Raw genomic sequence first — 72,089 nt, forward strand, 5'->3', positions numbered from 1 at the left:
TAAAAAACAACCCAATCAAAAAATGAGCAGAAGACATAAACATTTCTCCAAGGAAGACATACAGATGGCCAAGAGGAAAATGAAAAAATGTTCAAGTTAACTAATTATTAGAGAAATGAAAATCAAAACCACAATGAGGTATCACCTCACACTGGTCAGAATGGCCATTATTAAAAAATCTAGAAACAATATATGCTAGAGAGGGTGTGGAGAAAAGTGAACCCTCCTGCACTGTTGGTGGGAATGTAAATTGATATAGCTGCTACAGAGAACAGTATGGAGGTTCCTTAAAAAAATAAAAATAGAACTACCATATGACCCAGCAATCCCACTACTGGGCATATACTCTGAGAAAACCACAATTTCAAAAGATACATATACCACAATATTCATTGCAGCACTATTTACAATAGCTAGGACATGGAAGCAACCTAAATGTCCATTGACAGTTGAATGGATAAAGAGGATGTGATACATATATGCAATGGAATATTACTCAGCCATAAAAAGGAACAAAATTGAGTTATTTGCAGTGAGGTGGATGGACCTAGAGTCTGTCATATAGAGTGAACTAAGTCAGAAAGAGAAAAACAAATACTGTATGCTAATGCATATATATGGAATCTAGGAAAACGGTACTGATGAACCTAGTGACAGGGCAGGAATAAAGATGTAGATGTAGAGAATGGATTTGGGGACACAGGTGTGGAAGGGGAGAATGGGACATTGTGAGAGAATAGCATTGACATATATACAGTACCAAATGTAAAGTACGAGGGTGAGTCACAAGTTATCCTCACTCTGGCTGTAGAATTTATTTTAACTAACTTTTAGAAAAGACAAATACATCATTTTTCAACATGATCTCTTTGCTTTTCAATATACTTTGTCCATCTGTCAACAAGTTTTCATATTGCCTCATTTAAAAACGTTTTAGGCTGAGCTGTGAGCCACACATGCATCACTGTCTTCACTTCTTCATCAGAAGTGAATCCTTGTCCTCACAGAGCTGCTTTCAAGGGACCAAACAGGTGAAAGTTCAATGGAGCAAGATCAGGACTATAGGGAGGATACTTTAACAACCCAAAAGGAAGTTTTTGTAGAATGTCAACAGTGTGAGGAGAGGTGTGTGAACATGCATTGATGCCTTGTCATGCAAGATCTTGGATAACAGTCCTCCATGTTTAATCCAAAGTTTAAGCTTCAGCTCTTCAATAAGCATCTCACTGTAACAAACACTGCTGATTGTTTTTTTTTTTTTTAAAGAGCTTTTATTGAGATACAGTTAACAGACAATAAACAGCATATATTTAGAGTGTACAATTTGGTATCCCAATCTCCCAATTCATTCCCTCCCAACCCTCCCCACTTTCCCCACTTGGTATCCATATGTTTGTTCTCTACATCTGTGTCTCTATTTCTGCCTTGCAAACTGGTTGATTTCTACCATTTTTCTGTAGTCCACATATATGTGTTAATATACGATATTTGTTTTTCTCTTTCTGACTCATTTCACTCTGTATGACAGTCTCTAGGTCCATCCATGTCTCTACAAATGTCCCAGTTTGTCTACTAACTTTGGGTTTTGTTTGCTCTTCTTTCTTTAGTTTCTTTAGGTGTAAGGTTAGATTGTTTATTTGGGATTTTTCTTGTTTCTTGAGGTAGGTTTGTATTACTATAAACTTTCCTCTTAGAACTGACTTTGCTGTATCCCATAGGTTTTGGATCATTGTGTTTTCATTGTTATTTGTCTCTAGGTATTTTTTGACTTCCTCTTTGATTTTGTCAGTGATCTCTTGGTTATTTAGTAGCATATTGTTTATCCTCCATGTGTTTATGTTTTTTACAGTTTTTTTATTGTAATTGATTTCTATTTTCAGAGCGTTGTGGTCAGAAAAGATGCTTGATATGATTTCAATCTTCTTGAATTTACCAAGGCTTGATTTATGAACCAAAATGTGATCTATTTGGGAGAATGTTCCAGGTGCACTTGAGAAGAATGTGTAATCTGCTGTCTTTGGATGTAATGTCCTGTAGATATCTATTAAATCAAGCTGATTTATTGTGTCATTTAAAGCTTGTGTTTCCTTATTAATTTTCTGTGTCGATGATCTGTCCATTGGTGTAAGTGGAGTGTTAAAGTCCACCACTATGATTGTGTTCCTGTCGATTTCCTCTATCATAGTTGTTAGCATTTGCCTTATGTATTGAGGTGCCTCTATATTGGGCGCATATATATTTATAATTGTTATCTCTTCCTCTTGGATTGATCCCGTGATCATTATGTAGTGTCCTTTGTTGTCTCTTGTAACATTTTTTATGTTAAAGTCTGTTTTATCTGAAGTCAGTATTGCTACTCCAGCTTTCCTTTGATTTCCATTTGCATGGAATATATTTTTCCATCCCCTCACTTTCAGTTTGTGTGTGTCTCTAGGTCTGAAGTGAGTCTCTTGTAGATAGCATATATATGGGTCTTGTTTTTGTATCCATTCAGCCAGTCGGTGTCTTTTGCTTGGTTCATTTAGTCCATTTACCATCAAGGTTATTATCGATATGTATGTTCCTAGTACCATTTTCTTAATTGTTTTGTTTTTGTTTTTGTAGGTCCTTTTCTTCTCTTGTGTTTCCCACTTAGAGAAGTTCCTTTAGCATTTGTTGTAGGGCTGGTTTGGTGGTGCTGAATTCTCTTAGCTGTTGCTTGTCTGTAAAGCTTTTGATTTCTCCTTCAAATATGAATGAGATCCTTGCTGGGTAGAGTATTCTTGGTTGTAGGTTATTCCCTTTCATCACTTTCAATATACCATGCCACTTCCTTCTGGCTTGCAGAGTTTCTGCTGAGAAATCAGCTGTTAACCTTATGGGAGGTGCCTTGTATGTTATTTGTCATTTTTCCCTTGTTGCTTTAAATAACATCCCTCTGTCTTTAATTTTTGTCAATTTGACTGCTATATGTCTTGATGTGTTTTTCCTTGGGTTTATCCAGCCTGGGACTCTGGGCACTTCGTGGACTTGGATAGCTGTTTCCTTTTCCATGCTAGGGAAGTTTTCAACTATAATCTCTTCCAATATTTTCTTGGGTCCTTTCTCTCTCTCTTCTCCTTCTGGGACCTCTATAATGTGAGTGTTGATGTGTTTAACATTGTCCCTGAGGTCTCTTAGTCTGTTTTCAGATCTTTTCATTCTTTTTTCTTTATTCTTTTCCACATCAGTGATTATCACCATTGTGTCTTCCAGGTCACTTATTTGCCCTTCTGCCTCAGTTAATCTGCTATTGGTTCCTTCTAGTGTACTTTTCATTTCCATTATTGTGTTGCATATTTCTGTTTGTTTTCTCTTTAATTCTTCTAGGTTTTGGTAAACTTTTTGATCTTTTCATCCAGTCTTTTCTCAAAGTCCTGGATCATCTTCACCATCATTATTCTGAATTCTTTTTCTGGAAGGATACCTACCTCCTCTTCATTTAGTTGTTTTTCTGGGGTTTTATCCTGTCCCTTCATCTGGTACAAAGTCCTCTCCTTTTTCATTTTCTCTATCTTTCTGTGGCTGTGGTTTTCAGTTCCGCAAGATGAAATACTGCTGATACTGCTTTGTACTTCTGCCCTCTTGTGGAGGAAGCTATCTAGGAGGCTCTTGGGTGCTTCCTGATGGGAGGGACTGATGGTGGGTAGGGCTGGGTGGGCAGAGCTCAGTAAGACTTTAATCTGCTTGTCTGCCAATTGGTGGGGCTGTGTTCCCACCCTGTTGGTTGTTTGGCCTGAGGCCACCCAGCACTGGAGCCCACAGGCTTTTTGGTGGGGCTAATGGTGGACTCTGGGAGGGCTCACACCAATGAGCACTTCCCAGAACCCCTGCTTCCAATGTCCCTGTCCCTGCAGTGAGCCACAGCTGCCCCCCACCTCTGCATGCAACCCCCCAACACCAGCAGGTAGGTCTGGTTCAGTCTCCTATGGGGTCACTGCTCTTTTCCCCTGGGTCCTGGTGAGCACATTTTTTTGTGTGCCCTCCAAGAGTGGAGTCTCTGTTTCCCCCAGTCCTGTGGAGTTCCTCCAATCAAATCCCACTGGCTTTCAAAGTCTGATTCTCTGGGGACTCCTCCTCCTGTTGCTGGACTCCCAGGTTGGGAAGCCTGACATGGGGCTCAGAACCCTCACTTTAGTGGGTGGACTTCTGTGGTATAACTGTTCTCCAGTTTGTGAGTCACCCACCCAGCATTTATGGGATTTGATTTTAATGTGATTGCACCCCTCCTACCATCTCATTGCAGCTTCTCCTTTGTCTCTGGATGTGGGGTGTCATTTTTGGTGAGTTCCAGTTTCTTTCTGTCAATGATTGTTCAGCAGTTAGTTGTAATTCCTTGCAAGAGGGAGTGAGCGCATGTCCTCCTACTCTGCCATCTTGATCCTATCTTCCTCATCAAGTTAAGTTTAAAAATGTTTTGTGCATGTGTCTTTTTGAATTATGGTGTTCTCTGTGTATATGCCCAGCAGTGGGATTGCTAGGTCATATGGTAACTCTATTTTTAGTTTTGCAAGGAACCTCCATACTGCTTTCCATAGTGGCTGTATCAATTTACATTCCCACCAACAGAAGCACGGTTGATTGTTGAACTTTTTTCCTGATAATGTTCCAGTACTGGCCCTCGAGAATCCAAGGAAACTGTAAACATTAATTTTCCAGCTGATGGTTGACTTTTGGACTTTTTCTTGGTCGGTGATTGAGCATGTTTCCATTCTATTCTCTGCCATTTCCTTTCAGGCTGGTAGTGATTAATCCATGTCTTGTCACCAGTAATAATTCTCTTTAAGAAACTTTCACCCTCCTTAGTGTATCAATCTAAATTTTGTTTGCAGATATCCAAACGTTTCTGTTTATGCTCTTCCATGAGTTGTTTTGGTACCCATCTCACACAAACTTTTCAAAACCCAAGCCTGCCATTGATTACTTCATTTTGAGGTGTTAAAGTCTCCTCCCTATGGTCCTGATCTTGCTGCATTGGACTTTCACCTGTTTGGTCCCCTGAATGCAGTGCTATGAGGATGAAGATTCACTTCTGATGAAGAAGTGAAGACAGCGGTGCATGCATGGCTCACAGCTCAGCCTAAAACGTTTTTTAATGAGGAAATGCAAAAGCTTGTTCACAGATGGACAAAATGTATTGAAAAGCAAGGAGATTATGTTGAAAAATGATGTATTTGTCTTTTCTAAAAGTTAGTTAAAATAAATTCTACAGCCACAGTGTGGATAATTTTTTACTCACCTTCTTATATAGGTAGAGGGAAGCTGCTGTATAGCACAGGGAGATCAGCTTGGTGCTTTGTGATTAACTAGAGGGGCAGGATGAGGAGGGTGGGAGGGAGGCTGAAGAGGGAGGGGATATGGGGACATATGTATAAACAAGGCTGACTCACTTTGTTGTACAGCAGAAATAAAGACAACATTGTAAAGCAATGATACTCCAATAAAGATGTATTAAAAAAAAAAAAAAAAAACAATATCTTTGAGCTTTTTTCCAGATACTGAAACCCCCACCAAGTGAATGAATTTAACTGCTATGCTGCCCAGAAGTGCATAGAACCCAGACCAGTTGGAACCAGAAGGTTGTTGATGCTGACACCTACTTTCCTCACCACCAACCAATCAGAAGAATGTTCGTGAGCTGAGCACATTACTTTGAACCATTACTATAAAACTTGTCACTACTCCCTCCAGGTTGGGACACACAGTTTTGAGGGCATTAAGCTGCTGTAGCCCCCTTTGTCTGACAAAGCAATAAAGCTATTCTTTTCTACTTTACCCAAAACTATCTCTGAGATTTAATTCAGTGCCAGAGTACAGAGGCTGGATTTGGCTTCAATACTTCTGCCTAAGCTCTAAGATAGAAGGACTTGTGCTTCTGGGCCAGGTGTGCTCCTTTTGGGTCCCTGTATCCCAGACTGAGCATTGGAATTTTTTTCTCTTGTCACTGTTTGACCCTGCTCCACTCCACGTCACACCAAGAAAGACATTTCCTAAAGCTTTTTCTTTGTCCAAAAGAGTGCAGAATATATCATCTTCTTTCTTTCCTTCTTCCCTCAATCCCTGCCTCCCTTCTTTGCTCTCTTCAAGATTTATTGAATCCCATCAATTCATAAACAATACAAAGAACCTTAGAGAACTGGGGAAGAAAAGCCTGGATTCAGGACACTTTAGTTCTAGTTTTAGTTCTGTCACTAATTCACCATATAAACTTGGCTAATAATAATTCTCTTGACTTTTGGGGGATAAATTTCCATACCTATAAAATAAGGTGTTTAAGCCAGATGAATTTAGGGCCCTCCTAATGGTAACAATCTTTGGGAATATATATATATATATATATATATATATATATATATATATATATAAATTTATTTATTTACTTACTTATTTTATTTATTGGCTGCATTGGGTCTTTGTTGCTGCACACAGGCTTTCTCTAGTTGCTGAGAGCAGGGGCTACTCTTCATTGTGGTGCATGGGCTTCCCATTGCAGTGGCTTCTCTTGTTGCAGAGCACAGGCTCTAGGCACGTGAACTTCAATAGCTGTGGCACACAGGCTCAATAGTTGTGGCTCATGGGCTCTAGAGCACGGGCTCAATAGTTGTGGCACACAGGCTTAGTTGCTCTGTTGCACATGGAATCTTCCCAGAGCATGGCTCGAACCCTTGTCCCCTGCATTGGCAGGAGGATTCTTAACCACTGTGCCACCTAGGAAGTCCAATATATGTTTTTTAAAGTATAGTCTTTACACTGTTCATATCCTAAAATAATTTATTGCTAGCAGCAGCACCTACTGCCTTGGGAAGTCTCTTTTATCTCCATTGATTTAATCTATTTTCTACCATTTCATAGATTGTTTCTCTATCAGTCTGGCAAATCTGCTCTTGCTGGGTGACAGGAAAATACTTTTGGGGGTACTAATAGACAAGCCAATGACAGGTAAGAGTGAATGTAGAAGGCAGTTACTCAGATCTAGATGTAGGGGGAGTCAAAACATGAACGCAATTTCCATAGGCTCTGAAGGCCAAAACTAGCTGCTAAATAGTGATGGAAGAGGGGAGCAAGGATGGGGCTATACATAGGTAAATGTGGTTAGCAGAGCAAAGGATTACAAAGGGAGACAGTTGGATGTTATAGCTGTGCATTGGTCTATGAGCAGGACACATACTTTTATTGTTGTTGACTTATTGAGTAGTTATAAGAATTGACATTTGTTTGTTCAGGCTGTAGCCAAACTGATGTTACCTTGATATAAAAGCAAAGCTTGGTAAAGTAATTAAAAAAAAATTTGGTCCCACTCTAGGCTATTTCTTTAACCTGATTTCCTCTCACCCTCCTACAGGCTGTGGAAGAAAGTTCAATTGAAGTACTGTGAGTTTCCTTTTATTTTTCTCTCCTAAATGATGTGGCTGGAAATCTTTAGGTTTTAATCCGTAACACTTAGCCCTTGTTTTGTATGCATGTTTGTGACACAATTTGAAAAAAAGTGCCACTTAAGACTGGGATGGGTGACTGCGTTTTTCCAATCGACCTTCATGGGTTCTGAGTTTAGAGCTAAACTCGAGCCTGTCTGTGTTCCAGTCCGATTATGCCAGTGAAATGTGATTTCATTGTTCAAAAGGAAATGGCTTCTTTTTTTTTTAAAGGCCCTTAGACATCAAATAATTTCTTTAAAAAATAAATTGCAAAAGAGTCAGACCACTGCAGAATTAAGTCCCTGAAATATATTTGAATTCCACAGTTAAAGAGAAAGAAACCTTCAACAAATTATGTGAAGGACTTAAGAAGTCAGTCAATAGCATTTATTGACTTCTTACTGTATGCTGTGCCCTGCCATCGCATCACTGAGGGAGGCAGGAGGAGTGGAAGACTGCAGTATGTCTCTGACCATCTAATGACCTTCATGGTTAGACAAAAAAAGAAACTTCAAGATATCACTCCACCCACCCCAAGACTCTGTCTCTTGAGGATTCTGTGAACATATTTGTGAAGAGAAAAAAGAAAATTCTGATATGAGTAGCCCAACTCCAAGAATTAAGCATATTCTTGAATTGGAACATTCTGATTCTTCTCTGGAATAATCATTGGTAGGATGAGGAAACAGCAAAACTGTCTTCCAAGAAGAAGAGTGACAGATAGCTGGAGATTAGTGAGGAAACTAGCCAGTGAATATAAAGGTGGGAACTGAATTTATTATATGTCCAATGGGGCACAAGGTACTGGATATAAAACAAAACATCAAAATAGCCTAGGTGAGAGCAGAGCATAATCTTGTCTAAACAATGTAGTTTGAAAGTTTATGTCTATGGAAGATGCTTTAGTCCATCTGGGCTGCTATAACAACATACCATAGATGAGTGTCTTATAAAAGCAGAAATTTATTTCTCACAGTTTGGAGGTTAAGAAGTTCATGGTCAGAATGTCAGCAGATTCAGTGTTGGGTGAGAGCCTGCTTCCTGGTTCATAGATGGCCATCTTTTTGCTGTGTCCTCACATGGTGGAAGGCAGGAGGGAACTCTCTGGCCTCTTTTACAAGGGTATTAACTTCATTCACGAGGCTTCCACTCATGACTTAATCACCTCATAAAGGTCCCACTTCCAATTACTATCACTCTGGGGATGAGATTTCAGCATATAAATGTGGGGAGATACATTCAGTCTACAGCAGAAGGGCAAGGAAAAAAGAAGGGAAGCAGAAAATCCATTAAGGACCATCCTTCTCTCCCCCTTCACCCATCAGATGAACCTTGGCTAAGGCTCAGGGACATTGAAGACTGCCATCCTGCTCTTCCGCTGAGCTACTCTTAACATAATGAAGAGGCAGAACAAAGTAGAAGTTAAGCACGTGGTCGGATCCAGACTGCCTAGATTTGGATCCTAGATTTACATTATATTAATTGCGTGTTCTTAGGCTATTTACTTAAACTGGTAGGATTGAATGTGTTAATTGATGGGAAGTGCCTTGAACAGTGCCAGGCCCATAGTAATCACTCAATAATACTGTTAGGAATTATTATCTTTTTTTTTGGGGGGGGGAGGTGGCTCGAGGGGGACGCTGCTGAGTCCTCTGCTCAGGGCCGTCCTAGGAATTATTAATATTCCACAGGTTGGTGTAGTGTGAGAACTCCAGTGAATAATGTCAGATATAAGAAGCACATTTTCTTAAGGACAAATTTTCCTCACTACCAGATCATCAATACTTTAGGTCATTAAAATGGGGAAAGAACCCATCAAATTATGATTGCAGGAAAGATTCTAAATGCAAATTGTCTGTCATTATAATGTATTTTAAGCCATGGATATCTTTGTCCCCATGTTTAATGGAAAAACAGAAGATACTAGAAGGAAGGGGGAGGGGTTGGGAATAAGGGCTACACATTGGATAAAGCAATTCCATGGAACTGGAGAAGCAGTTACCACTGCCAACGCCTAAGGCAGTGATACAAACCTTGCTGACCTTATGATTTTGCCACGGGGTGCTCTGAACCCAGGTACGACTACTCGTTAACACTTACAGTAACACATAAAAAGAAAGGGCTTTATGGAGTTGAAGGCTGAAAGCATTGAAAAATAAATTGTTTTCCCCCATTTTTTCCCTTCCTTAAGTCTTCAGTTTCTAAATGTGTTTGGTAATTTTTCTTTGTATGCCATTGTTGCTTTACATTTTGCCAGTGGTTTGTGTATGTGCTGAATATTTATAGAGAAGCTCAATACACTATAGATCTTGTAAGTGCCTCGAGGGCAGGACCTGGGTTAATAAAGTCATAAAATTATTCATAACCACATTCTGGGTGAGAGCCATGTAGTATTACAAAAGTATATAAATGTTAATAAAAGATATGGAAAAAGACCTAAATCACAGATCGCTGAAGCCAAAATGGTAACCACAGGAAGTTTTAGCATTCAAACCAACCTGAAAGCTTGTTTCAGAAGAAAAGATAGTTTTATATACTACTCAGGCAAGGTTATTCTGTGGGTTGCAAAAATCCCAGTGACTTAAAACAACATGGTTAACTTTTCAGTCATATTAAACATGCACTGGAAGTCAGCTGAAAGCTCTGTTCCACACCGTCTTTGTTCTGGGGCATAGGCTACGGGGCAGCCCCCTCTGGACTTTCAGCCCCAGTTGCCAGAACAGAACAAAATAAATTGCCATGAATCCCACACTGGCTCTTAAAGTTTCCACCTGGAAGTGACACACATCATTTCTGCTCAAGTTTCCTGAAACATGTCCTACAATCATGCTTAAATTCAAATAAGGCAGAAAAGTACAACTCCATCTCTGTGCATGAAAGGTAGGAGGTTGGAAACATTTGGGGAAGGAATATCACTAGTGGCTATCACAGCTGAGATCATAAACATTGCATTTCCAGATTATTCATATTTACTCAGGATAAGTAAACCTACATTGGTCAGGTGTTAACCGCTTTGTAAAGAACATAACATAACATAATATAACATAAAGAAGATTAGCATTTATCTACTGAGTGCCTACCACATGCCCGGAGGAAAAATCCCAGCTACCATTTGGAAACGAGGGACATAAAATACTTAAGATAATAAATACTCCTAGCATAATTGCCCATGGGGTATGCTCTCACTAAAGTGGCTAAAACCAATAAAGCTGAAAATTCTTCATTTAATAAGAAGTCTGAAGATCAACATTTGCTGGTGTTAGTTTGGCTGTCAGTCATGCCATCAAGGACTTGTGCACTTACAAAGTTTTTGCTCTGCCATTCTTAGCACATTAGCCATTTGTTCTCACACTTGGTGCTTCTGGGTCACAAGATAGCCATTGCAGGTCAAGGCATCCATTTTCTACTAAAAGCTGGAGAAAGAGAGAAGGTGCTAGTATCAGCTGAATGTATCACCTATGTCAGAAGGCTTCCTTACAAGGCTTCCATTTTCCATACCCTTACATCTTCACTGGCCATGCACAGCTCACATTCTATTCTTAGCCCAATTGCTGGCAAATGGGAAAGAACTGGTCAAAATGGGTTGAACATTCATAATTGATTCCCTGGAATTAGAGAAACTTCTTTGGGTTCAAAATACATTTTAGGATTTTGTAAGCAGAGAGGAAGGAGTTAACAATTGTACATGAAGTAAATATGGTTAAGTATCACAATTGTGGTACAGGTGTTAGACGGTGAGAGAAGTTTGAGATGAGAAGTCAGTGTCAGCCCATGTCATCTGGAATAACTTCTTGATGATATCTCACTTTGGGCAGACCACTCAGGTTAACAGGGATAGCATTTGCAGAGAAGAGATTGTTCAGGTGGTGGTGTGGAGTCTGTTGCACAGTCATAGCAAGGTACCACAGACTGGGTGTCTTAAAGAACAGAAATGTATTCTCTCACAGTTCTAGAAGCTAGAAGTCCAAGAGCAAAGTGTTAGCAGGTTTGGTTCCCTCTGAGGGCTCTGAGGAAAAACAGTTTTGTGCATCTTCCCCAGCTTCTAGTGGTTTCCCAGCAATCTTTAGAGTCCCTTGGCTCATAGAAGCATTATCCCATCTCTGCCTTCATGTTCACATGGCATTCTCCCTATGTGCATGTCTCTCTCCAAGTTTCTCCCTTTTATAAGGATACAAGTTATATTGAACTATGACCTACCCTAATGACCTCATTTTAATTTGATTACCTCTATAAACACCTATCACCAAATACAGTTACATTCTGAGGTTCTAGGGGTTAGAATTTCAACATATGGATTTTTGAAAACTTTTTTCATCTTTATTGGAGTATAATTGCTTTACAGTATTGTGTTAGTTTCTGCTGTACAACAAAGTGAATCAGCTATATGTATACATATATTCCCATATCTCCTCCTTCTTAAGTCTTCCTCCCACCCTCCCTATCTTACCCCTTTAGGTCTTCACAAAGCATGGAGCTGATCTCCCTGTGCTCTGTAGCAGCTTCCTACTGGTTATCTATCTTACATTTGGTAGTGTGTATATGTCAATGCTACTCTCTCACTACATCCCAGCTTCCCCTTCTCGACCGTGTCCTCAAGTCCATTCTCTATGTCTGCATCTCCATCCCTGCCCTGCCACTAGGTCCACATTTCAACCCATAACAAGAGAGAGTAGCAAAAACATACAAACAAGCAAAAACAACAGAAAAAAAAAACCTACTTTATGTAAAATTACCACCTAAGTGATATTAAAATATACAAGATGAATAAGAAAGACAGGGATAGATACCAAAGAGTCTTGGACATATATCAATCACCAAGTTGATTGGTCTATCTACTGGATGCAGTAGGCAATGAAAACCTGTATAAGGGAATAACCTGGGGGAGAAAGGAAGAAATGAGAGGGATCAAGAGTCAGAGAGATGTTTACAGGTGGATGTGCAATGATGAGGACCTAGAGCATTATTAATAGAAGGGAAATTGAAGATGAGCAACATACATGAGAGGCCTTTGCAAAGTGCAGAAGCTAGGATTTAGTGATAGCATATGCTGGAAAATTGGAAAAGAAGAGTCAGAAATGACACTGAGAAAATGTACAAAGCTGTAATGGGGCTTAGCCATGGGAATTTGAAGAATAAGTGGGAGGGGAGACACTTTTCACTTTAAAATTCACGTCTTTATTATTGCTTAAAAAAATTAAACAGTGAGTTTCAAAATCTTTTTTTACTTTCAGGAAATTTGAGGATTATTTTTTTAACTGATGATATTTTGTATTGCACAAATTGCATCGAGGTAATTCTGAGATATCTGAGTAGAGGTGCCTGATTAGAGAAAAGACGAGGTCACATAGAGATTATTCACAAGAGAAGTGATTGATATAGTAAAAAATTAACAGCAGGGTGATGGTAATTATTTAGAAGCTTGAATAATAATAGCAATTATTGAATGAATGCCCACCAGGTGCCAGAAACTTTATATATATTGTCTCATCTAATCCTCACAATTACTCTATAAGATAGGCATATTATTTCTGCTTTACAGATGAGAAATCTGAAGCTTTGAGACATTAAGCAATTTACCAGAGATCATATAGCATGTAAGGGTTGGGCGAGCCAGCCTTCAAACCCGTCCCTGTCAAACTTAAACGTTTATGTGCTTCAATTCCACTCTTCTTGAGGATAATTACTTCATCTGAGGATAATGAATTCCTTTCACGGGGCAGTGTATTAGGAATCACATAGGAAATAAAACTTAGCTGTTTTCTACAGGTGGGTGGAAATTACATTCCCTCCTCTTTATGTGACACAGGCCAGACGAGGAGCATGCAGAATATGAGATGTCTGACAAGGAGAAATTATCACCCATTAAGCTACAAAAGTTCTGCTCAAACCAAAGATAATATTGCTCTTGAATGCTGAGAGGGACTTCCCTGGCACATAGCAGTTACTTGGCAAAACCTCCAAATTCCCTATACTGGATCTGTAGACTCAGCATTTCCTTTTGGGAAGAAATCTTGCGTGACACTATGCCAAAGCTATTTTGAGCAAGAATTAGCACTTTGAAATGGGCATGTAAATTTCCTAGTTCAACAAAAAATACCACTGCTCTAGAGAGAAACATGAAGAGCTAGACTAAACTTGTTACTTTTTTGGAATGGGCACAGTAGAAAGAAACTAAAGAATTATTCTGTTTTGGAGTCTCTAGAATGAATAAAGTAAGAAATTTGACATCATCTCAACAAATGGACCAGGGTTGACAGAAAAGAATATGGGGCTTAAAATGCTTTGTAATCATAAATTTGTTTCACCTAAATATGTGGTAAAAATCATTAAACAATAAATATTTTGAAAAAGAATTCTAGTTCATTCTTGATGACATTGATCAAATCACTTGACATTTCTTTGTGGTGTATGTTCATTTCCTCTGTGATTTGAAAGAAGGGCAAATCTAGCATTTGGAGGACTAGCAAAAGAACACAGAAAGAGGAATTTATAACACATATCTTGATATTAAAAGTTATAAATCAGTGAAACAAAGTGGTAAATATGTTAAAGCCTAGGAGCACCAGGTTTGAATGCAGCATTCCCAAATGGCTTGGATCCACACAGATATGACGGTGTGAGGAGACCCAGCCCTGGCCCCTGGATATTGACCCTCCACCTGGGTCCTGTTCTTCCCACTCCAGCTCTGCTCCACACTGCTGGTGCTGACATGTGTGAACACCTCATCCCGCATATCCAAACTACATCCTTAGCACTGGACTCTCCAGGGCCAGGAGGGACACGGGGTACACGCTAAGACTGTGGCTGGCTCTCGGAGAAGGTAGCTGGGGAAGAGGCACTTTCAGAAAAAAAACTCCTGGGTCCTGCTTATCTACATGTGATGTTAGAAGGGAATTTACTAAGGAAAATGTTAGAAACCAGATACACAGATTGCTTTAGGCAAATGGTCCCTCACTTGTCAACTGGGTCACTTAAAGAGAACTCAAGCAGAATTGTTGGTTCCACCAAATCACTGGCACAAACAAAGTGGAGGAAAAAATTATAGAAATTCACTTGAATATTCATGTAAATAGTACTTTGAAAATACTTACGGAAAGTAGGATTTGTCTTAGGGCCTTTATGATAGAAAATTTTCTCAGTTCTCAACCTTGTGTGTAAGGATACTGTGGAAATGACTTTTCTCTGGTTTGACCTTTTACAAGGAAAGACATGATACAACTGTAATGCTATTCTTTTCAAAATATATATTTATTCCTTTTCATTGTGATGTTGTAAAAAGGAACGTAGGTACAATAATTCATCTATGTCCAGATCTTCTGATTTTTCAAACCACACTTTTCTCTGATGTAAAAAGCACGTTTCCACTCTGCTTCAGCAAACACATACTGCGCTGCTGACAGTATCTAGGGAAGTTCTTGGAAGAGCAGGGTTTGTTTAGTCAAAATTTCCTGATTTCATCTTTATTCTGCAATTGATTTACTGCATGGCTTTTGGAAGATCACTTGCTTCCTTGCATGTGTCTTTTTACTTTAAAATCAGACTGTACATCCTCTTTCCATTTAGAATGTTATGTAGGTATTAAATATAGGAGAGACACTGGGATTGAATAAGTGCTACAAAGGCTTATAGGAGAGGAATTAACCTGGGAGAAGTTGAAAGATGATGAGGTCATAGACACAGTGACTTTTTATGTTACAGGGTATGCACCGTATTTACTATACTAGTCCCTTTTCTTGATACCTGTGGGCAAAGACAGAAGATCTTTAACAACAAGTGATGCTGTGAGGCATGAGGGAAGGGTTTTAGGAGGAATACACTACATGAAACTGAGGGAAATAGAGGACAAATGCAGGGAACCCCAGGAAGAAAGTGAAATGCCCAAGATGGGAAATTTTCTTGGATTTGTGTATATGGATTAAATTAAAAATTAAATACATGCTAGTGATCATGAGTACAAATAATTTCCTATCGCTTATCATATTTAATCTTTCAGAGTCAAATGTTAGCCAGTACAGATGAACATTAAACATGTATTTTAGAAATGTTAACATTTGGTGGTGGGAAGATTGCTGAAAAGTTTAACCTGAAAAGTTTCAGAGTTGTCTGCAGGATGATGGACAACACAGCTCCTGATTCTAAAGACTGAAAAAGGAGCCTTGATGTTTCAAAAAATAATGTGAAATTGCTTTTGAAGTTCCCCTAACTTTGTTGCATCTTGATTTGGGTCCTGTTGAATGCAGGCCAGATGGGACAAACTGATAAAAATGAAACAGCAGATGTTGGTAGATATTCTGGCAGCTGTTTGATATCCAGCCATACGAATTATCAAAATAAAGCCTTATCTTCAGGGATTCGGACAAGAATGAAAATATTTTGGAATAGTGCTGTAACAGTGGATTCTGCTGTGAAGAAGGGTGGAAGTTAAAGTTTCCTAGGGCAGAACATGGATTTATTTGGAGGAAAATGAAAAAGAAATCTGCCAAGCTCCAATGTGATACTGAATATAACTATGTAAGAATTTAATCTGATTTGGCTGAGAAGATATGTAAGCTTTCTTTTCCTAAAGTAATTTTGTATTTCTGGGATTTCCAGTAATTTGGAAAGCTTCCTAAAAATATTCTTGGTAATTCTCATCTCCAAAAGACTCTTAGTAACACTGCTATGATCATCAAATTGATTTTTGAAAATAATTTGAATTTTATTTTTGTCATTTTTTTTTCATTTTTCTTTATAAACACAGATATTATTAACATATTTGGAAAGGCAAACCTACAAGATACAATCCAAGCCACTTGTTAGTTTCTTCCCTCTTTCTTCCCCACTTTCTAAGATCCTTCTAAATAAATATTCTATGCCAGCTAGATGTATTTCTGTTCCCCAAGCCTATCTTGGTCACTGGGACCCTGGACTGTTGGTTATATCATCACTTGCTTCACATCAATTATTTTCCATTCATATGTTACTATTTTTCAGAGATATGAAAGATTTCTCCACAGAATAAATATACTTAACCACTTCGGCTCCGGACATCTTTGTTTGATCTAAACTCATATAGGATGGCTGGTGTGCTGGAGTCAATTGAATTGGCTTCTGGTGCATCTCTCCCCAGCCCAGAGTTCAATGACATCATGTTGGTAGCTTGAAATTGGCCAATGTGGGAATATTTACACCATGGAAATTGGCAAATGCTACAAACCTGGTTATTTTCCCCCAGAGAGTCAGATGTTAAACATTTGCCAGCATACCATAAGATCATAAATATACTAAGAATTTGGTGTTTATTATGCACTACTTTGGGTTGTCAGCTGATTATTCATCTCTACATGCTTTACTCCCCAGCAAGATTATTGGGCATTTAAGTGTAGGGTCCTTTCCTTACACTTTTTTAAAAAATAAATTTATTTATTTATTGGCATTGGGTCTTTGTTGCTGCACACGGGCTTTCTTTAGTTTCAGAGAGTGGGGGCTACCCTTCGTAGTGGTGCGTGGGCTTCTTATTGCGGTGGCTTCTCTTGTGGTGGAGCTTGGGCTCTAGGTATGTGGGCTTCAGTAGTTGTGGCACTGGGGCTCAGTTGTTGTGGTTCATGGGCTTAGCTGCTCCACGGCATGTGGGATCTTCCCGGACCAGTGCTCAAACCCATGTGCCCTGCATTGGCAGGTGGATTCTTAACCACTGCACCACCAGGGAAGTCCTCCGTACATTTTTTAAATTTCTCAACATACTTTATATTGTGTTTTAGAGCACTAAATATGTGCTTAATGAATATCAACTGATCACAACATTCAACTAGATTAAACTTGCTACATGTCTCCAGGAAACATATTTTGATTTCTTTTCTTTTCTTTTTTTTTTTCTTTTTTGGTTGTAGAATTCATTTTAATTAACTTTTAGAAAAGACAAATGCATCATTTCTTGACATAATCTCCTTGCTTTTCAATATACTTTGTCCATCTGTCAACAAGCTTTTGTATTCCCTCATTAAAAAATGTTTTAGGCTGAGCTGCAAGCCATGAATGCACCACTGTCTTCACTTCTTCATCGTCCTCATAGGGCTGCTTTCAGGGGACCAAACAGGTGAAAGTTCAATGGAGCAAGATCAGGACTATAGTAAGGATGCTTTAACACCTCAAAACAGAGTAATCCACGACAGACTTAGTATTTAGATTTCTTAACAAATGATATGATCACCAACTAGCTCTTTAAATATTATAAATAGGTGAGGCAAACAAACTACAAACCAGATTAACTACACCCAGAACTGGTAATACATACTGTCCCAGTTAAAATATCTACCCAAATAATAGCATTCTGCCAAGGCTCAAATAATAGGGTAGATACAGATAATAGAGTTGAACAATAAAGAAGTTATCCCCAATTATCAATGCCAGACAGGGGTCAATCATAAGTATTAGGCTGGAAGGAGTGTTCCAAAAATCAACTCTTTCATTTTCATGAGCAGAGATATGCAAAACTGAGAATAATTATCTTACTTCCCATAACTGAGTTTTTTTTTAGTAATCTACTTTAACCCTTGTGTAATACATTATTTTGTTACTTTATGAATGCGAGGGGAGTAATTTCTTCATTCTACCAAACTCAGTGGAACCTCTTCTTTTCCATTGCATTTCAGTAAAACTCTCTTAATGATGTCATTAGTTGGCAGAACCTAAAGCTTATTTTCCCTCAATGAACAGCAAAGTATGCCAGTGTGATTTAGAGTAGAGCATATCAGCTGGAAATTATGAGTCTTGAATTCTAGACTCTGCCACTCACATGTATGAACACATGCTCACTTACACCCATATCCAAATTCTGTTTATCTATAAGGGTGATTATGAGGATCATAATCAGATCTCAGATATAAAATTACTTTGAAAAGTAAAAATATATAAAAAAAGTTTAAAAAAAGTAAACAATATTAGAGGGAAATTTCTCTGACTTCATGAGAGAAAGCAGGGATCTAATAATATTTATATTTTATTTTTATCTGTCTGCTTTTAAAACCTACCTGTAGTGAAGTAATAAACCCAATAAAATTGTTTTATTAAGAGTATGCTGGACTTCCTACGTGGAGCAGTGATTAAGAATCCACCTGCCAAGGCAGGGGACACAGGTTTGAGCCCTGCTCCAGGAAGATCTCATATGCCACGGAGCAACTAAGCTGGAGTGCCACAACTATTGAGCCTGTGCCCTAGAACCCATGAGCCACACCTATTGAGCCCATGTGCCACAACTACTGAACCTCACGCACCTAGAGCTCATGCTCCACAACAAGAGAAGCCACCAAAATGAGAAGCCCACACACAGCAATGAACAGTAGCCCCCACTCACCACAACTAGAGAAAGCCCATGCACAGCAAAAAAGACCCAACACAACCAATAAACGAATAAATAAATAAATTTATTTAAAAAAAAAGAGTATGTCATATGCCATGACGTGTTTTAGGAAGGAAGAGATATAGTTATCTTAATCTGCTTGACCTCCAGCTCAGGAGACAAAACCACTGAGGCAAAATCAAGAAAAATACAATTAAATAATGAGTTGTACAGTACTGATTAGAAGAACTTTAGGAGTTTAAAGAAAAAGGAGGTGAATGAGTAAAGCAATGTCGGTGGGAGCACATCTCTGGATTAGGATGAATGTGACTGGAACCTTAGAGATGGTGCACATTTTTTGTATGTGGATGGAGAACCTTTGTGAAAGGAAACAAGAAGAATTTTGATGAATCCTTTCTCAAAAGACTAAAGGGAACCTTCTTGCACTTTTGATGGGAATGTAAATTGACACAGCTACATTGGAGAACAGTATAGAGGTTCCTTAAAAAACTAAAAATAGGAACTTCCCTGGTGACACAGTGGTTAAGAATCTGAGCTCCCAATGTAGGGGGCCCAGGTTTGATCCTTGGTCAGGGAACTAGATCTTACATGCATGCCACAAATAAGAGTTCTCATGAGACAACTAAGGAGACCACATGCCACAAATAAGGAGCCTGTCTGCTGCAACTAAGATCTGGTGCAACCAAATAAACAACAAAACAAACAAACAAACAAGAAAACCTAAAAATAGAACTACCATATGACCCAGCAATCCCACTCCTGGGCATATACCCAGAGAAAACCGTAATTCAAAAAGACACATGTATTCAAATGTTCATTGCAGCACTATTTACAATAGCCAGGACATGGAAGCAACCTAATTGTCCATCAACAAAGGAATGGATAAAGAAGATGTGGTACATATATACAATGGAATATTACTCAGCCATAAAAAGGAATAAAATTGGGTTATTTGTAGAGATGTGGATGGACTTAGAGTCTGTCATACAGAGTGAAGTAAGTCAGAAAGAGAAAACCAAATATTGCATATTAATGCATATATATGGAATCTAGAAAAATGGTACAGAAGAACCTATTAGCAGGTCAGGAATAGATATGCAGACATAGAGAACAGACAGGTGGACACAGAGGGACAAGGGGAGGGTGGAATGAATTGAGAGATTAGGATGAACATATATACACTGCATTGTATAAAATAGATAGCTAGTGGGAATCTGCTGTATAGCACAGGGAGCTCAGCTCAGTGATCTGTGATGACCTAGATGAGTGGGATTGGGGGGTGGGTGGGAGGGAGGTTCAAGAGGGAGAGGATATATGTATACATATAACTGATTCACTTTGTTGTATGGCTGAAACTAACACAACATTGTAAAGCAATTATACGCCAATTTTAAAAAGTTGTGTTTTTTTTTAAATTTTACACATTTGTGGCTTATGCCTCAGGTCTTGTCTTCCAGCTGTGTCAGAGTAATATAAATAAACAGTGGGGGAAGTGGTCTTCTCCTTTAGTTAATTCCTTGGCTAAAATGATGCTGTTGGAAACTTGGTAAAACAACCTCACTCATTCTGAAATTGCAGAGGCCGCCAAAGCAAACCAAGATAGACAAAACAAAGGGCACATCAACATAATGTACATATTGTGGGGCTTCTTGAAGGTCAGAGCATGATCTTTTACTTCTTAGTGACATATAATGCCAATATTTGTCAGATCTTGCTGAAGACTAAAGCTCAGGCAAAGAAAAAAAAATGCACTGCATGACATTTGTTTTCTGTCCTATAACATTAGATATCTTATTGCTATAAACACCAACTATGGTGATTAAATGGTTGGGCTTATTGTTTTTTATGTTGTTGTTTTTTTTTTTTTTTTTTTCCATGAAGCACTGTCTGGACACATTTACAATGAATTACAAGGAGAGAGAGCAACATTCTAAACTACAATGAATCTCTTCTCAAAATTTACCATTAAAAAATTAAACACCCATGGTATAATTGCTTTCTTTTTAAAAAAATATCATATAGCACATGATCTGAAAAGAGTCTGTCTTCCCTCTGTTTAGGAAGATGTGGTCTGTAGATCTCACCAATATCAAAGTTATGGAATTCTTAGTTGTATTGGACGCTTGTTCCTAAGTGAGATCGGAGTGTGCCGTGATTATTTGAGAGGATATGGTGCTAGAACTGGGGCCCACAGGGACAATCTATTAGTCAAACATCCACGTCCTGAAACCAAATGAAGGCTTGGGTTTATTTCTAGCTGGTGTCTACAGTCAAAAAGGACTTAAACTTGTGGTTGAAATTGGATCAGGAATCTATAGGCAGTGATCCTGTTCAGTCAGGAAGTTTTGTGGTTTAGGGTGTCCATTCATTTGTTAACAAAACCTTGACCAGAATTTAGGAATACTGAGGATAAGTTCACACATGTTGAGAGGAGCTGACAAAATCTGACCACAGACAGTGAAGTGTATGGTCAACAACCATTGGAGCACCCAGGCTCATGGCAGTCAATGAATATGGGCTTTCTATGCTCTCTCTTCTGTGCAGTTTACAGACCTTAGGGACACCAGGTGAACACCCAGAACTAAATATCATCTGTAGACTACCACCAGGAGCAGGGTTATTGCTGTTAGTATAATCTACGCTCTCAGCAGAGTAAACTGCACGCACATAGCACCAACTGTACTGATAATCTGGTGAAGGGGAGGAGCTGAAAGACATAAAACACAAAAGTAAAATATTTCAAATCACTCCCTGCACGTAAAAGCATGTTGTTCTCTGAACGTGAACAACAATAAGAGATTGGCCAAAATATTTTAAGATTTGCAAGACTACCAAATCTTAGTGTAAAATGGACAATCCAAGAAGGTATTTTATGTTTGTCCTTTGAATCCTCACTTCCCTCTACACCACTGCATGTCCCTGAGACTCTGTATACCTCAGTTTGGAAAAATCAGAGCTGGACTTCTTTTAGGTGTAAGGTGTGAAATGCCAAACTAACTTCTTTGTACTTCCTCCATAGGGGCAACTTCTTTTCCCAGAGTTTGAGTTTCAATTGGCTGCCGTCAGTTGCCAATGACAAACCCGTCTATCAGTGGGTAAATGCACACCCTTTTTCATCGTAATCTTGTTGAGTTCATTAGACAGTGTGTGAATGTTAATATCTTTCACTTTTTTTTCTTAAGATCCATCTCATGACCTCCATCCTTGCCCAGATGGTCTCCCAAGGGCAAAAGAGACTCTTTTAAATGAGAGAAAGTTCTCAATTTGTCTTAAGACAACTATGACAGAGCAAGCAGAGTCAAGGAAAATCAAGAGGGGCCTTCTAGGAGAAAATGAATTACAAAGAAGAAAATGTTTTATTTCTTAACTTGTCCTAGCAAGATTTCCATCACCTATATTGGTCTGATTTTGTAACTTTGATCAGTATCAGAGTTCTTTCTATCAGGAAGTGTAGTTGATATTAGTGACCATGGCACTTCCTGGAGGGAAGACTTTGTGATGTAAAAGTTTTCAACCTGAAAAATGGCTGAAAATTACTCAAGTGCACATCACAATCTACCATAATTGAATAGCTGGCTTAAAACAATTTATGTAAGGAACTTTGAGTCTACATCCTCAGCACAATTCTCCTTTCTTTCTGAGGGCGGGCTGCTGGGGTGTCACTTCCAAATTCTTATGCATGTGTCATCTCAGCGTGTTCTGTAATATATTCCTCTTATGAGAAAGTAATCAAGTACAATATAACTGATGACTTTCCTGATTCAGTAATCAGTAATTTGTGATTAATTTTACCTGATGGTGACAGCCTGGTTTATAAGTTAGTGCTAATGTACATTACTGCATTTTATTTCCGTGAAGGCTGTCAGCTGAGTAAAGGAGGGAGGCTGGGATGGAGAGCTCCTCCCTCTCCATCCATAAGTGGCATACCACTGGCCTCCCGGTGTTATTAAAGGAAAATTGGAAAAGTTTCCAGAAGATTAAGCAGAAAGCTTACAACTTGCACAAGACTCTCAATTTTCCAGTGGGTCTGACAGAAGGATAAATCTTCGGCTGTTTTAACTAAAATGTAAGCAAACCCAATGTCTAACTACAGTAAACAAAATTTATTATGATTCGGACGTGGCAGTGGTGTTTACATCTAGGTTGACAAAATTGCTAGTGTGTGAGACCCTTAGTTAAGAAAAATGTAGCAGGCTGTTTCTTATCCTTCAGGCAAAGGAAAGGGGAATTTTTTTTGAGAGATATGGACATACAAAGTGACTTTGAACTGTACACTTTGATTATTTACACATTTGTAACCTGGTCCAGCTTTAAACACAACTGAAGTAAGTATCTGATTATATGGTATGAGTTTCATCCACCTCTGCTCTAAAAGAAATTCTCATATTACTTACAACAAATGTATTATTTCTCTTATTGTTCCTGAAAGTATTTTCAAGGTGGGGTTTGTTAAGCCGTTATTAACCATAACACCTGGCCTGAAAATAGTTACTCATACATCCTTCTATCACCAGAGAAAAGCCTTGAGGAGATGGTTCAAAGGATAGGTTACGGAGAGAGGCTAAAAAAAAAAGAAACCACCCAGAATTCCAGGTAGCCTGGACCACGCCCTGTGCAATGTGAAGCCTCTGAAAACTCAGGGAGATCAGCCTGGAGAAGGACTGAGGTTGATAGAAAGGCCTTTGGTTTACTTCACAGTTTAACTGCTCCTAGAAGTACGATTTGATTAAATTAAAAAGCAGGCTGGGGACGAGAAACTAGCAGCATTCCAGCCTGGGGCTTGATAATGTTCACTGCACACAGCTCTTGCACCAGGGCTGCCCAGACCTTCCAGCCATGAAGTCATTTCCGTTGTAGGGCTGTGTGTAGTGAGCAAGGGGACGGCTGGAGGTTCTGACAGGTCTTCAGTGGAGCTCTGATATGAAGACTTCATGAACAATGTAAAGCCTACATTCTCTCCTGCAAAACCTCAGCTTTCTGCTGAAGATGCATGAAATCTTTTCAACACGAAAGTTTAATTTTATAATTAGAAGAAAAAAATTAAATGCCACTTGAGAACTTACCATGATAATTTTAAATAATACTGAAGTATATTTTTCAAATATAAGAAACTTTGATAAGAAGCACTGTAGAGCAGACCTTTAAGAGTTCAGAAGGAGAAAGAAAATAAAACAAAGTGGGAGGAAAAAAGAAAATGGGAATGGGTATTTTATTTTTCTCACAAGATTGACACTATTGGCAAAGGGTGTATAACTTTCTCAGATTTATCTTTCTTTGGATTGGAACCCAGACTCCCATGAGCAAAAATTTGGTTCCAGATGGAACTCTACCCAGGCCTCCAAGCTCTCAGTCCCAAAAAAGTTTCCTATCTTAGGTTGGAAAGAGATAGTATTTATAGACAATGAAGTCTATACGAAGCACATTGCAGGGTGTATTGTTATACCAAAGAGACTATAAGAAAGTGTTCAACTTGTCGCAATGCACACTCCCAAACACGTCTCATGGTTCTAAGCATTCAGTCACAGATTAGGTCTGGTGTTTGCCATTTCCCTCATGGCTCAATGTTTACATTACTGTAATTTAATTTTTGTTCGTCCAATATTACCATAACTGAATAAACCAGTGTTGGGTCATTTAGGAAGTATTACCCTAAAGTCTAATGACTGCTGAGTTAGGTACATAATTTCACTAGAATTTATTTATTTATTAGAAATCTCCATGAAGCATAGTTTTTAATTTAGAATAAATTTCTCTCGTCCTGTTCTAGATTTGTTTTCCTAAAATGTATCTTATTCCATGTTCATATACATTATTTCTCCCATTTTCCCCATCAGATCATGAACTCTCACAAATGAATTATCTAAACAATCACTGTGCACTGTGTATGATTTGTTGTATTTTTTTACATTAATATATATTCAATCTTTTCCTTTTCCTTTTCTTCTCTTCCCTTTATTTCTTCCTTCCTCCCTTCTTCCCTTCCTCTCTCCCTTCTTTCCTTCCTTCCTCACTCTCTCTTCCTCTCTCTTTCTTTCAGCATAATGATCTTCTATTTTGATTGCTTTTTCTCTCTAGGCTTACAATTCACATTTACTTATTTTCATAGGCTATAGACTCATTGATCTGATTGCTGCAATTACTTCTCAATATTTTATGTACTAGTTATTCCAGAGTTGCAGTTTCATTTTATTATGGAAATAAAATTTTCCCATTCAAATACCTTTAAAAAATTAATGATTTTTGTTTACTCCCTTTGACGCCCCTCTTTTTCTCCTTCTCAATATCCAGGATTATTGTTCTACTTTCATATTCACCATTTATAGAGTTTACTTACTGACATTTTAGTTAAATTATCTGAAATCTTAGACTTCATGTTCTAAAATGAAGCAGATTTTTTATCATGTTGACCTTGTAATTATCCACATTGTTCATTTTCTTTAACTGCTTACCTAGAATATTTTACCTATCTGGAGTCTTGGCTTAAATTTGCAAGCTTTAAAATTAACAGCAGTTTAAATACATGTACCATATTCCCTCAAATCTAAGTTATAGTTAATCATAAAACACACATAGATTTTTGGGTAAACACATAAACATACACACACATACACACATCACATATGTTCATATTCACATAGAAAATAGTGTTTATCTATATCAATAATTTCTTCTTCATTATCTCAATCAAACTCCAAGCCTTCTTCACATTCCAATTCTAAATATTTATCTGAAACATTTTTGGTCGATGGCAATTACATATCAATATGATATGCTGATTTTCAAAACCCAAACTTAAAATCTTAACCTATTATCACCTTTTAGGACATCACATGATTTAATCCACATTTACTAACTACCATATTAAAATTCTTACTTTCAATTTTTTCTAGTTATAATAATATCGCTTGACATTAAATAGCTGCTCTTAAATATTAACTATCGAATACCAAAGTTTTTGATTGATAGACAGTTGGTGACTCAGGGATAGTTCTTTAAAGTATTTTGTCATCACACCAACCTTTCCTGAGTCCGGAAGAATTTCTGATGTGAGCCGAGTGATTTGTCAATTTCAATTGTCTAGCGTTGCATTGACTGCAATATTTTTTCATTTTAGTATCACATATTACACAATTTCATAAAATGTATTATAAATAACTTTATGTAGCACAACTATTATACAACCGATGCAGATAATTCACCATATTTTCAACACTAAAACCAAGTTTGAACAATTTTTCTATGTGCTCTATATGTTGTAAAGGAATATTTAGGCACTCTGGTGAATGCTCTGGGGTAGTTATCTAACTAACCTGAGTTCTAACTAGTTTTTCATAAGAACAACAAAGGGAATAAATGCTATTCTGCAGGGAATAAATGAGAAAGTGAAATGTGTCCTCAGCATGGTGCATGGCATAAAATAGGTGCTCACTAAATGGTAGATTTGAAAAAATAATAATAATAATGCCAAAAGAATACTTCAATAATTCTTGTAAATACTAGAGATTCACTTACTTTTTCAAGGTGTGTTAGCTTTCAGTGTAATAGTTTATCTCTACAATAGCTGTGTGAGTTATGCATGGGAAAAATTGACTATCTGTTGAATTAAGCAGAAACTGACACAGAATTACTGAGTTGCCTGGCGCCCTGGGGGCCAGTCTGTTGAGAAGTGGGACTAGATCCCATGTCTCTGGCTGAGTTTTACACTGCCCTGTCATTTCTCTGGTTAGGAAATGTTGTGTGAAAGGAGCACCCTCAGGACCCTAATTACATCCATAGGAATCAAAGAAATGTCCTAGGTTCTCCTTACCAAAGGGAAAACATGGGCTATTTAGAAAGATTTTATGTAATTTGAGCTGGAGCCTTCAAGGATGGACTGAAACTCATGGCAGTTTGTGCTGCTTTTAACCTTGATGGGGCAGGTGAGGTTGGTGTCCTTCATCATGGAGTTAAACATACCGAATCAGGAGTCAGAGACACTGAAGGAGGATCCAGGGGAAGATGGAACAGTTGCAGGCCCTTCTGCTACCCACATGAAGATGAGAGCCAGTAGGTAAGTGATAACGTGTACAAGCTACAAAGTGACTGCTGCTTAATTTCATTCTGCAGATATCATCAAAAAGAAAAAGAGAGAAAGAGAGAGAGAGAGAGAGAGAAAAAAGAAAAGGGGAAAAAAAAAGAAAAGAAAAAAGAAAAGAAAAGAGGTCTCTTTTGGCCTACCCTAAACTGGAACATACAGGGAAAAGTTATGATAAGTGTAGTTCAGCCTAGCCAAGTTGACACTTTACAAAGCGACCACAGGGTGTTATAGAAAAAGGTGGATATTCAAAAATTCTCACTCATATGGCTACTAATGCAATGGCAAGAGGAAAATCACGTACCCATAGATGAGGCTGTTGTGCGTGCTGTGCTTAGAAAATGCTTCTCTGATTCAGTTTTTTATTTATTCAACAATATTTTCCTGGATATCCACTCCATTTAAGGTACTGTACTAGGTATAAGTTTAAAATATATAATTAATTATCATTATTAATCCATTCAACAAATATTTGAGTGATGTATGGCATTGCTTGGTGCAGAGACAAGATGCAGTGATTTCTTTTTGCTTATGTTACACCAAATAATGTCCAAGTCAGCTGTACAACTTTGTTATCTCCATTTTCCAGGTTAGAAGACTGAAGCCTTGAAATTACTAAATAACTTGCCTTAGACCATCCTCTGGTAAGTGGTAATGTCAAAACGCGAACCCAGTTCTGTCTGAGACCAAAGCTAGTTCTCTCAATATTTATGTGATACTGGCTTCTTTCTGTCATTTATGAACATTTCTGTCTTATCCAGTAAACTCTAAACTCCTTTGAGGCAAATGCATATGTCAAATTTATCGTTTTATACTCTTTCCCCCGTGTCTGCCATGGTATAATATATACCCATCAAATCAGCTCCCTCATACTACAACCGTGAGATATTAATTCATTGGGAACTGGACTCCACAACATCCTTATAAGTATTTCTCGAGCACCTCCTATATCCCCGGCCCTGTTCTAGGTACCATGATAGACATCATATAAGAAAGAACTTCACTTGTCAAAGAAGCTATAGAAATACTGCAGTGAATAAAGTTAAAGAGGTTTATTAACAACAGGATTTCTTAGAAACTTTAAAATGATGGTAAGCATTTGAGATTCTTTAAAAGGGACACACTGTACAAGATTTTCTCAACTTGTCTGATCAAAGGTCTCTTTTCCTTCTTTGGATACTCTTTGAATTGTCCACACCACTCTAAAGATGAGACTTCCAGAACTTTGCACAAAATCCATATCTAAATAATCTGCCAGATAATATGATGGGACTTTTAACATTGACATAGAAGCCTAAACGTTTCACTTTGATTTACATTCCTCATGCCTGAGTTCAGGGACAGTTTTGTTCATAAAATGATACCTCCCCTTTCAGATTCCAATACCCCAATAATACCTCAATTGCTTAAGTTTTAAGTCAGTTGTCAAACAATTTCTTTAACTAATAAAGGTAGAAGTGTAACACTTTCCATCCCCCAAAACAAAATGTTTGCTAAAATCCTAAGTAATGTACTTTTAGTCAGCTTAAATGGTGTTGGGGCAATTTGTGAGCAAGTTCCATTTATCACATAGGTAGCTACCTAATGCAATTCAGGTCTCTTGGGACACAACCCACTGGATCATAGAACATGAGACAGCAGGACCCTGGTGCCACTGCTGAAAAAACAAAACAAAACAAAACAAAACAACACCAGGAGAATGTTTTCTGCCACCGATGAACTAAAAACATCATCACCATGAGAAGCATCAGAGCTCATGATTAAGAGGAGGCTTTAGAGCCATATCAGTAAAGCCTTAACCTTTTATTAAGAATGTGACCTTGACAAGATTTATGATTTCTCTAAACCATATTAAATACAATAATGTGTATAAGGTATATATGTTCAAAGATGGCCTTTTTCTAAGAAAAAATGCTGTTGATCATCAAGGCAAAAGAAAAATAAGAAATTTAGTTTGCGCTTCTACAACAGGCATTTTTTTTTACCTGTGTGTTTCATGAAAATTGAGCAATATGACAGCACATTTTTCTTGGCATACATTGAGATAGGATCCTAATTGTCTTAGTGGTTTACTCCCTTAACCCTTATATGTATATCATATCTATATATATATATAGATATAGATATAGATATAGATATAGATATGTGTGATATATGTGATGTATATAATGAAATTATTCCCATTTGGCAGGTGAAGAGACAGAGGCTGAGGGGCTTGCCTGTTATGACACAACATGTAAATAGAAGAACCAAGATTGAAAGCCAAGTTCCTTTCCCTTTGCAGGAAATGCCTTTCATCATGCTCCCATTCTCTCCTCAGTAACCAAAATTAGCAGCTTGTTTCCCTTCCTTTACCTCAGTTTCTTTTTCTTTGTTGGAGAACAGGTATCAGCTAGATAATTTCTGCAGTGTTCCTTTCAGCTCTAATTCTCTTTGAAGGCAAATGTAATTCCCTTTAGTCATAACATCTTCTAAGAGACTGAAAAATATATTTACATCATCTATCAATTCACTCTTCCCAGTTTTGTTATTATTATTTTTTTCTATATGCCTAGGCCTCTTGGGTCCAGAACCCCTGTCTTCCTGTCAACTTTTCAAGTAAAGAAGTGACTTTCATTACATTTTGGATGCCACACCAGTTTAATTCCATTGATAGAGGGCTATGCAATCAAGCTGACAGTTGGATGATGATTTGAATCATACCTGACTCATTACCTTGTGAAGGATTTGGCATGCCAATCAATGGGGAATGATGTGCCGTGCCTTGAAGGATGGCAGTAATCCATTTTCCACCAATTGACGTGATGAGTCCTTGACAGAATCACAAGTTATGGGGCCAAAGCCAAACATGATTTGGCACATGCCTCCCAGACCTGCCATTTTGCGGCCCCTCAGGGTGTTTATCAACGTGCTAGCCCTCTTGCCTTCTGCTGTCATCAGCCACACATTCTCAGGAGGCAGCCCGACCTTAATAAGCTTTCACAGGTAAGTAGTGGGGCGACTTCCTTGACCTTACCTGGAATACTTACCCAAAGTGTGTGTGTGTAAAGAAATAAATTGGACCTCCTAATTACTCTCACCCCTGCTGACACACCTAAATTTATACATCCAAGTGAAAGCTGTCTTTCAACGTAGTCATCTTGGGAGTAGATACATTTATTCTAATGAGGCTGTCAGCATTCAAAATGCTTTTGGAATTTCTCTTCTGAGATTGCCTTCAGACCTAGTGTTCAAGTCCCACTATGTTCAAAGACACCTTTTTGAGGTCAGAATTGTATCCTCAGTGTGATCATCTTCCATATTAGTCTGTTTTTCACCGTGCCTATTTCCCAAATCAATTCATTCTCAGGTTATTGAAAATGTTCATAAGAAATACAAGTCTAAATGGAAAACCAAAAGAAGTTTAAGAAATGTTTTAGTAATATCTGACCATTGGATTAAGAGTCCATGTTGCTGAGGTGATTAATTTGAAAGTTTTGATATGCTGGGTTTTAATGTGTAATTTCCCATGTATTTTTTAAGTGTTAGTGGCTCATTTCTGATATAGGATGTTCAGCACCATCAAATTACTAAAATGATTTTGGAAGCTACACCCTTCCTCTATTTCAGTGCCTTATGTGCAGAATACTTCAGGAACATATGACCCTGTCATGAACAATCAAATCCATAAGCATTTCCCCCATATTTTCTAAAAAAAAAATTGACAGCTAGTCCTACAGACTTCAGATAAAAGATTTGAATGTTGCCTTCTATACGTTGATTAGCCCAAGACAGATGATTCCCTATAAGAAAAATCTGGGATTCATTGTCAAAAAATAGCAGAGTCCCTGACCAAATAGCCAGAAGAGAAGCTTAAAAAGAAGCTCACCATCTCTCAAGTTTGTTCAAGTATACTGGGCTTTCAATTACTATTTTAATGGCCCATTCTTAAATATGAACAGGCAGGAACCACTTGACACGTAAGCAATTTTTTGTTTTTTAGCTAAAATTGTGTTCAGTGGTACTTCAATAATCCCAATATCTCTATTAGCTTGTAGCATTCTTTTTGTGTAATGTCTGTTGGGTTTTGATGTTTAGCAGTTCTTACAAAGTCTTTTCTCTCATTCCTTGTATTGATAATATTTTATCTTCTGGCATTTTTTTTTTGATCATCCTAGTCAGAAGTTAAATGATTTTATTGATCTCAAAAAATCACTTTGGTTTCATTTATTTATCTATTATTTTTCTACTTCATTGTTTTTTACTCTGATCTTTATTATTTTCTTTTCCTTAATCTGCATTTAATTTGCTTTTCTTTTCCTGGTTTCTTAGTGAGAAAGCTGAGGTCATTGATGTGAGACTTCTTTGTTTTTCTCATATAGGTAGGCGTTTAGTGTGATAAATTTCCCCCAACTCCTGCTTTAGTGAAGTCCCACAAAATCTAATATCTTTTCATTTTCATTCAATTCAAACTACTTTATAATTTCCTTTTTAATTTCTTCTTTGACACATGGGCTACCTTGAAGTATATTATTTAGTTATCAAATATTTCAAAAAATTGTCCAGATATCTTTCTGTTGTTTAATCTTAATTTAATTCCATTTTATCAGAGAACATACTTTGTATGACATATCCTTTTAAATGCATGTTTAAACATTTTATGACCCAGAATATTTTATATCTTGGTAAATGTCCCATGTGCACTTGAAAAACATGCCCATTCTGTTATTCAGTAGAGCATCCTATAAATGTCAATTGGTCAAGTGAGTTGATTATGTTGTTCAAGTCTTCTATATACTACTGATTTTCTGTCCACTTGTTCTACCAATTTCAATAGAAGGGTTTTGAAAGTTTTGATTATGTGCATGGATTTTTATATTTATCTTTTATCATTAAAAATGGCCTTGTATATCTCTAATAGTATACTTTACTCTGAAATTTACTTTGTTATTAATCTAGCACTTCAGTTTTGTTTTGTTTTTGGTTAGTATTAACAAGGTATATCTTTTACCATCCTTTTACTTTTAACCTATTTTTATCTTTTATTTAGAATGAATTGCTGGGTCTTGCTCTTTTTGTCTAATCTTACTTTAGACTATTTACACGTAATGTAAATGATTATTGATCTCTAATCTTGGATTTTGTTTTCTATATGTTTCATCTGTTGTTTGTCCTTTTTTGTTTGCTTTCTTTTCATTAATTATATTTTATGGTTTTATTTCCTTTGTTGGCTTATGATCTAGTATTCTTTGTTATTTTAATGGTTGCATTAGAATTTATAGTATACATTTTAAACTTATCACAATCTTCAAATGATATTGTACTAATTCACATACAGTGTTAAGAATGTTCTGTTAGTATACTTCCTTTTCTCTTCTCTTGGTTTTTGTGCTATGGTCATGCATTTTACTTTATGTTATAAAACTCTCTGATTTTGTGCTATGGTTGTTCCCCTTACTTTATTTTACATTATAATTATTTTCATTTAAAAAAGATTTCATAATATTTTTTTAAAATAAAAACTCTTGCATATTTATCTTGCATAGTTATAATATCTGGTGTTTTTCTTTCTTATGCATGAATTCATATTTCTGTCTGATATCATTTTCCTTCTACCTGGAGGAGGTCTTTTAACATCTTATATGAAGTTCTGCTGATGATAAATTCTTTCAGCTATTATGTGTCTCAAAAATTCTTCACTTGGCCTTTATTTTTAAAATATACTTTTGCTAGCTGTAACTCTTCAGGGAAATAATGAAGATATTGCATCCATGAAGCAAAATATAAAGCTAGAAAAAAAAAGGAAAACAAAGACAGCTCCTGAAAATTAATTTGAAAACAGAAACTTTAAAATGTTATAGAAAGATTGTAAGATTACTTGAGGAAATTTCCCAGAAAGATCTAAATGCCAGGAGAATAGAAGGTAACAAAAAATAAGAAAATTAGAGAGTCAGTCTAGGAGATCTATAACTTGGCTAATTAAAATTTCAGAAAGAGTAGCGAATAAACTAATGCCAACTCTAGCTATGTGTCTTAACCTATATAAGAAGAGAGTTCACCAGGAACGAGGCCCAGAATTTTGGAGTGTTAGCTCATCTGGGTCTGCCAGCTCAATAAACCTGAGTTCTCCAAAAAAAAAAAAAAAAAAATTTCAGAAAGAGAAAAAATTGAAGGGAAGAAATTATCAAAGATATTGTTTGGTTTTGATTGAATGGGCCCATTGAGTGCTTATTGCAATAGATGCAAAAGTACCACATGAAGAACAAGGAGCAGTTTCCAGAAGCTTCGATATATAGGAGAAAAGTTTTCACAGAAAGTTTCAGGAATTAGAATGGCACTAAAGAATGAAACATTCACTCTGGAAGTTAGAAGACAAGGGAATTAATGCTTTTAAAATGCTGTACCTAGCCAAATTATCAATCTTGTGTTAGCACAGAATAAAGTAGCAGTCAGCACATTTTTTAAATTTTTTAATTTTTTTGGTAAAGGACCAGATAATAACCAATTTAGCCTTTATAGTCCAAACACTCTCAGGTGCAATTATTTAACTCTCCTGTTGTAGTGTGACAATAGATAATAGTAAACAAATGGGTGTGTCTGTATTCCAATAAAAGTTAATTACACAAATGGGAGGATTTTGGCCCACAGGCTGTAGTTTGCCAATCCCTGGAATAAACACACATTCAAATAAGCAAAATAATAGGAAAAAAAAAAAACTTCTTTTATTTGTAACTTTTTCCAGAAAGGTATTATATAAATATGCCCACCAAAATTAGGGTTGATACCAATAAGGAGAAAAGGAACTGTTTGAAATAGAGGATCCAATACAGGAAAGAAACAAACAGAATTCCCAGGTTGATAGTGAAGGAGGATTGCAGAATGATAGCTTTGTAATAGCCTAGAGAACAATCAGTTCAGACTAGAGCAGGACAATGGAAAGCCCTAGGAGGGCTGTATACAAATAAGAAATGAAACTAATAGAATAACTGATATGTTTAAACATATTGAGACAAGATTTCAATTTCTGTTGGAGGGTTCAGGTTGAATTAGTAATGTGTATATAGAACACTAAGCAATTGAAAATAGGCAGGTGAATAATAACTCCTGTAAAGTTCTACAAGAAAGTTAACCTAATCATACACTAAATGAGTAATATTTATACAGTCATAATTATGTAAACGCTGAACGTTGCTCTAACTACTATTGTGACAAACTATTAGGAGGATGAAAAAGCAGAAGCGTGTGTATTTATCAGTGGGAAAATGAAGAGAGCCAGATTTTCATCTTCTATAGCAGGAATTCAATAGATTAAAAAAAAAGCTGAAAAAAAGTATAATAAGCATACATTAGATATATGGAGGGAAAAACTTAAAAAAATATAAAAGAATTCAAAGTAATTACTTCTAGGAGTTAGAATTTAGACTGCAAATGAATAAGGGTACTGTTATTTTTCCTCACATATTTTGAGGAAGTTTTGCCCATTAAACTTTAGATATATATACATTTACACAAATAAAAATGAAATTAAAGTAAGAATTAGCTAAACTCTCATGGAAGAAAAAAACATGAAAATCTGAGTGGATAATTGCCTTTAAGAGATTGAATAAAAACTGGAAATTGTTATTCATGTAGCCAACAAAAATAATAAAAATCATAATATTGCTGATAATGAATAACATTTTTGAGCATGGACTATGTACTAGGGACTCTGCTAAGCACCTTGTTTATGTTATCTTAGCTCAGGTTCCATATTATTAAAAAAATTATTGATGATTAAACAGTGTTTTAGAGCGGCTAAATAAAGAAGAACCTTAGAGAGGACACATGGCCAAAAGAACAGAGGCAAGGGTCCAGTTGGGCCCCTGATGCCACAGTGGGCACCTCAAGCTGTGAGCTTACTGCCTTTTGGGGAAGCATTCAGTATCAGGCATTTATCAAAATATCACCAGCTTCCTAAAACCAGTTCCTTTGTCCCTTCTCTATGCTGATAATAGTTCTTTAAAACAGTTCCACTAATAACCATATTTTTTCTCATGCTTTAATTGGTGCCATTTTATTGCAACTTTCCTCTCGAGTTTGGCTTGAATATCTTGTTTTTTGCTTGAACTTTTCTAAAAGTATCTTAGGAGGAAATGCAAGCTAAGTGGCTAAGCAAAAGCATTCATTTTCCTTTTTCAGGATAAGAATAGCATGAAGACATGAGGGCTAAGGAAGAAGTGTTTATTGGGTTGAGGGTGTGGAGAGAAACATGAATAGGAGAAGAGAGAAACCAATACAAATAAAAAGAGAGAAGGGAGAAGGAGACAAAAATAACAGGTGCAAAGACAGGAAAAGGAGATAGAGACAGGTAGGGTTTCAGAAAAAAAGAGAAATGGAAAGGGGACCAAGTGGTGGCAATAAATCAATGACTCATGCACTTTATTTAAGAAAATTTTATTGAATATTGTTAACATACAATATTGTATTAGTTTCAGGTGTACAACATAGTGATCTGACATTTCTGTACGTTACAAATTGATCACGATAAATCTAGTAACAGTCTGTCATCATGCAAGGTTATTGCAATATTATTGATTATATTCCCTATGCTTTACCTTACATCCTTGTGACATCTATTTTATAACTGGAAATTTGCAACTTTTAATCCTCTTCACTTGCTTCCCAAAACCTCCAACCACTCCACCCCTCTGGCAACCAACAGTTTGTTCTCTGTATCTATGAGTCTATTTCTGTTTTGACTTGTTTGTTCATTGGTTTTGTTTCTCAGATTTCACATATAAGTAAAATCATATGGTATTTGTCTTTCTCTGTCTGATTATTTTACTTAGCATAATGCCCTCTAAATCCATACATGTTGTTGCAAAGGGCAAAATTTCATTCTTTTTTATCGCTGAGTAACATTCCGTTGTATGTTTGTACTACAGCTTCTTTATCCATTTATCTATTGATGGGCACTTAGGTTGCTTCCATATACTAGCTATTGTAAATAACACTTCAGTAAACATAGGGCTACATATATCCTTTTGAATTAGTGTTTTGGGTTTTGGTTTTGTTTTTGTTTGTTTGTTTGTTTTTTTTTTTTTGGATAAATACCCAGAAGTGGAATTACTGGATCAAATGGTAATTATATTTTTAATTTTTTGGAGAACCCCCATCCTGTTTTCCATAGCAGCTGTACAAATTTATGTCCCCAGCAATTGTGCATAAGGATTCCTTTTCTCCACATCCTTGTCAACACTTGGTATTTCTTATTTTTTTGATGATAGCCATTCTGACAGGTGTGAGGTGATATCTCATTGTGATTTTGATTTGTTTTTCTTTGATTATTAGTGATGTTCAGCATATTTTAATGTATCTGTTGCCAATCTGTATGCCTTCCTTGGAAAAATGTATTTTCAGGTCCTCTGCCCATTTTCTAATCAGATTTTTTTTTTTGGTATTTAGATGTGTGAGTTCTTTACAAATTTTGGATATTACCCCCTCATCAGATATATAATTTGCAAATATCTTCTCCCTTTTTGTAGGTTGCCTTTTTCTTTTCCTTTGCAGTGTGAAAGTTTTTCTTTAGTTTAGTGTGTTCCCATTTGTTAATTTTTGCTTTTGTTACCCTTGCCTGTGGAGAGAGATCAAAAAGTATTGCTCTAACTAATGTGAAAGAGCATACTATTTATATTTTCTTCTAGGATTTTTATGGTTTCAGGTCTTATATTTGAGTCTTTAATCCATTTTGAGTTTATCTGTGTGTATGGTGTAAGAAAGTGGTCTAGTTTTATTCTTTTGCATATAACTGTCCAGTTTTCCCAACACCATATATTTAAGACACTGTCTTTTCCCTACTGTCTATTTTTGACTGCTTTGGCACAAATTAATTGACCATATAAGCATGGATATATTCCTGAGGTCTCTATTGTGTTCATTCATATAAGTGTCTGTTTTTGTGCCAGTACCATACAGTTTTAATTACTATCACTTTGCAGTATAGTTTGAAATCAGGGAGTGTAATACTCCCAGCTTTATTCTTTTTTACTATTACCTTGGTTGTTTCGAGTCTTTTGTTGTTTCATAAAAATTTTAGAGTTATTTGTTCCAGGTCTGCAAAAATTTAATATGTATACTGAAAGGGATTGTGATGAATCTGTAGATTACTTTGGGTAGTGTGGACATTTTAACAATAGCAATTCTTCCAATCCATAAGCATGGTATATGCTTTCATTTATTTCTGTCATCTTCAATTATTTTCATCACTGTCTTATAGTTTTCAGAGTACAGGTTTTCACTTCCTTAGTTCAACTTATTCCTAGGTATTTTATTTTTATTGATGCACTTGTAAATGGGATTATGTCTCGATTTCTCTTTTGATAGTTCTTTATTAATGTATAGAAATACAACAATTTCTGTATACTGATTTTGTATTCTGCAACTTTACTGAATTCATGTGTTTGTCCTAGTAGTTTTTGGTACAGCCTATAGGGTTTTCTATGTGTAGTATCATGTCATGCAAATAGTGACAGTTTTATTTTTTTCTTTCCCATTTACCTGTTTCATTTATAAAAGATGGCCTTTTATATCTCTTTCTTGTCTAGTTAATGTGGCTAGGACTTCCAATACTGTGTTGAATAAAAGTGGTGAGAGTGAATATCCCTGTCTTGTTCCCAATCTTAGAGGAAAAGATTTCAGCTTTTCATCATTGAATATGATGTAAGTTGTAGAACTATGTTAAGAATTTTTATCATAAATGGATGTTGAATTTTGTCAAATGCTTTTTCTGCATCTATGATCCTTCATTTTGTTAATGTAGTGTAACATGTTGATTGATTTGCAGGTATTGAACCAGCCTTGTATCCCTGGAATAAATTCCACTTGATCATGGTGTATGATCCTTTTAATGTATTGAATTCAGTTTGTTAATATTTCATTGCTTTGTTAGGAGTTTTTTGATTACTGATTCAATTTCATTGCTAGTAATTGATGTGTTCATATTCTCTGTTTTACCCTAATTCAGTCTTAGGAGATGGTACATTTCTAGGCATTTGTCCATTTATTCTAGTTGTCCACTGTATTGGCATACAGTTGTTCATAACAATCTCTTATGATCCTTTGTATTTATGTGATGTCAGTTGTAATGTCTCTTTTTTCATTTCTGAATTTATTGATTTGAGCCCTCTTTCCTTTTTCTTTGATGAGTCTGGTTAAAGGTTTAGCAATTTTGTTTTCTTTTCAAACAACCAGCTCTTACTTTCATTGATCTTTAAGTATTGCTAGCCCAGCTTTCTTTTTCTTTACATTTGAAAGGAATATCTTTTTTCATCACTTCACTTTTAATCTGTGTGTGTCTTTAGATCTGAAGTGAGTCTCTCATAGGCAACATATATGTGGTTTCCTGTTTTGTATCCATCCAGCCATGCTATATCTTTTGAGTCCATTTATGTTTAAAGTAATTGTTGATAGGTATGTATTGCCACTTAGTTCACTGTTTTCTGGTTGTTTTTATAGTTCCTCACTGTTCCTTCATTCTCTTGTTCTCGTCCCTTGTGATTTAATGACTTTCTCTAGTGTTATGTTTCTATATCTTTCTCTTAATTTATTTATTTTTGTATCTGTTACAAGTTTTTGGTTTGTAGTTACCATGAGGTTTATATGTCAAAATCTATGTATTTAACAGTATATTTTAAGTTGACAGTTGCTTAGATTTAAGTACCTTCTAAAAGCACTACATTTTTACCCCCCCCTCATGCTTTATATTTTTGAACACATATTCTACATCATTTTATTTTGTATATTGCTTGACTATTTTATATATAGATGATTTTAGTACTTTTTGACTTTTAGCCTTCATACTAGTTTTACAGGTGGTTGATTCACTACATTTACTGTAGGGTTGCATTTACCACTGAGATTATTTTATTTTATATTTTATTGTTTATTATTGGACATTTTCTTTTCTGTTTAAAGAAGTCTTTCTAACATTTCTTGTAAGGCTAGTTTAGTGGTGATGAACTCCTTTAGCATATGCTTATCTGGGAGTATTCTCTCTCCTCCAATAATGAATGATGACCTTACTGAGCAGAGTATTCTTAGTTGTAATTTTTTTTTTTCCTTTTAGTACTTTGAGTATGTCATTCCAGTTTCCTGGCTTGTAAAGTTTCCGCCAAAAATCAGCTGATAGTCTTATGAAGTTTCCCTTGTATGCAACCAGTTTTTGTTTTTGTTTTGTCTTGCTGTTTATGAGATTCTATCTTTAACTTTTGACATTTTAATTATAACGTGTGTTGGTGTGAGTCTATTTGGATTTATCCCATTTTAGATTCTATGTGCTTCCTGGACTTGGACATCTGTTTCCTCACCAGGTTAGGGAAGTCTTCAGCTATTATGTCTTCAAATAAGTTTTTCTCCCTTTTTCTCTCTCTTCTTCTTCTGGGACCCCATATAATGTTAATGTTGGTGCACTGGATGTTGTCACAGAGATTCCTTAAACTCTCCTCATTTTAAAAATTTGTTTTACTTTCTGTTATTTCAATTGGGTGATTTTCACTTGGCTGTCTTCTAAATTTCTGATCTGTTCTCTGCCTCTTCTAATCTGATGTTGATTCCTTCTAGTATTTCTTTGTTTGCTTGTTTCAGTTATTGTATTCTTCTGTTCTGACTTTTTAAAATATATTTTCTATCTCTTTGTTTAATTTCTCACTGAGATCATTCATTCTTCTCCTGAGTTCAATGAGCATATTTCTGACTATGTCTTTGAACTCTTTATGTGCTACATTACTCATTTCCATTTCATTCAGTTTTTTTTTAAGGTTTTGTGTTTTGTTTGAAATGTATTCCTTTGTCTTCTCATTTTGCTATTTTTCTTTGTTTGTTTCTATGTATTAAATATATATGCTATATCTCCTAGTCTTGAAAAATTGGCCTTGTGTAGAAGGTGTCTTATTGGGCTCAGTGGCACATTTCCCCCTGGTCACCAGAGCCAGATACTCCTTGGTATTCCTTGTGTGGGCTGTGTACAACCTCTTCTTGTGGTTGGGCTGCAGTTGTTGCAGGTGCACTGGTGGGTGGGGTTCAACCCTGGCCCAACTGTTAGGGGTACATTGGTGCATGAGGCTGGCCTCCAGCCCAGCTGGCTGAGAGGTCTAGTCTTGACTGATGCAGGAGTGCTGATATTTGGGGTTGGCCCCTACCACAACTGACTGTAAGGCTCAACTGTGATTGCTGTGGGCCTGCTTGTGTACTGGGATCACCCCCTGGAGCAGGAGCTGCTCTGGAGGGGCAGCCAGAATGGGTAGTGTTGCACCTCAGAGGAAGACTGGGGAAGGGTGCATGGTATTAGCTAGATTGACGGGGAGTGGCAGAAATGCTGCCTGCCAGAGCCAGACTAGCCAGATGGAAGGAAAGTAAAAAGAAAAAAAATGCCAACGCTTCTGTCCCCAAAGAAAGTTCCACCAGATTCCTGCACTTCTGGCACATGCCCTAAAATTAGTCAATGAATCTCCATCTTACGTGATCCAGTAACTTTTCAAGCTGCTGCTTCTGTGTGGGTACTCACAGTGAGGTAAGAGAGCAAACTCTTGGTTTCCCATGGCCCTCTGGCTTTCCCAGATGTAAGCTTCACTTTTTTTTTTTTTTTTCTTTTTGGCCTCGCTGTACAGCTTGGGGGATCTTAGTTCCCTGGCCAGGGATAGAACCCAAGCCCTGGCAGTGAAAGCGCTGAGTCCTAAGCACTCGACCACCAGGGAATTCCTAGCTTCACTGTTTTTTAAAACTAGACATTGTGGGGACTCATCTTCCTGGCATGGGTTCCTTAGACTGGGGAGCCCAATATGGATATAGTCCCCTCTTGCTCCTCAGAGGGAAACTGCACAGTTGTGATATTTATCCTGCTTGTGGGTCACCACACCTGGGCTGTGGGTTGTGGTTGAACTGTATCTATGCCCCTCATACCCATAGCAATGTGGCCTTTTCTTTGTATCCTTAGTTGTAGAAAATCTGTTCAACTAGTCTTCAGGTTGTTTTCAAAGATACCTATTTCACGTGTAGCTGTAGTTTTGGTGTGTCTATGTGAGGAGGTAAGCTCAGGATCTTTCTACTCTGACATCTTGATTTTCCCTTGATGTACTTTAGATATTTTAGCTGAACACAGCTCTAAGTATATGCATCATTTTTAAGCAATGAAATATTATGAAACAATGAAAATAATTGCATTTTTTTCCTCTGATTTGGAGTTGATTACACAATTTTGTCTTTGCAGAGTAGTAGAAACAGGACTACATGGTACATTGTGACTGCACTTCCTAAAATGTGCTGCAAAGCAAATATAGGATTGCCATCCCTTGTCATTTAAACATTATAAAATTTTTATGAATAAGAGGAATTGGGAATGACAGAAGAATCTACTAAAACTTTGCATAGCCAGTTAACCAGGCAGAGATCTGTCATTTGTCAAATTTTAGAGATGTATTAGTTCTTTTTTTCCATATATCTCCCCCTTCTTCCTGAAGTCTGAATTGTAAAGGCTCATCTGGCACTAGAATCTTCAAGGACAGGAGCTGCGTACTTCTATTCCTTTATTAAAAAATCCTGGTGTCATTCTTTTAACTGAATTTCATATACGCAGGTTGGGACAGTTGGACCCTTTTATTGCTTTGCTGATCTCTTGCATTATATCCTCTCTGCAAAAAGGCTCCTGTGGCCTAAACTCCTCTTCTGTTGACTCTTTAGATCCAGCATCAGAGACAACACAAAATGTCTGACTTCATACAAAAGATAAGAAATGAGTACAAATAGATTACAAGGTTATAAACCAATTTTAAGATATGCAAGGCATGGGTATATTACCAAGGTCTCATAATCAGCATGAAGAAGGAATCATGAAAGATTAGCCCATTGAGGATTCAAATATCATGTTATTGATATTTGCAGGAGATCACAAATAATTTTATAGAAATAGGAGATGTAGGCTACATAGATATTCCTAGTGTCATCCTCCACAGACATGTAATCTATCCAAGTCTCCAGCTTTGATTGTGTAAACTCACTATCATCACAATTCATTTGCTAAAACTTTTCTTGAATTCCCTTTGTTTATAGAAGTAAGTAAAACTTTCAGGGTTTTGTCATTTCACCCACCTGTTACCCACTTCAGTCTTCTCTTCCACTGACTTTACCTTCCAAGTGGACTCAAATGTTTACCATCCGTACCCCAAATTAAAAAAGAAAAAAAAAATTGAAGAGTAGTGACAATAACCACCACCAAAAATTGAAATAAAGCCACTTTATGCTCCTTTACATTTGTGAGTGTTCAAATTACCATGTCTTTTCATCTGGTCCCATACCCCAACCACAGCTTGGACCAGAGTGTCCCCTGACATATCAGTAAATTGTCTATAAGGTGGATGTAAGAGAGTTGGCCATCTTCCATGTCATCGAAAAACTCATGTTTGGATCTTTTGTGTGAGTGTGATGAGACCTTAAGTTTTCCTACTTCCCACTGGAGAACATAGGCCCCTCTCTTTATTGATATCAGCAAGACTCTCTGTCATATTACTGATTACAGCCTACCATAAGACTTCCCTCTTTGACCTCCTAGATCAGTTGTTTTCAGATCCAGTTATTTGATATTAGCCCTGTGTCAGCTTTTGACAACCTTTCCACAACATTTGTTAAATTTTCATTATTATTTTTATTTCCAGTGGGCTTAATTTTGATTTCCTAACAATATCTTAAATAACTTGAGGGTTGAGGTTATATTGATTACATAGTATTTTGAAGCATCTGTTTTGATTCCAGGTATCTTTTGATACAGCTTAAAAGCAAATGTTAAATTACTGGGAAGATGAGTTTATGGTGGCCTAGGATTGGGGTGCAGGATGATCCATTTCAGAGATGATGTGAGATTCAGGAATGGTATGAAGAAGGGTGACAGGGCTTAGACACAGAATGTGATTCAGATATGAGACAAGATTCATGAGTAAATGTTACTTGCATGGTTAATTAGGTTATTTGTATGTTTTACTTCCATTATTTGGCTATTTACAAGGAATGTATAAAAATGATGCTAGTCACAATGTTCAGCTTTGGCAAACACCCTGAGCCTTTTGAACTCCCCCAAATAATAACTAGTTTGTCTAAAACCATATATCACATGGAGTATTAACTGACTGACTGTGGGGACTTCTAGAAGAGGCAATTCTATCATACCCATACTTAAGGATTCATTACTTTCAGTTATGCTTGTATTCTGGTTGAATGGTGCAATTGCTCAGGTGTAGTTAATGCATTTCAGAATCATTCATACACTGTTCTTAAGCTACTCAGGGGCTGGGTGTAAAGGTGGCAGTAAATGCAGGAATGATTAAGGAAATGTCAATGGAAAAATATCCCTAGGTCATTAAGATGTCGTCTAAGACTGGGGCAACTACAAGTACATAATAAGAATGTTGTGTCTCTCCATGGCCTATGCAGGCTGGTGGATGCATTCCTGGCTCCCTCTTGTTTTCCTTATTCTTTCATTTGTTTCAGAGCATTTATGTGTGGGTCTGTTTCAATCTTTACCCCCACTTCAGGTTGGTCAAAGTTAAAATTGTCCCACTGGAGGATAGAGACACATTTGTTTCATTTGGTAGCAGGAGGTTCTAGGATCTGGCAAATTTGTCTTCAGGAGGTGTAAAATTTCTCAAGCTGTAGCTGCTGTTACTTTTAAGAAATGACTGAGTTGGAGATCATTTGAGATTCAGCAATGCAGGGGGCTCTTAGTGAATTTTTTTAAATCATTTGCTTTTACTAGTGCCCTATAGATCTATGGCCTCCTTGTGTGAATTGGAAAAAAATGCCTTCCTTCTATGAATACATAGTGGGGAGAGTAGGTAATGCTTTCCTGAAATTAAAAAGGTGTGCCTCCCTTCTGCTGGTTGCCTCTTTACATCAGATGCACAGCTTGGTGAGTAACCACTTACCCTCTTGACTATACCCTTGTGGGACACACAATCTGCACAGCCACATATGGCAGCCCTGTCCGGTTAGGGCAACATTGCAGTCATCAGTCACAGAATATTGGTATTTTGTATACAATGTGTGTATTGATTTATATATTGTTTACATATATTTATATATTGTTTAGCCACATAAACATGTGTTTCTTTTGTTAATACACATCCCCAATCTTCTAGAAGTACTTGTACTGGGATTATGTATAGTAGCTTTAGCAGGTAGGATACAAAACCATGGGACAAGGAAACCATCAGTTCTGTGGGAAAATATCACCATCAATCTGAAGGGAGGAAAATAAATATACAACTTATTTTAATGGATTTATAGTGATAGTGAACATGAATAGAAATTGGAGGCATAGTTCTAAACACGGTAGGTTTGCTTAGTATCTACCATGCATTTCCCCCTTTTGAAGAAGGCGCTTCCTCTAACAAACACAGCTTACTTGGTGTTCTGCAACATGTAAGTCAACCAACGTTTTCCCCACGTTCTAGCAACTACTTACTATTAACCAGTGAGTCCCAAAGGGACATCTGAGTGACTCCTTAGTGCTGAGCAGTAGCAGTATCCCAAACGTAGAAAATGGGTCCCTTCCTGGAAGAATTCATGTCTGGTTGGATCCGTGATTGTACAACACTTGGATCATAATCAAGTGTTAAACTGCATCTTATTTTTGATCTAATTGTCAGTTCAAACTCATTATTAGAAATCCAAATGTGCTGAGTTTCTGGATGAGATAATTTGAATGAGTATTTAATTTATTTTTACTTTTGCTAGATACTAAAGATAGATGACTGCACTATCCTAGGGTCTCCTTCTTGGAAGAGAACATTAGCAAAGGACTAGATCACCCAGCCCCTGCTTCCTTAGTCCTGACAACAGTAGTGATTCTCTCAGACACCAGTTTAGGTGAGAAGTGGCTAATACAGGCAACGATAAGAAGGGAAGTTCTTTCTCCAGAAGTGTGTGTGTATGTGTGTGTGTGTGTGTGTGTGTGTGTGTGAGAGAGAGAGAGAGAGAGAGAGAGAGAGAGAGAAAGAGAAGGGGAGAGAGAGAGAGGTGTAAAGCACACATTGGACTTTTAGAGATGAAAGGTGACTTAAAAACTATCACATCTCATACCATCATTTTAGAGATAAGGACACAGGGACCTTGGAGCAGTTAAATGATTTGTTCAAGGTCACACATTTTAGCCTACAGCTCATGGAAATCATTGTTACTTTTGGTAAAGCACAATTCAGCACTGTTCCAAGGGGCCAGAACTCTACCCCAAGCTTTCTCTTTCCTTTTCCAGTATCGTCATAATCTGCCACTCTTTACTGTGGTGCCTCAGGAAGAAGCGAGGGAGTCTTAAAAACCATCCGGCTCTCCAGATTCAATTGGCAGGTTAATCGAAAACAATTTTTTTATAGCACAATAAAGGACCTGGGAACAGTGGAACATTAATATTTGTTTCCCAAAGAGTGGACCCTGAGAGAATAAAGCTGCATACAATTGAATTATGGTACCCAGAGTGTGGGGATGCATTTTGCATTGCTTCATTTTACACCACCATTAATCAGGTAGCAGAGAGTAAGTGTTGCCTCACCAATTGCTGCCAGGGCATCCCGAGAGAGATGTCACCCCCAATTCAGGGGAAGGCAGGCAGCTCTCTGAAGTATCTTATGTGATTACAATATAGTTTTCATGATGCATTCTTAATAAAACAAAAGATGGCCTTCTGACAAAAATATCATCTGGTTTTATAATGTAAAATACAGCAATTTTATCAGCATTAACACTGATTGGCTGCCATTAGCCCCTTGCCTTCTAATAAAATTTATGATACCTTTCAGGAGCCCAATTTGATAGAAAGTGAAGTGATTGCACCCTGCTTAGATATCTCTCTGGCATCTATTCCAACAATAATGCGGTAATTTTATGCATGAAATAGCACAATTGGCATAAATAGTTATAATACTGAGTGCTGTCTAAGGAAACTGGCTGGTGGAAAATTAGAAAGCACTTCACACTTTTGAAACAGGTAATTAGGATTTTTCTTCATGCTCATACAAGGCAGACTGGAGTTTCACTTTATATTTCATGTTTCATTAAAATATAGGTGTTAAAAATAAATGTTGAATTTAAAACTGCACTTATTATGAAATTAAAGGTATAGTTCATGGCAGGGGGTGCAAAGTGTGCTATTGGACCTAAGAATGTTATATTTAGTTACAGTGGGATATCATTTTTTAAAGTGGTTTGGACAGGTAATACAGCCTTATTTCAAGTATGTTACTTTGGAAAGAATTGGTTTAGAAATAAGTTGCATTCAATCTCCAGGTCTTTAGCCCAAGAAGCAGTATGCTGCCATGATTTAAACTCTAAGTGAGGATGATGCCCTTCGTTTAATTGGCAGGTGAAGGTAGGCTTTGGGTCATGTGGGATTCACTGAGCAGTTTTGAACTTTGCATTGGGCTCAACAGTTCCCTGTCTTTTCCACGTTTCCATCCTAACCTTGGCTGCTTGATCAGTCCCGAGCCAACCCCCAGTGGAATCTTTTTGATTCTCTTGAACTGTGCTGTGGTTTTGGGAGGCAGGCAAAGGGCTATGACGACACCATTGTATTAACCTCCACTTATGACCCCGCCAAGGGCAGGCTTTTAAGTTTTCCCAGCTGTGTCATTAAATTTGTTGCTCTGGCCCCACAGACATGACACCATCACAATCCCAGCCACAGACTAATGACCACAGTTGTGAAGGCAGCACATTAGAGAATAAAGTACATGGGGCTGAGAATACAGAAAACTGGGCTTCTGACTTGTTTTTTGCATAACTACACATGTGGAATTAGGAAGGACGTTGAACCTTTCTATGCCTCAGTTTCCTCATCTGTAAAATGGGAATTGTGCCCACATTTCCTTTTTTAGACTTTTGTGTGAGAATATAGATTGCAAAACAAGTTGAAAAAGAGGTAAAACAAAAATAGCACTCCACATAAGCCCACGATATTGCTATGCTGCAATGAAAAAGTGTATGCAAAACGAAAAAAATAATGTTTTCGCATAATAAAAAATGTTTTGCTTATAATGTTTGGAGATATGAGAGCAAGCTGTGTCAGTGATTTAGGAAGATATTACAAAATGTTCTCATATGTACATGTACAAGAACCATACCATAGAAAGAGCAGCAGCATTTATTGTGACAAAGTAAAATTGCAAAATCCCTGGCAGTTTCAATAGAAAATCATAAAGTAGGAAAGACATTCAGCATTGCTAATAATCTCACTGTAAATTCTCTTCATTCCTCCTATCATATTTTCTAGTGATTGCAATATAAACCTGTGTCCTGTTAGCATTATATTATATTCACATTCTCAAGCAGTTCTAGACAAAATATCTAGTCCACAAGAGAGGTGATCATACAAAAGAAATTGGGGGCAAATGCTATTTTCATTAACCTTTATCAGGGACACTAAGTTCTAGACAGAAGTCACTTCATGTTATAGTTATTGTGCATCTATAATCAGAACAACTTGCTCAAAGATTTTTGAGTATCTTATATAAAAGTCATTGAGACTCATATGTACTTCTTCACTTTAACTTTCATTATGCCAATTCACTCTGCCAATTCTAATTCACAAAGCTGATTATATTACTTTTCCCATGTTGTGGAGAGAACTTATGTTCCCCAGGAGGAATGTCATGGGAGAAACATGCTAGCCTTCTTTCTCCACATCCTCTCCCTGACCCCTCCCTGAAGGAGAAGGAGAATAGTTCAATAATTAATGAGACTAAGAGAAGAGCCTATGTCTCAGCCCATCCTCTTTCCCCATTTTCAGATCTGCGTGGCTGGAGGATAGGCACAGTCTCATCAGCTTCTGTTTCCCCGTAGTGAGAAAATTTGAGTCCAATTATTTTGTTCACTATAGTATCTACAGCATTGAGAACCCGACACATAGTAGATGCTCAATCAATATTTCTTGGGTAAATAAATGAGTGAAAACACTAGTATGTGGGGGAGTGAACCTGGGTAAGTGTATCAAAAGTGAAGACAAAATTACCCCTGGAGTAGGTTGTCCTGAGGTGTAGACTAGGAAGAAAAATACTAGGAAGGCTGATTATGGCCATCGATCTGAGACACATTCTCAGATCCAATTTTGTCAGATATAAAGTAGGTACTCGCTCAACAGCTTGACGTGTGTGTGTGTGTGTGTGTGTTTAATTTAGTTCAAAACTTGTAGAAGAGAGGACTGTGATATACTTTTATTCCCACATACCAACTTTCATTATCTGCTTGAAACTAATAATTCTGCTTGAATTAATAAAGTTCAAATTTGTTAGAATGATCAACAAGAACTTTCATTATTTCACACAATTTTTCTATAGGAAGAACGGTGAAGCTAGGGTGGGTAACTGAGAGGCTCCACCAAAGATAAATGAATGAACAGATGCTTATTTGGAAGACTCACAAGAAATAGAGAATAGAATTGATATATGTTGCAATAAAACATACACAATAAAATTTGTTGATCAAAAATAGTTACGTGATATGCTAATAATATATACAATTCTTATGTAATTTAATAACATCTTTTAATTAATTTTAAACATGATTACATCTGACATTTTTCTCAGTTTCCAGATGGTTCAGTTTAAGCTCAGACACCTGGGGTCTCTCCACATGTTTGTATCCTTAATATGAACCTTGACTCTAGTCATGAAGAAGTGTACTCTTAAAATTCCAATAAAATAGTGCAGGGTATGCCTTCTGAAGAAACAGACTAATGCCATTAGGGATTGACTTTTAGATATCTCAAATCCAGGAAGAAAGTTATTACAAACTCTCTAAGGTATAAGTTAAGGTATAAGAGCTTACAAAAAGGAGCCTGTTTTACCTCATCCAGATGGTTTTCATCCCACTGATTCACTTTGAAAATCAGCAATGTGCTGTATGCTCTGAAGAAGAATAAACTGATCAGTAGAGGAAGAAATTTCCACAGACAAGAATCAAAAAATTACTGGTACACAAATTTCAGAGACAACTAGCTACATTTAGATTATGCTTTGAGTCACTTTCCCCAAAGAGCAAATTTTCCGTATGTAAGACTGAAGAGCTAAAATGAAACTGAACTTAGCCTGGAAAAGTTCACTTATTCATTAGTTTATTTATGTAATGAATGCTTTTTGGGAAAAACAGTGAGATCATGAGAAAATGAAGGCTGTGATATGAGACAAACTTACTTAGGTTTGGGCATTTGCTTTGTTCAAGTTTTATTTAGCAAATTATTTACCTTTTTCTGGACTCAGTTTCCCCACTTTGTAGGCCAAGGATAATAACTTTATTATGTTATTGTGAAGATTAGATAATGTAAATGAATCAAGTATAGTGCACCCAAAAAAATTACCCTTTTTTATATTCTTTCCCCACTCAGCTCTTCCCCATCTCCCTACTCTAAGTGTTGGGAAAGCAGAGATGACCCAGCTATTTCATTGTCCTTGAGAGTTGGCAGGTTAGTGAAGGAGCCACTCAATTCAAAGCAAAATCACTTATCAATGTGGCAAGTGCTATGCATAGGACCCTGTATGCAAATACAACTCTGCTTGGAGCTTCCAGAGAAGGCTTCACAGAGGAGGTGTTGCAAGGTGAGGGCACACACTGAGGCACAGGAAAGAGAGAACGTGACAAGGCCAAGAAACTACAGGTATGTTAACACAACTAGAGCATAAAGTGTTTACAGAAGTGGTAGGAAGTGGAGCTGAGCAAACAGACTAGACAAGCCATCCAATGACCTACTTGGGCCTGTTAGAAGCAGCAGATTTTCCTCTGTGGGTGACAGGGATTCACAAAAGCCTTTAAGTAGAGATTAGCTGGGTCAATCACATTTTAGAAAGACCACTCTTGTGACCACATGGAAAGTAGAATAAAAACTGATTAGGAATCATTCAATTAGTTCAGGAAATTTTTTTTCACAAAAGAAATTCAGAAAAGGAACGACAGATTTGAGAGGCACTTAAAACATATAAAAGAGAACTGTGGAATTGGAAATGTTTTAAGGGACACACCGAGTACACTCTTCCCTAAAGCAAAATGCAAGTTTTGAAGTCTGGATCTAGGTGGTAGAAGCCCACTGACAGTGCACTGCCAAAGCCACAGGGGTGATTGATATAATTCTGTGATGGTTGCCTCTATTGCTAAAGGGAAAGTTTAGTATTATTCATAGCACCGTAGGTGACCTCTATGCAAAATGTCATTAGACAAACCCTAATAAGTTAAATGAGGGGTATGGAGAGGAGAGTTTTATGACTGCTCAGAGGCAATTTATAGTAAGAACAGACCCAAACATTTGTATGTTAGAAGAAGTAGTGTTTGCACATAATTTGTTTTCTTCTGCTAGTGTAGTTAGTCCATACTGGCATCTGGTTAATTAATTTTTTACTCAGTTATGTCTTCCTCCATAATATCCAGAGAAATTTGCTGCTTGATACATACACACTGGTGTAGACAATTGCAACTCCTCTCCCACACGAGTGGATCCCTCCCCCCATTATGCTCCTCCCTTCTTGATCCTTCATCACAGGTGATTGGACCTCCCCTTCTCCCTACTCCACTCACCTGGAGACTGATTAGAAAGATGCACTCAGTATAGCAAGGAGACTCTGAAGTATTAATTATCCAGAACAGACTTTTTTCTTTCAACTTCCAGTTGTTATCTTCTATAATCTCCAATTCTAAGTTCATAAAAAAAAAATCAAAATTCAACATCCTGGATCAAGATGGCGGAATAGGAGGACATGCGCTCACTCCCTCTTGCAAGAGCACTGGAATTACAACTAACTGCTGAACAGTCATTGACAGAAAGAAACTGGAACTCACCAAAAAAGACACCCCACATCCAGAGACAAAGGAGAAGCCTCAATGAGATGGTAGGAGGAGCACAATCGCGTTACAATAAAATCCCATATATGCTGGGTGGGTGACTCACAAACTGGAGAACAGTTATATCGCAAAAGTCCATCCACTAAAGTGAGGGTTCTGAGCCCCATGTCAGGCTTCCCAACCTGGGAGTTCAGCAACGGGGGGAGGAATCCCCAGAGAGTCAGACTTTGAAAGCCAGCGGTATTTGATTGCAGGACCTTCACAGGACTGGGGGAAACAGACTCCACTCTTGGAGGGCACACAGAAAAGTGTGCTCACCAGGACCCAGGGGGAAGGAGTAGTGACCCCATAGGAGACTGAATCAGATCTACCTGCTGGTGTCGGAGGGTTGCTGGCAGAGGTGGGGGGCGGCTGTGGCTCACTGAGGAGATTGGGCACTGGCCGCAGGGGTTCTGGGATGTGCTTATTGGCATGAGCCCTTCCACAGTCTGCCATTAGCCCCACTAAAGAGCCTGTAAGCTCCACTGCTAGGGAGCCTCAGGCCAAACATCAAACAAGGTGGGAATACAGCCCCACCCGTTGGCAGACAAGCAGATTAAAGTCTTACTGAGCTCCGCCCACCCAGCCCTACCCACCATCAGTCCCTCCCATCAGGAAGCACCCACGAGCCTCCTAGACAGCTTCCTCCACAAGAGGGCAGACAACAATATCAAGCAGTATCAGCAGTATTTCCTTCTGTGGAACTGAAAACCATAGCCACTGAAAGATAAAGAAAATGAAAAAGCAGAGGACTTTGTACCAGATGAAGGGACAAGATAAAACACCAGAAAAACAACTAAGTGAAGAGGAGATAGGCACACTTCCAGAAAAAGAATTCAGAATAACGATAGTGAAGATGAGCCAGGACTTTAAAAAAAGACTGGATGAAAAGATTGGAAAGCTTACCAAAGACCTAGAAGAATTAAAGAGCAAACAAACAGAAATATGCAACACAATAACTGAAATGAAAAATACACTAGAAAGAACCGATAGCAGGTTAACTGAGGCAGAAGGGCAAATAAGTGACCTGGAAGACACAATGGTGATAATCACTGATGTGGAAAAGAATAAAGAAAAAGGAATGAAAATAACTGAAGACAGCATAAGAGACCTCTGGGACAATGTTAAATGCACCAATATTTGCATAATAGGGGTCCCAGAAGAAGAGAGAGAGAAAGGACCCAAGAAGATATTTGAAGAGATTATAGACGAAAACTTCCCTAACATGGGAAAGAAAATAGCTACCCAAGACCAGGAAGCACAGAGAGTCCCAGGCAGGATAAACCCAAGGAGAAACATGCCAAGACATATAGTAGTCAAACTGACAAAAATTAAAGACAGAGAAAAGGTATTAAAAGCAACAAGGGAAAAATGACAAATAACATACAAGGGAATTCCCATAAGGTTAACAGCTGATTTCTCAGCAGAAACTCTGCAAGCCAGAAGGGAGTGGCATGATATACTTCAAGTGATGAAAGAGAAGAACCTACAACCAAGAATACTCTACCCAGCAAGGATCTCATTCATATTTGAAGGAGAAATCAAAAGCTTTACAGACAAACAACAGCTAAGAGAATTCAGCACCACCAAACCAGCCCTACAACAAATGCTAAAGGAACTTCTCTAAGCAGGAAACATAAGAGAAGAAAAGGACCTACAGAAACAGAACAAAACAATTAAGAAAATGGTAATAGGATCATATATCTTGATAATTACCTTGAAGGTAAATAGACTAAATGCCCCAACCAAAAGATACCGACTGGCTGAATGGATACAAAAACAAGACCCATATATATGCTGTCTACAAGAGAGCCACTTCAGACCTAGGGACACAAACAGATGGAAAATGAGGGGATGGAAAAAGATATTCCATGCAAATGGAAATCAAAAGAAAGCTGGAGTAGCAATACTCATATCAGATAAAATAGACTTTAAAATAAAAAATGTTACAAGAGACAAGAAAGGACACTACATAAAGATCGAGGGATCAATCCAAGAAGAAGAGATAACAATTATAAATATATATGCACCCAATATAGGGGCACCTCAATATGTAAGGCAAATGCTAACAACTATGAAAGAGGCAATTAACAGTAACACAATCATAGTGGGGGACTTTAACACCCCACTGACACCAATGGACAGATCATCCACACAGAAAATTAATAAGGAAACACAAGCTTTAAATGACACAATAAATCAGCTTGATTTAATGGATATCTACAGGACATTACATCCAAAAACAGCAGATTACACATTTTTCTCAAGTGCACATGGAACATTCTCCAGGATAGATCACATTTTGGTTCATAAATCAAGCCTTGGTAAATTCAAGAGAACTGAAATCATATCAAGTGTCTTTTCCGACCATAACGCTATGAGATTAGAAATCAATTACAGGGAAAGAACTGTAAAAAACATAAACACATGGAGGCTAAACAATACGCTACTGAATAACCAAGAGATCAATGAAGAAATCAAAGAGGAAATAAAAAAATACCTAGAGACAAGTGATAATGAAAACACAACAATCAAAAACCTATGGGGAACTTATAGAATGAAATTAAAGATGGCGGCAAAGTAGAGAGACGTGGAGTGCATCTCTCTCCACAGATGCATTGGGAATGCACGGAAGGACACAGTAATTCCCACAGAGAACCAGCTGAACACCAGCAGACGGCCTCGGACACCAGAAAGGACCGTGGGGAGCCCAACATAGCCAGTAGGGAGGCATCTACGAAGGCTCAAAGAGGGTGAAGCGGCAGAACTGTGGCAGACGGGAGGGAGTGAGAAACATACGGAGGGTCCGCAGCGCAGCTCAGCGTTCCCGGATCGAGACATCGATCCACAGCTGAACGGAGGGTCCAGGAGCGGGAACGTGGGAACCGGAGAGCTGGTTCAGGGGGAGAAACATTGTTGCCCGTAGGGTGACGGACTGAGAGGACAGGAGGGAGGAGGTCCACGGAGAGGAGTGCCCGTCCCTGAGAGCTGCCCAGCCATGATGGTGGCTGGAGGCTGCAGGCTCACGGGCAGGGGGGAGGAGCCGCGTGCATAGCCTCTCTCTCTTTCGGTGCCTCTGCAACAGGCAGTGGCAACCTAAGGTGCTCAGGGATAACAAGCACCCTCAGGCACTTGGGCGGGGCTAGATTAAAACCCCTTGCAAAGCCAGCAGCAGGGAGGCTGCTGAGAGAAAACAACAACAACAGCAACAACAGCAACAACAACAACAAAAACCCGAGAGAGGCCCAACTCTAAGACTTTCTGTTTACGCCTGAGTCACCGGCGTCCCTCTGCAACAGGCACCTACAAGCCTGACTGAAACAGCAGTGCACCACTGCTCACTCACTCTCAGGAGAAGGAGCCACTATTGTACCCTATCCCTCCCCACACACCGACGCTTACAGACGAACAATAAAGGAACCTCTGCTGGTCACAGAATAACACAAAAAAAACCAAGGCAAGAAGGACACTTACAGCTGAGACGCTAAGGAAACAGAAATAGTAGTATCAATTCCTATTGAACTGGTTCATTCTGGGATCAGTTCTGAATTTTTTTTTCTTTTTCTCTCTCTCTCTTTTTTTTTTTTTTTCTTTATTAAACATGATCTTAGCCCTAAGGGATCTACAAGTTTTATAACATAATTTTTTAATGATATTTTTTATTCTTTTTTTTTTTTTTGTCTTTTTATATACTTCTATATCCAGCTAAGTTTTTGGTAGTACAGACAATACACCTCTCATACTTTCCTTTCATCCCTATCTTTTATACATTTCTATTCCTTTCTTTTTATTTGCATATTTCCAACCACATTATGCTCTTCTGTTACCCTTTCTTCCAGCCTTTTTAAGTTTTTTATCTTAACATACTTATAAGCAACACTGTCGGGCTGCTCAGACTCCTTACTCTATTCTCCAGATAATGCACTGCCTTGGTATTTAATATTAGGCTTTTGTCTTTATCTTAGTTCTTAGCATAGTTGTCTAATTACATTCTGAGAATCTCCATTCTCTCTGGTGGTACTCTGGCTCTTTTCTATATTTGATCCTAGCTTACAAAATCTTCCTGGATTAGTATTTGTATGTGTAAGGTGTTATTTGTTTGTTTGCTTGCTTTTGCTTTTGTCTCTGATTTGTTCTGTTTCAGTTGTCAATTTCTGTTGGGTTTCTCTTTGAATATCTGATAGCACACTGGGGTTCTGTCAGGTCTTTCTAGAGCCTTATGTCCTAATGTATTCAGTAATTGTGTGTCTTATACATGTATGTGTTTCCTAGACTTAATATTTGTTTAATCTAATACTTGGACATTAGTCTGAGGCTTGGACAGTCTTCTGTAAACACTCTATCGCCAGGACAAGCAACCCCAAAAGTTTGGACAACCATGAGGAAACAAAGAAACACCATGCAGGCAAAGGAGCAGGAAAAAAACCCACAAGACCAAATAAATGAGGAGGAAATAGGAAAAATGTCTGAAAAAGAATTCAGAGTAATGATAGTTAAAATGATACAAAACCTCGATAATAAAATAGAGAAAGTACAAGAAACAGTTCATAAGAACTCAGAAAAACAAACAGCAATGGATAACAAAATAACTGAAATTAAAAATACTCTAGATGCTATAACCAGCAGAATGACTGAGGCAGAAGAACGAATAAGTGAGTTGGAAGATCGAATGGGGGAAATAACTGCCACAGAGCAGGAAAAAGAAAAAAGAATAAAAAGACTAGAAGACAGTCTCAGAGACCTCAGTGATAACCTTAAGCACACCAACATTCGAATTTTAGGCATCCCAGAAGAAGAAGAACAAAAGAAAGGGTCTGAGAAAATATTTGAAGAGGTTATAGTGGAAAAATTCCCCAACATGGGAAAGGAAATAATTAACCAAGTCCAAGAAGCACAGAGTCCCATACAGAATAAACCCAAGGAGAAATACACCAAGGCACATATTAATCAAACTAATGACAATTAAACACAAAGAAAAAATATTAAAAGCAGCAAGAGAAAAGCAACAAACAACATATAAGGGAAAACCCATAAGGATAACAGGTGACCTTTCTACAGAAACTCTGCAGGCCAGAAGGGACTGGCAGGATATACTGAAAGTCCTGAAAGAGAGAAACCTACAGCCAAGAATCCTCTACCCAGCAAGAATCTCATTCAGAATTGAGGGAGAAATCAAAAACTTTCCAGACAAGCAACAGCTAAGAGAATTCAGCACCACCAAACCAGCCTTACAACAAGTGCTAAAGGAACTTCTCTAAGTAGGAAACACAAGAAAAGGAAAACACCTACAAATACAAACCCAAAACAGTTAAGAAAATGGTAATTGGAACACACATGTCAATAATCACTTTAAATGTAAATGGATTAAATGCTCCAACCAAAAGACACAGACTGGCTGAATGGATACAAAAACAAGACCCTTCTATATGCTGCCTACAAGAAACCCACTTCAGACCAAGGGATACATATAGACTGAAAGGAAAGGGATGGAAAAAGATATTCCATGAAAATGGAAGCCAAAAGAAAGCTGAAGTAGCAATACTTATATCAGACAAATTAGACTTGAAAGTAAAGACCATTAAAAGAGACAAGGAAAGACACTACATAATGATCAAGGGATCCATTCAAGAAGAACATATCAAAATGGTAAATGTCTATGCCCCCAATATAGGAGCACCTCAATACATAAGGCAAATGCTAACAGCTATAAAAGGGGACATCGACAGGAACACAATTATAGTGGGAGACTTGAACACCCCACTTACATCAATGGACAGATCATCCAAACAGAAAATAAATAAAGACACACAAGCGTTAAATGACACATTAGACCATCTCGACTTAATGGATATTTATAGGACATTCCATCCAAAAATGACAGAATACACCTTCTTCTCAAGTGCACACAGAACTTTTTCCAGGATAGATCACATCTTGGGTCACAAATCAAACCTCGGCAAATTCAAGAAAAGTGAAATCATATCAAGCATCTTCTCAGACCACAACGCCATGAGATTAGATATCCATTACAGGAAAAAAACTGCAAAAAATACAAACACATGGAGGCTAAACAATTCACTCCTAAACAACCAAGGAATCACTAAAGAAATCAAAGAGGAAATCAAAAAATAGCTAGAAACAAATGACAATGAAAACACAACAACCCAAAACCTATGGGATGCAGCAAAAGCAGTTCTAAGAGGGACGTTTATAGCAATACAGTCCTACCTTAAGAAACAAGAAAATTATCGAATAAACAACCTAACCTTACACCTAAAACAACTAGAGAAAGAAGAACAAAGAAACCCCAAAGTGAGCAGAAGGAAAGAAATCATAAAGATCAGAGCAGAAATAAATGAGAAAGAAAGGAAGGAAACCATAGCAAAAATAAATAAAACTAAAAGCTGGTTCTTTGAGAAGATTAACAAAATTGATAAATCATTAGCCAGACTCATCAAGAAAAAAAGGGAGAAGATGCAAATCAACAGAATTAGAAATGAAAAAGGAGAAGTAACAACGGACACCTCAGAAATACAAAAGATCATGAGAGACTACTACAAGCAACTCTATGCCAATCAATTGGATAACCTGGAAGAAATGGATACATTCTTAGAAAAATACAATCTTCCAAGACTGAACCAGGAAGAAATAGAAACCAAGAACAGACCAATAACAAGTACGGAAATGGAGGCAGTGATTAAAAATCTCCCAATACACAAAAGCCCAGGACCAGATGAGTTCACAGGCAAATTCTATCAAACATTTCGAGAAGAGCTAACACCTATCCTTCTCAAACTCTTCCAAAATATTGCAGAAGGCAGAACACTCCCAAACTCATTCTATGAGGCTATCATCACCCTGATACCAAAACCAGGCAAAGATGTCACAAAAAAAGAAAACTACAGACCAATATCCCTGATGAATATAGATGCAAAAATCATCAACAAAATACTAGCTAACAGACTCCAACAGCACATTAAAAAAATCATCCACCATGATCAAGTGGGGTTTACCCCTGGGATGCAAGGATTCTTCAATATACGCAAATCAATCAACGTGATACATCATATCAACAACTTGAAGGATAAAAACCATATGATCATTCCAATAGATGCAGGAAAAGCTTTTGACAAAGTTCAACATCCATTTATGATAAAAGCTCTCCAGAAAATGGGCATAGAAGGAAATTACCTCAACATAATAAAAGCCATATATGAAAAACCAAAAGCCAACATCGTTCTCAATGGAGAAAAACTGGAAGAATTCCCTCTAAGAACAGGAACAAGACAAGGGTGTCCACTCTCACCATTATTATGCAACATAGTTTTGGAAGTGTTAGCCACAGCAATCAGAGAAGACAAAGAAATCAAAGGAATCCAAATTGGAAAAGAAGAAGTAAAATTGTCACTCTTTGCAGATGACATGATATTATATATAGACAACCCTAAAGACTCTACCAGAAAACTGCTAGCACTCATTGATGAGTTTAGTAAAGTAGCAGGATACAAAATGAATGCACAGAAATCTCTTGCATTCCTATACACTAACAATGGAAGAGCAGAAAGAGAAATGAAGGAAACTCTCCCATTCACCATTGCAACCAAAAGAATAAAATACCAAGGAATAAACCTGCCTAAGGAGGCAAAAGATCTGTATGCAGAAAACTTTAAGACATTGATGAAAGAAATCAAAGACGACACAAACAGATGGAGGGACATACCATGTTCCTGGATTGGAAGAATCAACATCGTGAAAATGACTGTACTACCCAAAGCATTTTACAGATTCAATGCAATCCTGATCAAATTACCAATGGCATTTTTCACAGAACTAGAGCAAGAAATCTTACGATTTGTATGGAAACACAAAAGACCCCGAATAGCCAAAGCAATCTTGAGAAGGAAAAATGGAGTTGGTGGAATCAGGCTTCCTGACTTCAAACTATACTACAAGGCCATAGTGATCAAGACAGGATGGTACTGGCACAAAAATACAAAGGAAGATCAATGGAATAGAATAGAGAACTCAGAAGTAAGCCCAAACACATATGGGCACCTTATCTTTGACAAAGGAGGCACGAGTGTACAATGGAAAAAAGACAGCCTCTTCAATAAGTGGTGCTGGGAAAATTGGACAGCAACATGTAAAAGAATGAAATTAGAACACTTCCTAACACCATACACAAAAATAAACTCCAAATGGATGAAAGACCTACATGTAAGGCCAGACACTATAAAACTTCTAGAGGAAAACATAGGCAGAACCCTCTATGACATACATCAAAGCAAGATCCTTTTTGACCCACCTCCTAGAATCATGGAAATCAAGTCAAGAAGAAACAAATGGGACCTCATGAAACTTAAATGCTTTTGCACAGCGAAAGAAACCATAAACAAGACTAGAAGGCAACCCTCAGAATGGGAAAAAATAGTTGCCTATGAAACAACAGACAAAGGATTAACCTCCAAAATATACAAGCAGCTCATGAAGCTTAATACCAAAAAAGCAAATAACCCAATCCACAAATGGGCAGAAGACCTAAATAGACATTTCTCCAAAGAAGACATCCAGATGGCCAATGAACACATGAAAAGATGGTCAACATCACTCATCATCAGAGAAAGGCAAGTCAAAGCCACAATGAGGTATCACCTCACACCGATCAAAATGGCCATCATCACAAAATCTGGAAACAACAAATGTTGGAGAGGGTGTGGAGAAAAGGGAACTCTCCTGCACTGTTGGTGGGACTGTAAGTTGGTACAGCCACTATGGAAAACAATTTGGAGGTTCCTTAAAAAACTACAAATAGAACTTCCATATGATCCAGTAATCCCACTTCTGGGCATATACCCAAAGAAAACCATAATCCCAAAAGAAACTTGTACCATAATGTTTATTGCAGCACTATTTACAATAACCAGGACATGGAAGCAACCTAAATGCCCATCAACAAATGAATAGATAAAGAAGATGTGGCATATATACACAATGGAATATTACTCAGCTATAAAAAGGGATGAGATGGAGCTATATGTAATGAGGTGGATAGACCTAGAGTCTGTCATACAGAGTGAAGTAAATCAGAAAGAGAAGGACAAATATTGTATGCTAACTCACATATACGGAATCTAAAATGGTACTGATGAACTCAGTGACAAGAACAAGGATGCAGATACAGAGAATGGACTGGAGAACTCGAGGTATGGGAAGGGGTGGGGGGTGAAGGGGAAACTGAGACGAAGCGAGAGAGTAGCACAGACATATATATACTACCAACTGTAAAATAGATAGTCAGTGGGAAGTTGTTGTATAACAAAGGGAGTCCAACTTGAGGATGGAAGATGCCTTAGAGGACTGGGGCGGGGAGGGTGGGGGGGACTCGAGGGGGGGAGTCAAGGAAGGGAGGGACTACAGGGATATGTGTATAAAAATAGATGATTGAACTTGGTGTACCCCACCCCCAAAAAAAAAAAAAAAAAAAAAAAAACCTATGGGATGCAGGAAAGGCAGTTCTAAGAGGGAAGTTTATAGTGATACAATCCTACCTCAAGAAACAAGAAACATCCCAAATAAACAATCTAACCTTACACCTAAAGAAACTAAAGAAAGAAGAGCAAACAAAACCCAAAGTTAGTAGACGGAGAGAAATCATAAAGATCAGAGCAGAAATAAATGAAATAGAAACAAAGAAAACAATAGCAAAAATCAATAAAACTAAAAGCTGATTCTTTGAAAAGATAAAATCGATAAACCTGTAGCAAGACTCATCAAGAAAAAGAGGGAGAGGACTCAAATCTATAAAATCAGAAATGAAACAGGAGAAGTTACAACAGACACTTCAAAAATAAAAGGCACCATAAAAGATTACTACAAGCAACTATATGCCAATAAAATGGACAACCTGGATGAAATGGGCAGATTCCTAGAAAGCTATAACCTTCCAAGACTAAATCAGGAAGACACAGAAAATATGAACAGACCCATCCCAAGTAATGAAATTGAAACTGTGATTAAAAATCTCCCAACAAACAAAAGTCCAGGACCAGATGGATTCACAGGTGAATTTTATCAAACATTTAGAGAAGAGCTAACACCCATCCTTCTCAAACTCCTCCAAAACACTGCAGAGGAAGGAACACTCCCAAACTCATTTTATGAGGCCACCATCATCCTGATACCAAAACCAGACAAAGATACTACAAAAAAAGAAAACTACAGACCAATATCACTGATGAATTTAGATGCAAAAATCCTCAACAAAATACTAGCTAACAGAATCCAACAACACATTAAAAGGATCATACACCATGATCAAGTGGGGTTTATCCCTGGAATGCAAGGATTCTTCAACATACACAAATCAATCAATGTGATACACCACATTAACAAACTGAAGGATAAAAACCACATGATCATCTCAATAGATGCAGAGAAAGCTTTTGACAAAATTCAATACCCATTGATGATAAAAACTCTCCAGAAGGTGGGCATAGAGGGAACCTACCTCAACATAATAAAGGCCATATATGACAAACCCACAGCAAACATCATTCTCAGTGGTGAACAACTGGAAGCATTCCCTCTAAGATCAGGAACAAGACAAGAATGTCTACTCTTGCCACTACGCTTCAACATAGTTTTGGAAGTCCTTGCCACAGCGAACAGAAAACAAAAATAAATAAAAGGAATTCAAATTGGAAAAGAAGAAGTAAAACTGTCACTGTTTGCAGATGACATGATATTATACATAGAAAATCCTAAAGATGCCACCAGAAAACTATTTGAGCTAATCAATGAATTTGGTAAAGTTGCAGGTACAAAATTAATGCACAGAAATCTTGCATTTCTATACACTAACAATGAAAGATCAGAAAGAAAGATTAAGGAAACAATCCCATTCACCATTGCAACAAAAAGAATAAAATACCTAGGAATAAACCTAACCAAGGAGGTAAAAGACCTTTACTCAGAGAACCAGAAGACAATCATGAAAGAAATCAAAGATGGTACAAACAGATGGAGGGACATACCATGTTCTTGGATTGGAAGAATCAACATTGTGAAAATGACTATGCTAACCAAAGCAATTTACAGATTCAATGCAATACCCATCAAATTACCAATGGCATTTTTCACAGAACTACAACATGAAATTTTACGATTTGTGTGGAAACGCAAAAGACCCTAAATAGCCAAAGCAATCTTGAGAAGGAAAGACGGAGTCGGGGGAATCAGGCTTCCTGACTTCAGGCTATACTACAAGGCTACAGTGATCAAGACAGTATGGTACTGGCACAAAAACAGAAATATAGATCAATGGAACAGGATAGAAAGCCCAGAGATAAACTATGATCAACTAATCTATGACAAAGGAGGCAAGGATATACAATGGAGGAAAGGCAGCCTCTTCAATAAGTGGTGCTGGGAAAACTGGACAGCTACATGTAAAAGAATGAGATTAGAACACTCCCTAATACCATACACAAAAATAAACTCCAAATGGATTAAAGACCTAAATGTAAGGCCATACACTGTAAAACTCCTAGAGGAAAACATGGGAAGAACACTCTTTGGTGTAAATAACAGCAAGATCTTTTTTGATCCACCCCCTAGAATAATGGAAATAAAAGCAAAAATAAATAAGTGGGACCTAATGAAACTTCAAAGCTTCTGCACAGCAAAGGAAACTATAAGCAAGATGAAAAAATCCTCAGAATGGGAGAAAATATTTGCAAACAAATCAACAGACATAGGACTAATCTCCAAAATATGTAAACAGTTCATCCAGCTCAATATCAAAAAACAAGCAACCCAATCAAAAAATGTGCAGAAGACCTAAATAGGCATTTCTCCAAAGAAGACATACAGATGGCCAAGAGGCACATGAAAAGCTGCTCAACATCACTAATTATTAGAGAAGTGCAAATCAAAACGACAATGAGGTATCACCTCACACTGGTTAGAATGGGCATCATCAGAAAATCTACAAACAGTAAATGCTGGAGAGGGTGTGGAGAAAAGTGAACGCTCTTGCACTGTTGGTGGGAATGTAAATTGATACAGCCACTGTGGAGAACAGTATGGAGGTTCCTTGCAAAACTAAAAATAGAACTACCATATGACCCAGCAATCCCACTGCTGGCCATATACCCAGAGAACACCATAATTCAAAAACACACATGCACGCCAATGTTCACTGCAGCACTATTTACAATAGCCAGGTCATGGAAGCAACCTAAATGTCCATCAACAGATGAATGGATAAAAAAGATGTGGTACATATATACAATGGAATATTACTCAGCTGTAAAAAGCAAGGAAACTGGGACATTTGTAGAGACATGGATGGACTTGGAGACTGTCATACAGAGTGAAGTGAGTCAGAAAGAGAAAAACAAATACCGTATATTAACACATATATGCGGACTATAGAAAAATGGTACAAATCAACCGGTTTGCAAGGCGGAAATAGAGACACAGATGTAGAGAACAAACATATGGACACCAAGTGGGCAAAGTGGGGAGGGTTGGGGGGGAATGAATTGGGAGATTGGGATACAAAATTGTACACTCTAAATATATGCAGTTTATTGTATGTTAACTGTATCTCAATAACGAAAAATCAACATCCGGGAAGTACTAATGTGATATGCAAATACAGTTATTTAATGTTGCACTTTGCTATGACTTCTTTTCTTGTCAGAATATTTTTGTAGTAATGCCAAGTTTAGTGGCTGATGCCTTTTATGGCCATGAGGTGCATAAGCTTAGCCCTAGAACCAAGCAAATGGAAAGCTATTTCAGATAATATTGGAGTGTTTCTAACTCTGGGATCAGAAATAATTGGAAGAAGCACTCAATGCTTTAGAAGCACTGTCCTCCTTTAAAGTTCTGAGCACAATGTGAGGAACTAAGAGACACAGGAAAGTAGATGTGGGTTCTGCCTTCAAAAGTCTTTGCCATTTATATGGGATAAAAGATTGATGTATATGTTAAGCACCTATTATATATAGCAATACACAATGTTGTATTATCAACTGCCAGATTACATGGATATATGCTAAATAAAATTAGAGAGAGTGAAAACACATACCCCTCAAACAATTATATAAAAGAATGATATTAAAATAAAACAAACAAAACTGTTCAGATACGAGAGAATACCTTTCATTATTTACTGTGAAAACCAATATTTACTACTAGGTGAGAGATACAGTTCTATGCACTGAGATACAGTGGTAAATGAGGTAGTAAAAGCTCCTGACTTAATGGGGTTTATGGACTAGAAAGAAGAAAATAAATATTTATGTAATATCTTTTGGGGCAGTGATATGAGGTAAAGAGGCAAGTAAAGAATGATACTTAGGCTTGGAATTAACTGAAATGTGGGAACATTTATGAAGATGGGGAACAACTATGTTTGGACAAGAGTATGAGGTGGCAAAAAAAGGCCCCGAGAGTTCTGTATTAAACTGTGTAGTTTGATGTTTACTGCTAACCAATCCATTCTAGAGTTAAGGGGAGACATAGATGTGAAGGTGTTAGTGAACAGATGACACTCAAAGCCATGGATTGATGGGTGATCTAAGGAAGAGAGTGATTGTTGAGAAAATAAGAAAGTCTAATCTTAGGTTGGGAAGGGGAGGACAAACGAGCCAAGGTGACTGAGAAAGCAGCCAATGATGTGAGTGGAAAACCATGAGCGTAACATGTCCCAGAAGCCAGGTGAATAAAGTGCTCTAAAGATGAGGAAGTGATTAAGTGTGGCAAATGGTGTTATAGAGCAGAGGAAGATTAGAACTGAGAAGGGACTAGTGATTCAGCAACATGGATGTTTTTGGTGACTTGATAAGAGCAGTGCCATTGGACTGGTTGGAAGCTTCACTGGAATGAGTTCAAGATGGAATTAGAATTGAGAAAACAGAAAGACTGAGCTCAAATGACTTTTTCCATGAATTTTCCTGGAAGAGGAGAGGCATGTATAGGGGAATGTGGGGCCAAGGAAGTTGTTTAAATGAGGGGTATTATGACCAGTATTTAGACTGATGAGAACAATACTGTGGAGAGAGTGACTGATGGTGCAGAGAAATAAAACTGCAGGAAATGTCCTTTGCATATTTTAGAGAGGGTGGGATCCTGAGTGCAAGGGGAATATTTGTTCTTTGAGGTGACCAGGGAAAATGTCATTCACTTTAACAGAAGGAAAGCATTGAAATGAGAATACAGGTATTTCAGTGACTTTGTTGATGGGGATGAGGATGTTATTGTTTTATGATTTCTCTGTTTTATCACTAAGATTGAAGGTGAAATCGTCAACAGGGTGAAAAATAGGAGAGTATATTAAAGGTTTGAGGAGAAAGGAAAAGTAATGACAGTGTTCTAGAGGAAATCTATAGAGTGGAAGAATTAGAGAAATGGAGAAAGGCTGCAAGGACGTTCTGAGATCCCACAAGAGATTGATGGTTATAAACTTGAAACCAATAAGTGTTATCATGTTGTTTTCATTTTTTCCTAATGCACATTCCATAGCTTTAGTGGGATAAGTGAGGAAATAAGTGTTACCAAGAGGAGAGGGGAAGGCAGAGGAGTTGTTATGCAAGGGAATGAATAAATGATTGACACTGGAGTCCTAGCTGGGGAAAGAGGGAAGAGAAGACCCAAGATGGGTCTTGGATAGTGAAAAAGTGATGGGCTATGGATTGGAGAACAGTGCTGATGAATTGTTGGTTTAGAGGTAGTGGCATAAATGTATTGGGGATTCATGAAGCGGGCTTACAGCTGAAATTTTGGAGGAAATGAAGATACTGGTAGGGTAAATTCTAGGGTATGATAAGAGATTGGGAGGATTTTCTGAGGTAGGAAAATCATACATACCATGTTTGAGAATGGGTATTATGTGGAAAGGCAGATGTAAGTAAATATGTGAAAAAATGGATTAAGCTTAAGTATTCATTTGAAGAGGAATTAAAAACGGAGACAAATGTGACCTTGATACCTGAGTGATAACATTGGCATAAAAATAATAGTCATTTCTATTCCCAATCTCTTATCAAAACAAACAAAAACATATGACAAAAGACACATGCACTCCAATGTTCATTGCAGCACTATTTACCATAGCCAGGACATGGCAGCAACCTAAATGTCCATCAACAGATGAATGGATAAAGAAGATGTGGTACATACATACAATGGAATATTACTCAGCTGTAAAAAGCAATGAAACTGGGACATTTCTAGAGACATGGATGGACCTAGAGACTGTCATACAGAGTGAAGTGAGTGAGAAAGAGAAAAACAAATATTGTATATTAACACATATGTGTGGACTATAGAGAAATGGTACGAATCAACAGGTTTGCAAGGCAGAAATAGAGACACAGATGTAGAGAACAAACATATGGACACCAAAGGGGAAAGCGGGGAGGGTTGGGGGGGAATGAATTGGGGGACTGGGATGCCAAATGTACACTCTAAATATATGCAGTTTATTGTAAAAAATAAACAAATAAAAAGTTAAAAAAACAAAACAAAACAAAACAAAATATGACATCAGGAAGAAATACAATTTCCATGAAATATATTCTAAAGAATTTCTTTTTCTCCTGTGATTTGCTAGTCTACCATCCATAAGAATTAGAAAGTATCTGATTTGCTACATATTGTTGTAAGTGAATCCACACTTGTTTCTAGCAATGCTATCTTACTTTTGAAGTCCTATAGATAACTGCAAAATCATAAATAAAAATAATTATGTGGTGTTTAGGAAGATATAGGTAAGTTCATCCTGAAATTTAAAAAAAAAATGTATACAAATCAACAGTGATTGAAAATGCTTCAGGAATTAGCAAGAAAGATATTACATTGTGTAACTAATTCTTTAATCCTTTAAAACATATTTTAAATGTTGACATACTTGTTTATGTTATCAAACAGCTCTTTCTCTAGAAAGAATTTTAATTTAAAAACAGGTTATCATTCTCTCTTTTATCTATTCCTGTTTTAAAACCTGAGTCTTTGTGCCATAATATTCCAACCATGTACTCTTCTCTCCTTTACCTGTTGATGTGTCAGTGGAAGAACTGCAGAGTGTCAGACTTGTGTCGTGAATTATAAAGTGAGGACAAGTAAAGTCATCCAGATGTGGAATGTCTACTTTGCCAGAGGTTCTTGTGAATCTTTCACCCAAGACCAGTCATGAGCACATTGCTATAAAAATAAGAACATATGCTTGAGATACAATGATATTTATTAATAAAAAAAAGCTGATTCAGTTAAGTCAAACACTGCCCAAATAATATTCTAAATATGTATATATGTATACACATATATAATTTTTGTATTTACTTAAATTAATTTTAGTTGAGCAACCATAATGAGCCTAAAAGAGTTAGTCTCGTCTCTGGGGTAAATACTTAATTAGGCTATCCTGCCAGGTACCTTCTGAGCAGACAGAGAGTAGTAAATTGCATTGAGACAGGCTCCACTGATCTCAAAGGTGATGGTGGCCCAAGTGAGGACTGTTGATTATCTCAGTCTACATTCCAGAAACTTCTTGAGTTTGCACACTTAGACTAGCCTACTCATGAAATTAGACTCCCAGGAGCTTCTCCTTTTAAATGAAGGGGCATCTGAGTTCAAGGAAAGGGAGATGTGCCTAAGACCAGACCCTTAGCCATCTGTTCAGTTCCTGGTTATAAACAGGATTGTAAGGCAAATGCAGCACTTAATTGCACTAAACATACACATTCGAATTTATCAATCAAAAAGTTAGGTTTTCATTTACTCACAGTGCTATTTAAGGAAAAAGGAGGGAGGGGCAAATGCTTATTTTTTTCAACCTATTCTATGTGCCAGCCACCCCTAGGCAGTTTTCATGCATCATCTCATTTAGGAATCTCCTTCATATTTAGTTTGTGTTGGAAATAAGCAGAAATAATGATCTCAATCTGCTTCTCTTCCATTCACTGCAGAACTTATAGTTTTTCTATTTAATTTTTTATTAGATATCTATTTTATACACATTAGCTTATATATGTCAACCCCACTGTCCCAGAACTTATAGCTTTGATAGAAAATAAAACATAGACAAATTAACTAGAGACTAGCGTATAGAGTTAACCAAGTGTAAGACTCAGTTACCGACTATGGATTATGCATGTATGGTAAAGAAGGACTATATGATTGGATTGGAATTGGTACGTGAAGAAACATATTAGTCTTTTTTCTTTTTTTAAACTGTGCCACTGCCTCTTTTTGTTTTTTTAATTAATTTATTTATTTTTGGCTGCATTGGGTCTTCATTGCTGTGCGTGGGCGTTTCTTTAGTTGCGGTAAGCGGGGCTACTCTTCCTTGCTGTGCATGGGCTTCTCATTGTGGTGACTTCTCTTGTTGCAAAGCACGGGCTCTAGGTGTGTGGGCTTCAGTAGTTGCAGCACGTGGGCTCAGTAATTGTGGCTCTCAGGCTCTAGAGCACAGGCTCAGTAGCTGTGGCACACGGGCTTAATTGCTCTGCAGCATTTGGGATCTTCCAGGACCAGGGCTCAAACCCATGCCCCCTGCATTGGCAGGCAGTTTTTCAACCACTGCACTGCCAGGGAAGTCCCAGCATATCAGTCTTGAATTAGAAAAATTTTTATGAATTAAAGGATTTGTTGATGGATCTGTGGATCAGAGGCACATACATCCCAGAACTCATACAATCTGGATTTGAACTGCAGACTGAAAAGAGAGTTAAAAATCTATTACAGGAGTGGCGCAGTGGGTGAGAAGCCCACGCACCACAATGAAGAGCAGCCCCCACTCGCCGCAACTAGAGAAAGCCCGTGTGCAGCAACGATGACTCAATACAGCCAATAAAATAAATTAAAAAAAATTAAAAAAAAATTATCACAGTCTCCTGAACTTCTGGGTAGATGAGAACACCTCACCCTCTAATCAATATAGGTTAAAATTGTTTTAGAATATTTCACAAACAGATTAAGAAGACTGGACTCACACATAGGATAAGTCTTACCTACCATGGGATGATGTTCAATTAGTTAGTGTTTTTACAGTGTTTTCTCTCTGAACTTATTTTCTTAATGCAGATAACTTTGGGAAAAGGATCAGTATGTAATCTCAGAGAAACTAGTTTCTAAAATCACTTTCCTTCTTGAGAGAAAAATAGCTTCATGAGTGAACTGGGCACATATGGTCTGTGGCTGAAGAAGGTCAGGACTCAAGTGGACCTGCCTGGCTTTTGATCTCAGCTCTGCCACTTATGTAGCTCTGTGTCATTGGGCAAATTCCTCCACCATATTAAACCTAGTTTCCTTGACTCTCTGAAGTCAACACAAAAGTAATAACCAATTTCAAGTTGTAGTTGTGAGGATCAAAGGAGTAAACTATGAAAAGTTTTTGGTGAAGTTCCTGGTATATTTTAAGCAATTTTAAATCTTTGCTATCATTATTTTTAATATAAGAAATCATGGCTAGAGAAAGAACAGTGAAGGGCATAAGGACTTAGATATCAGCAATGTTCTAAGGATGCTGACACACACACACAGACACACACACACACAGACGCACACAGACACACACACACATACAGACACACACACACAGACACACACAGAGACAGACACACACAGACACACACACACACGGCAGAGAGAGAGAGAGAGAAACAAAGAACATCTCAGCTAACTTCATAATTTTCCACTGAACTGCCCTGCAGAGTAACTCAGAAAAGTGTTTTGTGAATGGACCACACAGGGTTTCTTACCAATATAATCTTATGCAAATTAGTAGCCATAATATCCTGCACCTGTGGTATTCTAGAATGCCTCTGGCCCTTTTGTCCCTTCTTTCCTCCTCCTGGCTCTCTGAGGATCCTTGGAAGGTAGCGTGCCCAGCACCCACTCCACCAGGTCTGAAACCATCACTCCCACTCAGCAAAGGCTCACATGCTGCCCTAGCCCTGGGGACAGAGGTGGCAACAGGTTGCTGACCATCTGAGTGGTACTTGTTATTTCCCCACATAGAATCATCAATCACAGGCTGGCAGATGACCCCAGTACTGACAGGAAAAGTCATACCAATTTATTAGCAAAAGGAACGAAGCCAGAGCAAAAGTTGATGGCATGGGCATCGTTCAGCTTCATCAGGAATTTCAATATTTTGTGGTTGGGGAAATGTGGCCAAAGCAGCTTTCTGAGGCCAGCTCCATTCTTAGTCTCCCAAAATAAGTTTCTAATGAACTTGAGACTACATGTCGCTCTTGTCCAAGCAGTAGGAAAATGTTTTCTTCCCATTGCAGGAGTGTAGAAAATGCTCAAGGTTAATTTTTCCCTCCACAGGATGAGACAACTCAAGACAGTTTGAAGTATTTATTTAAAAACAATCTTATTTGGGGCTTCCCAGGTGGTGCAGTGGTTAAGAATCTGCCTGCCAATGCAGGGGACACGGTTCGATCCCTGATCTGGGAAGATCCCACATGCCGCGCAGCAACTAAGCCCATACACCACAACCACTGAGCCTGTGCTCTAGAGCCCACAAGCCACAACTATTGAGCCCATGTGCCACAACTACTGAAGCCTCTGTGCCTAGAGCCTGTGCTCCGCAACAAGAGAAGCCACTGCAATGAGAAGCCAGCACACTGCAATGAATTTTAGTCCCCACTCGCCTCAACTAGAGAAAGCCTGCATGCAGCAAAGACCCAACACAGCCTAAATAAATTTTTAAAAAATTTAAAAAAATAAAAACAATCATATTTTATTCTAAGAACATTGTTTCAATACGTTTTTATTCATTTAAAATAAAAAACATATTGCGAACTCTCTCAATAATGCTACTAAAATATATTATTTTTTGAGCAGAAAATGGTATTAATTTTTTAACAATCCTCTTAGGCTTATCATTTTAGATAGAGAATTGTGGATGAATTATTTAATGTCTTGTGAGTTTGTTCACCTTTAAAATAATAACTCTTAAACTATATTAATATGGCCAAATTTCAAGCTAAATAAAGTTCTAGGAAGTTCCCTGTCTTTGATGGGTTTGTGTACAGGTTGGGGAGAGAAGAATACAAATAGAAAACAATTAGAAAACCAAAGAGGAAAATTCTAATCTAGTGCCAATTTGTGTAGTCCTGAGGATAATTAAGCTGGGAGGATATAGGTGGGAAGGATTAACGTCAATTGAGTAGCCAGCTATGGTTTCACAGAGGGTGTGAAATTAAACTGAGCTTTGCCAGATGGGTCGACTATGGGTCGACATGGAGAACATAGGAGGCTATAATTTATAGATAACGGCATAAGGAAGGATGCAGGGTTGAGAAGGAGCACGGTAGTGCTAATAGTGGCATTCACGCATGCCATTAAGCAGTGCAGCTGAGACAACATTCAGTCTGGGAGAACATTCCATTGATCGTAGTGCTAAATATTCTCCACGTGCTTTACAAAATGCTTTCAAAATGTACGGAGATGGCACTGGCCAAACAAGTGCTAAGGCTGGAGTCAAATAAACCTGGGCTTCACTTTCAGCCTTGCTACTTACTAGCTGAGTGATCTTGGCCAAAGTATTTAAATCTCTCTGCATCACTTTATTCATTTCTAAAATGGCAATAATAATGTGCATGTCTCATAGGAACTTTGTGGAGAGTGAAAGATGGATGTAAGTGACACACAGTGCTCACTCTGAAGGATCCATGAGTGGCTGCCATTGCTGTTGTCAATTTTCGTAGTAGCGGTAGTGTTCTGAACTTTACAATAAGATTAGATTGATTTTAAGTGGCATTGGGATATGATTACGTGCATACAGTCTCAATACAAGGTAGGGGGCTTATGTCTAAGATGACCATGTACCCCTGTTTACCTGATGCAATCTCCATTAACACCTGTGGTGTTGGCATAAATATTGAAAGTGCTTTTTTTTTGCTCACAAATATGTCCTGGTTTAGCCAATAAATTATATGGTCATATCTCTTATAACCAATGCAGGACAATAAAAAGCAGTGTAGCTTTTTCAACAGGAGAAATGATGGGACAGAAGCAGTGTTTTAGGAAGATTTCTGTGGTCAGGCACCCAAGAGGCTTAGAGAGCATGAAAGGCAGGGAGAAAAGCAAGGAAACTGCTCTTACTGTCAGCACCTGAGACTCAGGTAACGATGGCAGAGACAAGAGAGGAGTTCAAGATATATCCTTGGAACAAAAGCAGGGCCCAGGAGGAAAGGGGCACATTCTTCTTCCTGAAGTGACCCCTAAACTCTGACCCCTCACCTCTGACCCATCACATCCCTCAAGTAGTTCTCAAACCCTTCTCAATACTGATAGAACTCCTGGGTAGAATCACAGCTCTTTTTTGGAGGAAGCCCTGTGATCAGCAAGCCAACTCTAGTCCATC

This window comes from Hippopotamus amphibius, chromosome 11 (assembly GCF_030028045.1).
Source record: "Hippopotamus amphibius kiboko isolate mHipAmp2 chromosome 11, mHipAmp2.hap2, whole genome shotgun sequence".
Taxonomy (NCBI): Eukaryota; Metazoa; Chordata; class Mammalia; order Artiodactyla; family Hippopotamidae; genus Hippopotamus; species Hippopotamus amphibius.